Here is a 72089-nt window from a genome sequence, read left to right on the forward strand (position 1 = left end):
CATCTACAACCAAATATTTTGAAGTAAGTGATTGTGCTTTTTCTTCCATGCCAGATCTCATATGGTGTTTTCATGTGATTTTTATTAATCATTGATCTGTTCTGAGTGTAGCATGCAGTGTTTACTGCTTCTGCCCAAAATTTTTGATAAATACCAGAATCAGCAAGCATTGTTCTAGCAGCTTCTTTAAGAGTCCGATTCCTTCTCTCAGCTACACCGTTTTGCTGAGGTGTTCTTGCTGCTGAGAGCTCATGCTTGATTCCAGTATTTTCTAAAAAGCTTGAAAGTGTTTGATTGATGAATTCAGTTCCTCGATCAGATCTGATTCGATCAATCCCAACTGATTTTTCATTTAAAAGTCTTTTAAAGAGTTTAATCAGTTGTACAGCCGTATGGTCTTTGGATTTGAGAAATATAACCCAAGTAAATCTTGAAAAGTCATCTACGACCACCAAGGTGTATTTCATTCCCCCTAAGCTCATGACTGGTATTGGGCCAAAGAGATCCATGTGCAATAGTTCTAAGCATCGGGATGAAGATTTACAGCCTTTGTTTTTGAAAGAAGATCGTACTTGTTTTCCATACTGACGTGTTGAACAAAGTTTTTCTTTTGAAAAATTTATTTTGGGCAAACCAGTTACAAGTTCATGCTACTCAGATAGGCAAGGGATTTAAAATTTAAATGATTTAACCTTTTATGCCACAACCAGTTTTGAGATGATTTAGAGGCAATAAAACATACTGGTGCATAAGGTTGATCATTCCAGCTGACTTTGTAAGTGTTTCCACTTCTTTTACCAGTTAGAATAATCTCTTCAGTTGAGTTTTTGACTGAACAAGAGTGTTTGTCAAACTGAACTGAGAATCCATTATCGCATAACTGACTAATGCTTATCAGATTATACTTAAGATTCTCGACTAATAAAACATCATTAATGGTGAAGTTACCATGGATAAGCTTACCCTTACCCACAGTTTTACCTTTGGAGTTATCTCCAAAACTGATGTTTGGACCAATGTATTTGACCAGTTGAGATAATAAATTTGAATTTCCTGTCATGTGTCGTGAGCATCCACTGTCCAAATACCATATTGATCCAATGCTTGTACCTGCTATCTGCAATCAAACACAAGATAAGATTGTGGTACCCTTTTCTATTTGGGTCCAAAGTTGATTAGTCCTTTAGGAATCCAGACTTGAATCAGTCTAACTGACCGTCCTGTTGCTGTATTCCATATGGTCCTTCCTTGTCTGTGTGTGCTTGGTGTATGGTGTGTGGATGATACAACATGTGTTTTGACCTTTTTCAACTGATTGTTCAACCGATATCTTCTCTGAACTGGCTTACTGTTGTAGTAGTTTGAGTAGCTATTTGAATATTTTCTGCTGAGATGTTTTAGTTGCTGACTCCATGAGTCAGTCTCACCCTTTGGATTATATCCAATGCCACATCTCTTGCCTTTATTCATATTCTGAGATGGCTGTTCAATCAGTTTACTCGGCTCTGCTTGTTCTTGTACCATAACTGATTTTACAAAGTGAATATATTTCCCTTTGTTCATATTCAGTTTTGGTTGAGTATCTTGGGAAGACGAATCATCTTTACTACAGAATCCTAAACCAGTTTTATCATCAAATGATTTCTGAGAATTCTGTATATTAGTTAAAGTTTTAGATGATTTGTTCCAAGCCTGAATAAGCTCATTGTGCTTTGAATTTTCAAGCAACAATTTTTGAATCATTAATTGATCCCTGCTTCTTTCATTTCTGAGTTCAGCAATCTCCCTTTTCAGACTCAACATATCAACTGATTCATCAGTTTTTGTTTTATCGTCTTTGAGATCATCTTGCTTTGCTCTGGTTTTTTCAAACAATAAAGCAAGCTTTTGATACTCACTGACCATGTCATGAAGAGTTGAGATGAGTTCTTCTCTTGTAAATCAGTTGAAATAAAATCAAATACCTGCTGATCGCTTGATTGATCTTCTATGTTATCAGCCATCAGACATTTTACTTCTTCCTCATCCTCACTAGAACTGCAAGAACTTTCTGGTTCTGACTCTTCGCTGTCAGTTTCTGCCCATTTGGCTTTGCTATCTTCAGCTAGGAGTACTTCATGTTTCTTTCTGTAAGGCTTCTTGTCGTCCTTAGATCTCCTCTTATGCTCATACACTTTCTTCTTTCTTTCAGTTGAGGCTTGATTGTCCTTTTTAGGCTTGAGACAGTTAGCAATAAAGTGACCCGATTTGCCACAGTTGTAACATACATTAGACTCTTCTCTGGAGTTGTTTCTTTGATAATTCTTCTGAAAATTTCCTTGATTTTTCCTCATGAATCTTCCAAATTTCTTAATAAATAGTGACATAGCATCATTGCTCAGTTGATCAGCAGCTTTCTCAACTGAACCAGTTGGTTCACTTCTAACAGCAGTCAAGGCAGTTGTTGCTGCTGGGGTAGATGGTTCTCCTTCTCGAGTTTGAAGTTCAAACTCATATGCTTTCAGGTCAGCAAATAAATCATGAAGTTCAACTTTGTTTAGGTTTTTGGATTCCCTCATTGCCATAGTTTTGACATCCCATTCTTTGGGAAGTCCTCTGATTACTTTCAACGCTACTTCTTTATTTGTATACACTTTTCCAAGTGCATTCAGTTCGTTGATGATACAGCTGGTTCTTTCATCATATTCGTGCATTGTTTCTCCCATCTTCATTCTGATGTTGTCGAACTTCTGCACAGCAACTGAAAGTTTGTTTTCTTTGGTTTGTTCATTGCCTTCGCAAAGTTGAATTAACTTCTCCCAAATTTCTTTGGCGGTTTCGCACATTTTGATTTTACTGAACGTTACTTTGTCCAGTGTCTTATACAATATGTCTTTTGCAACATTGTCTAGATTTGCCTTTCTCTTGTCCTCAGTAGTCCACTCATCTCTGGGCTTTTCAATTCGGTGAGGTGCCCCTTCAGTAATAGCAAGAGCTGTGTTTGCTTTCAAAATCTTCATGGGTCCGTCTGTTATAACGTACCACATGTCATCGTCTTGTGCAGCTAAATGAGCCTGCATTCTGATTTTCCAGTCATCGAAATCTTCTCTGGAGAACATAGGAATCTTGTTGAATGAGGACATAGTGATCAGATTGAGTATAGATAGTCTTTGATAGGATATGCCCTGCTCTGATACCACTTGATAGGATCGGTTATTGACTAATGAGTGTTTAGAAGGGGGGGTTGAATAAACACTTCTAGTAATTTAAATGTTCTTCGAAAAAGGTAGTTCAGTTTTATTACAAACTGAACTAAGTATCCCGTCGGTCAATAACAATCAGTTAAACTGAATAATCAGTTGCGGAAAGTAAACTGATTGAAAGATAGAGTATCTAACTGAAAATATAAAAAAAAAACTGAAGTAAAGACAACACAATATGTTTCTGGATGTTCGGAGATTTGAATAACTCCTACGTCACCCCTTCTATCTCAAGGATAGGATATTCACTAAAAGACTTTGATCGAGTACAACACTTGTACAGACCCACTTCAGTTAGGACTTATCTACTGCCTAAACTGAAACTCTTAGTATAATACAATGATCTCTGTGAGTAACTGAATTTAGCACTTATTGAATTATCAATATTACAGAGTGCTAGTTTGCTCAACTTGTAGCCTTGATTGCTACGAATAGATCTAATAAGAGTGAGCTGAGATTTTGACAGAGTAATAGCAAGTTTTTGAGATTTATAGATCGTCGTCTTTCTTCAACTGCTTTTATAGACTTATCTTTCAACGGTAACTTTGAATTTATGTATCCGTTGATTGCCACTTCATCATTTCTTGGACAGTGTTCTTGATTGCTACTTCATTATTGATTGTAAAACGGCGTTTTAATTTCAATAGCCGAAATACGTTGTTCTATGTGGTGCGGCTTTCCATATTCAGTTGCTGTCTGATATGTCTTTCTGTCTGTTGAATGATCTTTCCCGAGGTATCTTCAGTTGAGAGACTTTAATATTTTCGGCTGAATGTTTTAACTGATCAGTTCTCAACTGATCAGTTTGTGTCAGCTGATTTCAGTTGATCAGTCCAGCTGCCGAATTTGCTTTCGCGTATTAGTTGATTTAATCGATTGATTTATGTTTTTATCAAACTCCAGAATTTAGTTTCCAACAATATATATATATATATATATATATATATATATATATATATATATATATATATATATATATATATACATCCATAAGACGCATTTCTAAATTTTCAAATACCGCCAAGCTAATCAAATACCGAAACGTAATTGCATCCATCACGGGAGAATACGTTTCTTCATAATCAATTCCAAGCCTTTGAGAAAAACCTTGTGCAACAAGTCGAGCTTTATATCTTACTATTTCATTTTTCTCATTTCGCTTTCGAATAAAAACTTATTTGTATCCAACAGGTTTTACACCTTCAGGTATAAGGACTAAAGGTCCAAAAACATTACGTTTATTTAGCGAATCCAATTCAACTTGGATGGCTTCTTTCTATTTTATCCAATCCTACCGATTTTTACATTCACCAAAAGATTTTGGTTCATGATCTTCATTATCATTTATGATGTCGATTGCCACATTATAAGAGAATATATCATCAATTTCTTCTATATCTTTTCGGTTCCATATTTTTTCAGTATTAATGTAATTGATAGATATTTCACGATTCTCGTCAGTTTGTGTTTCTGACAGAACATTTTCATCATCATGTGTTTCTTCAGGAACATCATTCTCTATTTTTTGATTATCATGTGTTTCTTCAGGAACATCATTTTCTCTTTTGTGATCATTGTGTTTCTCTACGAATTTTCTTTTTCGAGGATTTTTATCCTTGGAACCGACTGGCCTTCCACGCTTCAGGCGTTTAATGACATCATGAGTATCTTTAATTTGTTTCTTCGGGATTTCAATTCGAGCAGGAGAATTCGCAGCATGTATATATGATTTAGTTACTCATTTTGTGTCTGCAAATGCATCTGGTATTTGATTTGATATTCTTTGCAAGTGCACAATTTGCTGCACATCTTTTTCACATTGTTTTTATTCTTGGATCCAGATGTAACAATGATGATACATACCATGTAATTTCTTTTTCGGTATGTTTCTGTTCTCCCCCTAACATTGAGAAGATTTCCTTATTAAAATGACAATCAGCAAAACGTGATGTGAACACGTCGCCTGCCTAAGGTTCAAGATATCGAATGATTGATAGACTATCATAACCGATATAAATTCGAACCTTTCTCTAAGGTCCCATTTTCTTTCTCAGATGATTCTTTACCAAATGCAAGCTGCAATGAGGAGAATTTATGATATGCACTTGGTCTGATACGAATTAATGCAGCAGCATGTAAAATTTCATGTCCCCATATAGAAATAGGGAGCTTTGTTTTCATAATCATTAGTCTAGCAATCATTTGCAGACGTTTAATCAATGATTCAGCCAATCCATTATGTGTATGTACATGAGCAACAGGATGCTCAACAATGATTCCCATATACATAAAATAATCATTGAAAGTCTGAGAAGTAAATTCACCAGCATTATCAAGTCTAATTTTCTTGATTGTATAATCGGGAAATTGATTCTTCAATTTTATTATTTGAGCAAGTAACCTTGCAAATGCAACATTTCGAGTTGACAATAAACATACATGTGACCATCTGCTGGACGCATCAATCAATACCATAAAATATCTGAATGGTCCACATGGTGGATGGATTGGTCCACAAATATCACCCTGAATACGTTCAGGAAACATTGGTGATTCAGTTTGGATATTGGCTTGTGATGGTCTTATAATAAGTTTTCCAAGAGAACATGCTTTACATTAAAACTTATTATTCTGAAATATCTTCTGGTCTTTCAACGGATGACCATGTGTATTTTCTATAATTTTTCGCACCATTGTTGAACCAGGATGTCCTAATCGATCATTCTAATTGATCAGTATTGAAGAATTATCAACTACCATGTTTGATTCAATTGGACTTATATATGTATAATGCAATCTAGTAGGTAGTATTGGTAGTTTTTCAACTACATATTTCTTTCCTGATTTGTATGTGATAAGACACATATATTTCTCATTCCCTTCATTCATTGTTTGAGTATCATATCCATGGAAATATATATCATTAAAACTCAACAATTTTTTTTTGATTGTGGTGAATACAAAACATCATTGATCAAAAATTTTATACCATTAGGTAACAAAAATTGTGCTTTACCACATCCTTTAATCAATCTACAGGACCTGATATTGTATTCACCATTGTTTTTGGGTTTTAGTTCCAAGAAATATCTTTTATCTCGGAGGATAGTGTACGTTGTACCACTATCAGGTATGCAAACTTCCATGAGATTAGTTCCTTGTTTAGCTTTGTTCATGATATTTTCCATATTTGAACTTCAAAAATATTCAATGAAAAAAAATTACTGACAATAGATATATAAACATAACACATATCATGATTGTACAATAAAATATTATTATATGAATAAATGAAAAATAAATTATTGTACATTTATATGCTACCACTATATTGTTGATTTTCAGAGAAATCATTGAGAAAATCTGCAGCATCAATATTTTTCATTTATATCCCACCAACATATTGATCATTTCCAGAGAAATCATTCAGAAAATCAGCAGCATCAAAATGAGTTGAATCACTCAAACGGTCACTGCGTTCAGTGAAGTTGGTCTCTTTTTCTTTCCCTTTTCTAGATTCTTTATAGAGCTTGCAAAGGTGCTCAGGGGCTCGACAAATACGAGACCAATGTCCTAAAGTGCCACATCTAAAACAAGAACTTTCAAATCTTTTTGAGTGATTTTCATTTACACTCATGTTCTCATGATGCCTTTTTGGTGGGGGGTTCGTGACGCCCTTTTGAGATGAGCTATAATAATAACTATCTCGATTGTTTTCAAAACCACGGCCGCGACCACGACCACGACCACTTCCACGTCCACGTCCACGTCCACGACCTCGACCTCGACCAAAACCTTGTCTCTGGATTTGATTTTGGTTTCCAGGTTTAAATTCATTTTTACTCACAGCATTTACTTCTGGAAATGCTGTTGATCCAGTGGGTCGGGACTGATGATTTCTCATTAATAGCCCGTTGTTCTTTTCCGCCACAAGAAGACAGGCGATAAGTTCAGAATATCTCGCAAATCCACGCACTCTATATTGTTGTTGTAAAATTATATTTGATGCGTGAAACGTGGAGATGTTTTTTCAAGCATTTCTGATTCCGTAACCTTATGTCCACAAAATTTTAATTTCGAGATTATTCGATACATCGCTGAATTGTAATCACTAACTTTCTTGAAATCTTGGAATCTTAACATATTCTATTCATCACGGACGGTCGGAAGTATAACTTCTCTTATATGTTCGAATATTTCTTTCAATCCTTTCCACATAGCCATGTGATCTTTTTCGATGAGATATTCACATTTTAAACCTTCATCGAGATGTCGACGCAAAAATATTATAGCTTTTGCTTTTTCAAAGATATACCATTTTCTTTAATGGTCTCGCTTAGACCCAATGACTCAAGATGCATTTCTACATCGAGAGTCCATGGCATATAATTTTTTCCCGTGATATCGAGCGCAACAAATTCGAGCTTTGTCAAATTTGACATAGTGGTACTAAAAAAAATTACGATGCATTTTATTAGTTAATGAATATTGCAATACAAAGTAATGGATAAACAACAAATACAAGCATTCGTAAAAATAAAGAAAACACACGAGGAGGATATTCTCCAATAAATACAAAACTCGTGAGTATGAACCAAAATAATTAAAAATAACCTTGAGAAAGTCATCTTCTTTTTTCTTCGAAAAATTTGATGAAGAATAATTTTTAGAGAAGAAGAGAAAGTTGGAGTGATTGAATATGTTTGTGAGATCATATTTATATGGCAAAAATTAGTCGTTTTGTTATCGTTTATGACCGTTGGTGTACAAAAAAAAATAAAGATATGTATTTATATAATTTTATGGTAATAATATGGTGTATCTAATATTAGTCATGTTTAAATAATTATGTATATCATATCATATTATTATAATGAGCTGTCATAAGTTATTTTGTTTAAAAACCTTATAGACTTTTATATATGTCGTATCTCTTACCGGGAGTGTGGGATGTCGTCTTAACATCCTCCCAGGATTTATAACAAGTTTTCGAAAAAATTTATTTTTATTATTTCTAATAATAACATTATATTATATATTAAATATATACACAATAAATAAATAACAGTAAAATAAATATTATTACTTTTGTTAACTTTTTCTTCTGTTTGGAGCTTGGAAAAGTATGGAAGACTTTTATAGCTTCGTGCTGATAACGTGTTGTGAAAAAGTAAAAATTTATGATAAAAAGTACAAATCTCAAACTCTCAAAATTTACCAAACTACACACTTTATAATATTTTTCTCTATACTCAATTATAAATTTCTTCACAAATGGTGAGGCTATTTATAGAAGTTCTTTACAAATAATTCAAAAATAAAATACATCATTACCTACATCATCATACACTATTTTCAATATTTACAACTCTTATTTTCAACATTCAAATATTCAATACACATATTTTAAATATTATTTTTCTAACATAAACTTGTTTTAAATAATTTATTCAAACACTCTTTCATTAACGAGCAAAAATCATAGGTCCGCTTAAGTCTCATCTAATCTCATTAGTGTTCGGGTTCGGGTTGGAATCACAGGCCTGCTTTTCGTCTCATCCCCTTCCCGGCTTCCCGTCATCACAGGCTAAAACCGTATCATATATCTGAAAATGAGGGACAATGGAAAACATTCCCTTGGAAGTTGATCGCAGGAATCCCTCCATCAGTACGAAATTCACATCACCACTTTCCAATATTCTCAGGCAGACCCTTCCCTTGTCTTCTGGTTCTTGTGCACAATTTCATTCTCAACTGCTTACTAGCTCAATTTCTCCTAATTTTGGCATTAAGGATACCCGAAGATTCATTTTTCTCTGCAGGAAGAATTAGAGGGTGTTCCTTACATCCGATCTTGTGATTTGTCTTCGAGTGTAGGTGTTAGATTAGTGATCTTGAACATACAAACCGGGGAAATGGGAATAGCTTTCACGCGGCTGTTTTCGTCGCTTTTTGGAAACAAGGAGGCTCGGATCCTAGTTCTGGGGCTCGATAATGCTGGGAAAACAACGATTCTTTGTATGTACTTACTTCGCCCGACCTCGTTTCAGTGATCTCTTCTCGTGTGATGATTTTATTTTTATTTTTTTTGTATTGTTTAATTTTCAGATCGGCTTCAGATGGGTGAAGTTGTCTCCACTATTCCAAGTACGGATTCACTGTTTCCCTTTTATTCTCAATTTATTTTTATTTTTTTTTGTGTAAATAGGATAATGACATAGCATTTTAGTTGTATTGTAAGATGTATGTTTCGACTGTGCAATAATTGCCTTCATGGAAGAAACAATTCGGATAATATATTTTGGATCATCGGCTTATGATCTCTAGCTGAGTTGCTACCTTAGTGGGCTGTCTGGATTTAGAACATGGATTTTTTCTATGTCAATTTTGAAGTCGATTGAGGTGTCAATTTTGAAGTCGATTGAGAGATGTATAAGCACAGGGTGGGGAAAAATGTTTTCTAACGCTGATAACTGACAAGTCATTTTGTTATTGCAGCTATTGGGTTCAATGTAGAAACGGTGCAATATAACAACATAAAATTTCAAGTTTGGGATTTAGGTAAGTTATTTGCACTTGATTGATGATAATCTTACCTTTTCTAGCATATGGATTTCTGATAACCTTACCTTTTCTAGCATATGAATTTCAATTATTTGTCTTTAATTTGTAGAAGTCTGGTCAATTAGAGATCCTTATTCTTCTGAAATGGTGTATTCTGAGTTGTGGCGTGTATTAAAAAGTAACAGCCTAACAGTTCATCCTTATTGAAGCTAAAAATCAAGCAGATTTAAGTACTTCCGTGTTAAGGTTATCAGTGAAATGGAGGTGTAGTGAATGCATAAGGAACTCATAAGGAGATCGAAAATATTAGTAACTGGAATCCTGACACACTGTTGCTTCATAGTCATTCTTTTTATTTCAGAAGCTTACACATTGTCAGCATATCTATACTATAGACCTTTGATCTCTTGGTGAAGCTTACTACCCAATTTATGCTCTTGACTCTTCATTTAATTGGTTGAAGAAATAAACTCCCTTCCCCGATCAATCTTTCCTCTCTTATTTTACTTTCTCTTACTTTTTTCGATAATTAATGAGTCACTCAACATTTCTTTTGTTACATTCTAATTTTTTTTTTAAATAAATTACATTTGTGTCTCTGGTTTATATAAGATTAAAATTTTTAATCCGCTATTTCACACACATATCAAGTGCGCGTAGATAGCAAGTTGCTATAGTTTGTGAAAGTTAAGAGATGTATGGGAATCACTAGAGTTTTCTCTTCATAGTTGTTTATTTATGAATTATGATGCCTCTGGAGGACCTTTCAATTATTTCTTAATTTTTTGATTCATTAATACCGTGTTGTTAGGATCGAGATACTAGGTGGGGTTATCTTTAAGCAATAGGGGATTAGTTTATGGAATTAAAATAAAAACTCATCATAGTCGGTAGTCCTATATTGTAAAATTTAACTTGATGTGATTCGATTGTAAGCTGATATGTCATGAACATTATATAATTTCACTAACTCATCTTCTATGTGATAAATGAATCATCAGTCCTTATTGTGATGGCATGCATATGTTACGATAAACTTCTTATACTGTAGATTCACAGGCTGGTCCGAAAGATAATTTCATTTTGTTTTCTTTTTATTTGTTGTATAATGAAGTTTTCCAAGTTTTTTTTGGGTTTGGTAGAATCGGTTGACTCTATACCTATCTTATGAACATTTTATCTATCTCATTAAACTCAAGACAACTCTCATGATTAGTCTTGTTGCTTTAGATTTAAGCTTGGAGAAGCTGAAGGAAGTTTTTGAAAAAATTTAGGCTTTTGGAAACTACGAGAGACTGTAGGATTTCCAAACTTGGAATGGAGCAAGTCATTCAGTTTAATGTTGCTACAAAATGATAGTTTACATGCAGCATTGGGATTGAATAAATTAAGAAGCCAATGCAAGAATACCGAAAGGTTTTTTATATGATTCCATGTGAACATGAAAAGCAAACTCGAATATTTGGAAGAAAACGAGCCATCAATGCAAGAACGGAACGAATCTTTAGTTTTGTCTTGATATTTGAAACAAGTATATATATTATCCTATAAACTATGAAGTTTATTAACAAACAACACGGAAATAACAATCGATCTCAAGTGTACCTTCAAAGAACTCGTCTTGAAAATCTGCATGAAAAAAGATTGACAAACACCACAAAGCAAAAAGCTTTGATAAGTTTGATTTGAGAAAAAACACAAGGTGTAGAAAGTCAAAGTTTTGGAAAAATTCTAGAGAGAATTTTTGATAGATAAAATCAAAATAATAATCAATAATCTAATTTATTTTCGAGTTTTACATATTTAATATGCAAAAAGATAACAATCCAAAGTTTCCTAGTGGAATAGGACTCTAAAATAGGCAACAAAATATGTTTCACACGACGTCGCCCGCTGCCGCGCGGAGCTTACTGAACTTGCGTGTAGGTTGGTGCAGACGTGCGCGCGCGACTACGCAGAATCGGCGCGCAGATGAGCAGAAGGTGCTTCCTCGTAGAGTTGTTCATCACTTAACACTATGTTTAAATGGTCTCCAAATTGATTTTCATGCACTCCGAACCCTTCAACTCTTAACGACATACTTGTAGGCACCTCTTGGCAGCTCACGAGTCCTTGAAGAGTTTCCTTGAAATTCTTGCTTCGTGACCTCGTAATTGGTCCTTCTGGCAACTCCAACAGATCCCATGCCTTCTTAGGTGTTTGATTGTCCATAATCGTATCATCATTCCTTTCTTTAAAACACAATAAATCTACAGGAGTTAGCGGGTTAAAGCCATATACAATATCAAAGGAGAAAAATTGTAGAAGAATATACACTTCAATTGTTTGCAAATTCAACAAAAGGCAAACACTCATCCCAACTTTTCAAGTTCTTCTTTATTATGGTAAGCAACAAAGTCCTTAATAAAAAAGTTTTATCAACTACTTCAGTTTGACCATCCGTTTGAGGATGACATGCAGTAGAAAACGGTCATTTAGTACCAAGTTTGTACCACCACGTCTTCCAAAAATAGCTTCAGAAACGCATGTCCCTATCAGAAACAATAATTTTAGGCATTCGATGCAATTTAACAATTTCTCGAAAGAACAAATTTGCCACGCTAGAAGCATCATCATCTTTATGTCATGCAATAAAATGAGTCATTTTTTAAACCTATAAACTACCACAAAAATGAAATCCCTTCCCCTCCTTTCTTAATTCTCGGTAGTTCTAGAACAAAATGCATCAAGATATCCACCTATGGTTCACTAAGAACAGGAAGTGAAGTATAAAGCCCATGTGGTTGTTCTCTAGACTTTGCCTTCTTATAGGTCACACACCTCTCACACAAGCTCTTGACATCATGTTTCATGTGAGTCCTATAAAAGTGTCCATGCGATGTACTCAAAGTTTTAACCACACCGAAATGTCTAATAAACCTCCCTCATGTACCTCCCTAACAAGTAATTCTTTCATAGACGTTTCAGGAATGCATAACCTAATCTCTCTAAACAAGTACCCATCAATTCAAAAAGAATTTATCATGTGAACCACGCAAGTATAATTTAAAGATATCTTTAAAATCACCATCCAATGCATACAAATCTATAAGATGCTAAAATCCCAAAAATCTTGAGCTTAAAGTAGATAAGAGTATGTACCTCCGTGATACCAGCTACTACATTTTCCTTACCTTGTTTGTACTTGATCACGTAAAAAAACGCTTCAACAAATGCTACCCACTTCGCATGCCTCTTATTAAGCTTTTGCTTTCCCTTAAGATGTTTTAGAGATTCATGATCTGTGTGGATTACAAAATTCCTTCGTCATAAGGTAATGATGCCAAGTCTCGAGAGATCTCACCAAAGCGTACAACTTCTTGTCGTAGGTTGGGTAGTTCAGTGCTGGTCCACTCAACATATCACTAAAGCACGTCACTGGTCGGCCTTCTTGCATCAAAACTCCTCCAATACCTACCGATGATGCATCACATTCCATTTCAAAGGTATTAGCAAAATCAGGTAAAACAAATAAAGGGGCATTAATTAATTTTGTTTGATGGTGTTAAAAGACTTCTCTTGATCCTTGGCCCGATGAAATGAGACGTTTTTCTTAATCACTACCTTCATTGGTGCCTAACATGCTAAAATCCTTCACAAAACTCAATAGAAGCTGGCAAATCCATGAAAGCTTCGAACTTGACCAATAGTAGTAAGTGTTGGTCAATCTCGAATAACACACACTTTTTTATCATCCACTTTGTACACCTTGAGAACTCACAATAAATATAGGGAAAATAAGTTATATTAGCATGTAAATTTTCAGCTTTAAGTGTTAGAAGTACAAATTTCAAATGCTCATCCAAGTTCTTGCTTTAAATGATATACACTAGGATATCATCAAAATAAACCACCACGAATTTACCTATATGTACATGCAAAACATGATTAATCAATCTCATAAAAGTTCTGGGAATATTAGTTAATCCAAAAGGCATAACTAACCACTCATACAATCCATACTTTGTTTTAAAAGCAGTTTTCCATTCGTCGCATTCTCTCATCCTAATGTGATGATAATCACTTTTAAGATCAATTTTACTAAAGATGCTAGAGCCTTGCAATTCGTTTACATATTATCTAGCCTAGGTCTGTCTAGGATGTCTATACTTGATGGTAACGTTAATAATAGCTCTACAATCAACACACATTCTCCATGATCAATCTTTCTTAGGGACTAACAAAACAGATACAACACAAGTAGGCATGGATTCACGCCCAAATCATGTATTAAAAGTTCAATTACCTGCCGCTGAAGTTCTTTCGACTCTTCCGGGTTGCTCCTATATGGTGGTCGGTTTGGCAAGGCACTTATGGGCACCAAATCAATTTGATGTTCAGTTCCTTTTAATGATCCTCCAACTGGGGCATCTCATCATCACCCTCGACCTCCTCCTCACTTTCAGACTCAAAATCCCCAATAACATTCATAGTCATCACTCTTTGTTTGGACATTGGCTAGCAATATGGTCAACTCTTTAAGACCTAAAACATTAATATCTCTAGAACGATTAGTAGGAGTTTCAAATTTACCTTGCACTATCTGCTTAGGCGCCTCTTGCTTGATTTCAGTTTTGGACTTGGTCACCACCTTGCCTTCTTCACATTTTGCAACATTTGGACACCAAGAAGTTGATGAACTTCCCACTTGATTGGTGCGGCCAACTCTTCTCCTCTTGAGTTGCTGCTCTACTTTGATCGCCGTTTGCATCATCTCATCTAAATCCAAGTAGTGTCTAAGCTATACTTGGTCTTGAATTTCTCTGTTCAAACCACATAGAAAACGAGCCATAGTAGCCTCATTGTCCTCCTCTATGTTAGTTATACAATGCTATTTCCAACTCCTTATGGTAATCCTCGACACTCTTAGGACCCTGCCTCAAACTCTGCAACTTCTTAAACATCTCACAGTAATGATGGTTGGGTCGTTATTGGGATGCTTTGGTGGGAAAAAGGATTAAATATAATCAAAGGGTTGTGTATTTGTGGAAGTTTGTGGATGTCTCCTTTTAATTAAATCTAATATCCCCTAGTTTTGATGAAGATATGTTTAAATATTTACGACCCAATCTAATAATTTTTCAGGAAGTATGTGGGTGATTTCTCCTATTCTATCAGACTTGATCATTGTTTATCTTCTACATACAATCATTATACTACTTGTTGCTATATGGATGTCATTATTTGATCAGCTTTAACATTATTGACATTGTGTTGTAGTTTTTGTATTCTTTTTTTTTGTGTGGAATTTAATGAAGTTGGCCTAGTTCAATTTTCTTGCATGGTGTCCTTTGGGAACAATTCAAAATTTGTCCTTTGGTTTTGCAGTTTGATATGTGAATGATTCCTGATTGCTAACTGTTACCATATTAAGTTTCCATTTTTCTTTATTTCCATTGTTTATTTAGCCATATTACCCTCGCAACGGGATGAAATTTTTTTTGTTGGAACCCACACTGTTGTATGGAAATGGAATTTGTTGTTAGCTAAACATTCACATGATTTGTATATATTTTGTATCAAGAAATTGATAGTTTACTTGTCGTTGTGGGTTTCATTAACTCTTTACAACTTGTTTATGTGAAGTCATTCTGATGTTGAATCTGAAATAGATGTGTTTCCTTTTCTGTTTGCAGGTGGACAGACTAGTATTAGGTAATTCTGAGCACCCTGAAGCTGTAGAACTTATTTTCCTGATGTAGGAGTTGTGGAAGTTTATTGTACGATTCACAAGCTATTAATTTCTATGTTTCAGTTTCCTTCTGATCTTACCTATTTTATTTTCAAACATTTTTCGAGTGAAATTCTGCTTTAATGACTGAGACAGTGAAGGCATGCCTTAGGCATGATGTCTCCATTTGGAGGAAATTAAGAAAGAATACTCACAATTGATTAAATGAAATTTGCCATCTTCGCTAAAGATTTACTGAAAAGTTACACTTCTTATTATAATTATACCCCTCCATACTCACAATGGCAATACTGTGGATATTCATTCTGAATATTGAAAGTCACTCAATTTTCTTTATCATTAACTTAAACCAATTTTCTTTATTATTAACTTAAACAATGCATTCAACTTAATGTATTCAGTCATATATCACACATAATGAACTTACTGATATAAATCAAACTATTGTTGACTGCTCACAGTGGGGCTTTGGAGTTGAAGTTCACCATCTTTAAGAAAGTCCAATGCTATTTTTGTTATTTTTTGAGATTTTGTTCGAATTTCTATAGAATGCTGATATGATAAATAATTAAATGATATATCGTGATTGTGTATTGAAGATATGAAATGGCACAATTTTTGAAAAAAGTAGAGAGAAAAGTGTCATCTTGTGTGGTAAATACTTGTGTTTTGATACGTGATTTGAAAGGGAAGTGATTGTTTTGATTGAAGATTTTGAAGATAAACTTGACTGAAATTACAATTTGCAAATATTATTGGTCAATCGTGTGTTCTGCTTTTCCGTATAGATAATTCGAGCCAAGTGCCGCCTTATATTTCCTTTTTATTTATTTTCTTTTCTCAGTACATGGCAATAGCTGTTCATCACTTTTACGCTCTAAATTCTATGACTCGAGTTGTTTCTTTACAATGTTTTATCTGTGCTTCAAGATTGTTGGGATCTGTCCACACTGAAAAAGAAAATGGTGTGAGCATTCAGCATTTGTTCTACTGATTACTATGTTGGACTCATGGGATAACCGTAGCTTCCATATTACAGAGTTGCTTGCATCTCGACTATCTTCAGATATGAGTTTCTTTTTGAGACTTTGGGTACTTCCATCGAGCACAGGATAAAATAGAAACAGAATTATTGTCACCCCCCTAGATTTGCTTCAAACTTGTTCTTTTTTCTGTGTTAAAGCAAGCTGGTTTCTGAAATTTTTTATTTTTTTAAGTGCAACTTTGCTAGTTCCTATTGTAGTCTAATTATATGGTCATAAGTGTTCAAAGAGTTCTTTCACATCTCCGAAGATTATCAGCAACTTGAACTCATGTTGCATATGATTATCTTCTTTTGCTTGCTTTTCATAGATGAAATCTGTTGCATGGTTCATTCATGTCTTTTGTTCCCAGGCCTTACTGGAGGTGCTACTTTCCCAATACTCAAGCCATTATATATGTTGTTGATTCAAGTGATACTGATAGGCTTGTGGTTGCAAAAGAGGAATTTCACGCGACATTGGAGGTGCTCTTGCTTTTGTTCATCTCTATCATTAACCATATTGGAAATGCTTAATTTTGTATCAATGTATGAAGTTGCCAAGCTCTGCTTCTTGATCACAGGAATCAGAAAGAGAAACGGCGCTGTTTATGTTTGCTCTAATATGAGTCTTGTCATGAAATTGCCAAGCTCTGCTTCTTTACCTGAGCTTTGGTTATATACTTGATCTGTGATCTCTTATTCTACCATTAACCTGTAATACTATGGTTTCCTTTCAGGAGGAAGAGCTGAAAGGTGCTGTCGTCCTTGTGTTTGCAAACAAACAGGTTTGCTTAATTGAGCAGCACATTTGTGCTTTTAAAGTTTGAATCCACTTTGTGCTTGATGCATCATGTAAATATGCATACAGCTGCACTCCATTTTTTATGCAAAGAAACTACAAAAAAGTTACATTTTACAGGATCTCCCTGGGGCACTTGATGATGCATCTGTAACTGAGGCCTTAGAGTTGCACAAAATAAAGAATCGTCAATGGGCTATTTTTAAAGCATCTGCAATAAAAGGAGAGGGCCTCTTCGAGGGCTTGGACTGGTAAAATCAATTAACACCTTCGGTTCTTGATGTTTCCCAATTTATTTTTCTTAAACAAGTGAAACTGCCTTTAGCCGTAGTCCAATAGTTGTGTATTCTCAAGTTCATGGATCAATGTTACAGTACCAGTCTTTCTGTCTTTTGTAACTATTTTTGTTCTATCGCCTTACTTCTGCTGCTATCATCAATTGAGCAGGTTGAGTAACACGCTTAAGGCTGGAGGTGGATAATTTGGACTATAAACAGCGTAGTTGATCATGGCATGGCTAACATTGATCTGGAATATATCCGGTTGTTACGGTATATGATTTTTACTGAAATTCCATTGCTAAGTTGTCTTCTGCTATGTTTTGTGGAATATAGGGTCGATGTTTGGATGTTTAGTTTGAAGTTTTACCGGAGAAACAAACTCGTAGGTCATCTTTCCGATTCAAAAATTGTTTCTTGACACCTATGTGGTTACTTCCCAAGTTATTATCAGAATAAGTTGTCTTTGTTTATTCATCAAGAGCACATTGTTCGTTCTCTGTCACAAAGAATTTCTTTTAAATGATGCGTCTTTTTTTCATTGTATTTTTTAATAACAAAAAGATGAATTTTGGTGGCAATATCCTGTTAAGGCATAATTCAAGGGAGATTACTGATTAGCACGATGGGCCCTTCTCCAATGCACCGACCGTATATATACACGTGAAGTAGTAACATCTCAAGTCTCGCATAATTAATGTGGGCAGCTGGAGATTGATCGACGTCCACTTCATTTATAATATATTAACATCATATTAAATCAATATTAGTATTAATATTATATATTTATATATAAAAGTGTCAATTAACATATACTAATTGTAATTAGTTCACACAGCTCATTTACCATCAATTGAATAATGTATGTTGGGGTCAGTCAATTCATGTCAGTTTTAACAGATTATAATATAAATATTATTTAATTTTTATTTTATTTTAAGATACTGAACTTTTTTCATCCCGTTCTGTTTACCTCATCATATTCCTTTTTTTTTTTACTATATTTATGGTGACTATATATTTTTTTAGTAGTTCAGTAATATGTACTATTTAAAATTAGTAGTAACTTAGTTATAAGTTATGTATTTTCTGCACATTTTATGATATTTATAGTTTGATATTTATCCATATAAATTACACAATTTGATTAATAGGTTTCTGAGAAATTATTTTTATCGATTGAAAACTAAAATAGTATTTTTATTAATATGTTTTCAGTTGTTTTATCGATCAAAAATTGTTTTTTTGGCTTTTATTTTGGACTATTTGATATTTGTTTGGAATAAAGTACATTTTTATCTCTTACATAAACATATGTTTCTCTATTATTATTTACTAGCTCCACTAGTTTTTATTTTTTATGATGTTTTACAGTAAACTGTATGCAATTTAATAAATAAACAAGATATTCAAGATAATTTTTATTATAATTTCTTAGTAGGTATCAGTATTGTCAGAAAACATTTTTGCATGCCAAAAGCAACACATACCAAACGTTGCCAATAATATTTTTTTGGGTATTTCCGCTTCTGCAAGTAATTATGAGAAGTCCAGTACAGGATAGAGATATTTACCTTAAAAAAAACATACCATGATTATCATTGCCATTAGATTAAATTAAATTAAAAATTATAAAATTGTCAAAGCCGACTATCTATGCACCTAACTAGACAAAATCTAGGGAACCATATCCAAATGGGACACTTGTAAATGTGATATCAAATTCAAATAAAACAATTGGAAATTATAATTTTTTTAATTATAAATTATAAATTATAAATTATAAATCTTTTCAGATAGAAAGGGTTGTAGCACAAAATGTACTTCGAACAGCGATCCCGAATTATCAAGATAAAAATTGTGTGTGTTAGTTTGATAATTTTGGAATAATCAATTCCGAATAAGGTATACAACTTAACTTGCTAGACATCACAATTGTCGTGAAATTGTACAATTATTACTAGTTATAAACTAGCTACAACATGCAGCGGTGCACACTCTATTCATTTATCATTTTAAAATAAAATATACTCGGTTGGTCTCGTATAAGAGGCCGTACTCGTGAATCTTGTACATCATGGAAAAACAAGAGAAAAGTATAGAAAAGTCGGTTCCTTTTGGAGCTAAATAGTTCATTTCTTGTGAACACCTATCAGACACCATCCCGAAAGGTACAAATAACATAGTTTTACATCATTACCAAATAAATATAAATTTCAAAAAATTAATAATAAAATAACAACAATTTGTATAAAAAGTAATATTTTTAGCATAAAAAGTAATATTTTTTTATGGATAATCCAAAGAAATCTGTCTCACAATATACGACCCGTAAGACCGTCTCACACAAGTTTTTGCCTTTGTAAAATCACTCGAATCAGATCAAGGAGACCATGATCAGACTTAGTTGTAAACTATCTGGTTGAGTTCGAGCATCTACATGCATGTTCAAAATCGATTGTTTAAATACTCAAAGTGAAGTTCAAACTAATACAAGATACTTGTTCAAACAATCACACGTCAACATTTACCCCACTTTCGTTCATTTAAATGAACGAGTTCAATTCCGGAAAACAAAAAGTAGTCATAATTTCATATTAGTGTGTGTCTGTACGCTCCACACACATTATTTAATGCGCGTACATTCATGCGCTAGATAAGGCGTGAGAATTGTTAACAATGGTGGCCCAACACACGTCATAATCTCTCTTTTTTTCATGTATTGTTTTAAATTTAAATTTATCATTTTTAAAAAAAGAAATTCGGATTTTAAAATAAATTAAAAACACTTTTAAACGAAAAAATAACGGTTGTTTTATTCTAAAAATTAAAAAATTGTTTTAACGACTATTTAACGGCTAATTAACGGCTAGTTTAATAAAAAAAATAAAATATTCATCTATAAATATTCACACACTACACTAATTATTTCAAATATCAAAACACATTATTCTACATCATAAATCACTCCAAAAATATTTTCTCTTCTATTTTCATCATCTCAAATTCTTTTTTAAAAAAATTCTTAAATCCTACTTTGTTCCGAAATGGATGAAAATTACCGAGGGTTTTTTAGAAATTTCGTAAATTATCCAATAATACCGGAAGAAAATACTTCTTCCCAAAATTCACAAATTCCACCAAATTATCTACATAATCAATATCCACCAAATTATCCTTATAATCCATATCCATCAAATTATCCATATAATCCACATGCAACAAGTATGCCTATATCTCCGACAGAAAATGATCTGGCCACTCCGATTTTCGTCCCAGAGACTAATTGTCCGACCGTGAATCCCCAGTTGATGTCGCAAATTTGGAGAATGTAGATTCTGTTGTTGAGGGTAGAAAAAAACGGTCAACCTGAAAAAAAGTTGAAGACGAGGTCTTAGCGAGATCGATTGTCACTATTAATGATAACCCATCGGCAATGATCAAAAGGCGGAAGCTTTTCGGGGACGTGTTGCAAGCTGCTACAATGGCAATCGTCCAGCAGGTACACCTAATAGAAGTGCAAGTATCATATGATCATAGTGGCACAATACCATCCAAAAAAATTATATCGCTTCAATGCAAATTACAATAGTACTCATAGTGAATATCGTAGCGGCCACAGTGATGAGGATATACTACGGCTTGCGTATGAAAAATATCGCGAGGAAAATAACGTCATCTCATTTAATCTTGAGCATGTGTGGAGAATCATAAAAGACCGTCCAATGTTTAGTCCACAGACGATCACCTTGTTTGCATGAAGAAGGCAAGGACCTCGGAGTCGGGAGCAAGCAACACCTCATCCAACCAAGATTCTAGTCTACATGTAGATCTAAACAAAGAAGAAAATTGTCCAATGGGTCAGAAGGCAGTAAAAAGAAAGGGAAAAGGAAAAACGAGATCGGACATGGAGTGTATGACAACAAACTTGGACAATATGTTTGCAAAGTTTCCTGAGTATACAAGCATGAAAAAAGCTAAAGTTGAAATGAAAAAAAAAAAAAAAAAAACTCGAAGTAAAGGAGATGAAAGCAAAAGCTGTCATGGCCAAAGTTCAACTAAAGGAATACACAATCCTTTCGAAAGACACTTTGCAAATGACATATAAGCAACTTATCATCCACGAACGTCTATGTCAAGAGATTAGGGGGACATGGAATATTTAATTTTCAATTATTGTAATTTTCAATTATTATACTTTTCATTATTATAATTTAATTCAATGTAATTTTCATTTCAGTTAATGTAACACTCGGGTCAATTAATGTAGTTCTTGCAAAGTAATTGTTGGAATATAGTCGTTGCAAATACGGTCGTTGGAAAGTAGCAAAGAAGTCGTTGGAACCATTGCAAAGTAGTCTTTGGAATATAGCTGTTGCAAATTTAGTCGTTGAAAAGTAGCCGTATATATATATATATATATATATATATATATATATATATATATATATATATATATATATATATATATATATATATATATATAAACACATGATGTTATACAATTCTTCATTCTAAAAACATACCATTTGGAAAACACGTAGACTTAATATTCTAGTAGTTCCAGCTTGAGCTCAGCAAGTGACAACGAAGTCCAAGTTGAAGTCGATGACGAAGATTATGATTCAGGGAAAGAGCTAATGTCATTGATACTTCAACAAAGCAGACAAATAGTTTAAGTATATCAAAGTAATAACATGATGCGGCGAAGAAGAAGGTTCATCCAAAGAAATTGTGAAGTCAGGCATGCCAGGCTCTTCAATAATTATTTCTCCACAAACCCGGTGTATCCAGATCAAATATTTCAAAGACGATTGCACATGTGAAGTGTGGGGACCCGGACGCTAATCATGTTCTTAATCATCATTGAGATTAATTAAAACAATTATAATAAACAGGGTCTAAATTTTTTTTAAAAAAAATAATGCAGAACGCAGTGACATAAAACATATATACATCTCAGTATATAAAGGTACTAGTCCTGTACCACATACATTTATTCACTAAGGTTTAACATCTAATGTCAAGTGTCCAAACCCTATCTCTAATCCAAGTCCGGAGCCTCCACTCTAATCACGATCTCTCCTCATCTCCTGGACCCTGAACCTGTCCCACCTGTTGTCAAGTACACATACAAACAAGACAACAGCCGGATAACTCCGGTGAGAATAAATCTCAGTATAAATCAACGAAACATGCAATCATATAAACAACTATAAATCATGTAACAGGTAACAGCAATATGTATCAAAAGCTGAAACATAACTAATATCAAACCGTCGACAATACTCGTAGTTACACCATTTAGACTAGACTTAATCCTAGTCTAGGGATCCCGGTTTCCAGAAGTTGGCATTCCTATATCGACCAACAGTAATAGAAAAGACTCCAGTTCTATCCACGTCGATAAGGTATCGATCACCTGTAATAGGAAAAGGTCTGATTCTATCCACACCGATATGGTATCGATCACCAGTAATAGAAGGAACTCTCATTCTATCCACACCGATATAATATCGATCATCAGTAATTGAAGAAGCTCCAATTCTATCCACACCGATACGACATCGATCAACAGTAATAGAAGAAACCCAATTCTATCCACATCAATAGCCAATCCTCCGGTGACAGACTATGGCACTACACCAATAGACTATCTTGTAACATCGTGCAATGTGTCCGTGGCGATCCCACCACTATCAGGCACTTCTGTTACAAGATTACTCGACTAATACATGTTGTCCATATATCAAGAGAACAAGTAATCTGATATCTGCTATCTATATATCAAGAGAACAAGTATATCAATCAAATACATGCAAATATCAATGCAATAAAATAAAGTATGTGATTTAGGGAAACTCAAGTCTAAACCGACTCAAGTCGATCTCCCAATACCACATTGACTTATACCTTTCGTTTGTAGTCTCGGTCTGAAGAAATATCGGTTCTGAACTTAAGACTGTCTCTGTAAATCTGAAACGATATATCGAGAATCATAATATCAATGTTCTATTCTCAATTCAACACTGAATCTGATTAATCTGGATTTAAGTCAAATCATCGGCATAACGGTACAAACTCAGTATCCCCGTCAATACAACATAACCAGATAACAGTTACAATCCATAACCCATATCTAATACATTCTACAATCATCTATAATTCAAATCTGTTCAATATCAACTGATATATGTCTGAAAATTCATAACAATTCCATAATCAAGCTGTTTCTTAATCTGACTTCGATTCTATGATGTCTAACATATCAAGAACATCATATATGAATCCTATTCAATTCTGACAATGACATAATTTCAAAGCATGTCAAAACGTAGCAAAACTTACGTCAAGTTGTAGCCTACGTTGATAGGATTACAGTACTGAAGTCAGATTACAATTCGGACGGACGGATTTCTCACAAAAAGCGTAAGGATTTTCTATAACTTCACAGAGACTTTTCTCGATTTCCTTTCTGAAATTGTGACGAATTTACATGCAATTTATATTTATATACCAACTTGCATGATAGAGAAACGTGGCACATTTTCATGTTTTTCGATCGGCGCTCGAGCGGTTAATATTTACCGCTCGGGCACGAAGCTTTCTGTACGAAGGTTTAACTTATCCTTCATTGGCGCTCAAGCGGTCACAAACTACCGCCCGTGCGCCATATCTTCTGCCCGAAACATGCTCCTGTTGAACATTGGCGCTCGGGCGGTTATTTTCTACTGCTCGGGCACCAATAGTTCTGTCTAAAAATTGCACCCTTCATATGTTTTGGCCAATTTGGTCTCGTACTAGCCCGTCTATAATCACATCAATTCATAATCAATAAATCATATCAGATTAATAGAATCAAAATCTCGGGCATCACATTTCTCCCCCCCCTAAGATACGATTTCGTCCTCGAAATCACAGGTAATCAAATCATATCATTAAGAAGGAATGTAATAGAAATTTTCATCAGTGAAACAATGCTGGGAATTCCTGTCTCATGTCAGATTCAGTCTTCCAAGTAGCTTCTTCAGTGCCATGACGAGTCCATTGAACTTTCACAAGAGGAATCGTCTTTGTTCTGAGTTGTTTTTCTTTACGATCGATAATCCGAATCGGTTTCTCGACATAACTCAATGTCTCATCCAGCTCGGTCTCGTCTGGCTGAATAACGTGAGAATCATCAGGGAGATACTTCTGCAGCATAGATACATGAAAAACGTCATGTATTCCTGATAATGAAGGCGGTAAAGCAAGTCGATAGGCACGATCTCCTATCTTCTCGAGAATTTCATATGGACCGACGTATCGTGGAAAAAATTTCCCCTTCTTGCCAAATCTGACAAAACCCCTGAAAGGTGAAATTTTCAAGAATACTCGGTCTCCAGCCTCAAATACCAACGGTCTACGTCGAACATTGGCATATTTGGCTTGTCTGTCCTGGGCTGCCTTCATTTTCTTTTGAATCAATTTCACTTTTTCTGTCATATCTCTGATCATATCAGGTCCAATCTCAGGAACTTCAGAGATATCATCCCAATACAGAGGGGATCGACATTTCAATCTATACAACGCTTCAAAAGGTGCCATCTCAATACTCGTTTGGTAGCTATTCTTGTACGAAAATTCACAAAGAGGCAATGCATCTTGCCAATTAGTGCTAAAATCAAGCACTACTGCTCTCAACATATCTTCTAATGTCTGAATCGTCCGTTCTGATTGTCCGTCATTCTGAGGATGATATGTGGTACTCAGATGTAATTTCGTACCGAGAGCTTGCTGCAAACTCTGCCAGAAGTGCGAAGTAAACCGAGGATCACGGTCGGAGACAATTGATTTCGGAACTCCGTACAATCTAACCACTTCCTTGACATAGATATCGGCCATCTGATCATATCTGTATGTCATTTTGTATGGAATAAAGCATGTTGATTTGGTCAATCTGTCAATCACGACCCAAATCGCATCACAGCCCCGGGAGGAACGTGGTAACTGTGTCACGAAATCCATGAAAATATGATCTCATTTCCATTCAGGAATGGACAAACTCTGCAACAATCCTCCTGGCTTCTTCCTCTCAGCTTTCACCTGTTGACAATTCAGATACTTGGATACAAATTCAGTCACATCAGATTTCATTTGTTTCCACCAGTATTGTGTCTTTAAATCATTGTACATTTTCCTGCCACCAGGATGAATGCTAAAACGACTGTTGTGCGCTTCTGTCAGTATTCGTTGTCTTAATTCCGAAACATTAGGCACAACAATTAGATTATTCACATACAAAATACCATTTTGAACCTGATATTCCGATCGATGTCCAGCTTTAACCATAGCAATTGACTTCTGTATATTCTGATCAACTTTCTGAGATGCTTTAATTCTCAAAATCAGCTCTGGTTCAGCTTGAATAGTATATAATCTCATAGGTCTCCGATCTGTCTCAAATACTAATCCAGACAAACAGCAGTCTTCAATCAAATTCGAAACAGCCATAGTCGATAAGGATAAAGAACATACCTTTCGATTTAGTGCATCAGCTGCTGCATTGGACTTCCCTGGATAGTATTTGATTTCACAATCAAAATCTTTAAGTAAATCAAGCCATCTTCGTTGCCTCATATTCAATTCTGACTGTGAAAACAGATACTTCAAGCTTTTATGATCGGAATATATCTCAAATTTCTCGCCGTACAGATAATGTCGCATTATTTTCAATGCAAAGACAATGGCTGCCAATTCAAGGTCATGAATTGGATAACGGGTCTCATGTGGTTTAAGCTGTCTTGAGGCATAAGCAATAACATGCCCTCGCTGCATCAGCACACATCCCAATCCTCGGTGAGATGCATCACAATAAACAACAAAGTCACCAGTACCTGAAGGAATCGACAACACAGGCGCACTGGTTAATCTCTTCTTCAATTCGAGAAAACTGGTCTCACATTCCTCAGACCAAATAAACGGAGCATTTTTCTGAGTCAACTGTGTAATCGGTTTGGCAATACTCGAAAAATCTTTAATGAATCGGCGATAATATCCTGCCAAACCCATAAAACTGCATATCTCTGGTACAGATGTCGGTCTCGGCCACGAAATCACTGCCTCAACCTTACTGGAATCAACTGATATCCCGTCTCTGGATATAATATGACCCAGAAATACTACCTGTTTCAACCAGAACTCGCATTTCGACAATTTAGCATAAAGTTTTTCCGGCCTCAAAATTCGCAACACAGTCCTCAGATGATCAGCATGCTCAATCTTATTCTTTGAATAAATCAATATATCATCAATGAATATGATAACAAAATCATCCAAATATTTCTGAAAGACGTGGTTCATCAATCCCATAAATACCGCCGGTGCATTCGTTAACCCAAAAGGCATGACAATAAACTCATAATGTCCATACCTGGTTCTGATGCTGTCTTTGAGATATCAGACTCCCTGACTATCAGTTGATGGTATCCAGATCTCAAATCGATCTTGGAATACACCGAAGAACCCTGCAACTGATCAAATAAATCATCAATACGAGGCAATGGATATTTATTCTTTACCGTTGCCTTATTCAGTTGCCGGTAGTCGATACAAAGTCTCATCGACCCATCCTTCTTCCTCACGAACAGTACTGGAGCACCCCAAGGAGATACACTCGGTCTGATATATCATTTGGCCAATAAATCCTCCAGCTGTTCTTTCAACTCCTTCAACTCGATCAGTGTCATCCTATACGGAGCTCTCGAAATCGGAACTGTACCTGACATCAATTCAATACTGAAATCGATCTCTCGTATCGGAGACAATCCAGGAATCTCATCTGTAAAGATATTAGCAAACTCACACACCACTGGCAAGTCCGCCAATGATGTACTCGACTTCAGTAAATCAACTGAATAAACCAGGAATCCATCCGCTCCTGCAAAAATCGAGTCATATTCATAGCAGATATCAAAGGAATTCTAGCACGAGAACCCTTACCATAAAATTTCCACTCCTCAGCCATCTCAGGTCTGAATCGAACAATTTTGTGGAAACAATCGACTGTAGCCCTGTACTTGGTCAACGTATCGATACCGATAATACAATCAAAATCAGATATCCCAAGCACAATACAATCCAACTCAATCTCATGCTCATCATACTGCAGTATACTAGATTTAACAGATTTCACTGACATCAAACATGTCCCTAACAGAGAAGAGACAGACACTACTGCAGACAATGACTCAACAGGCAAAGAATTCATCAAGGCAAATCGCTCAGATATAAATGTATGGGATGCACCAGTATCAATCAATCTATATGCAGGATAACCAGAAATAAAACAATTACCTGCCACGACATCATCAGGTGCATCCTGTGCCTGCTCCTCAGTCAAAGCGAATAGTCGGGCCTGCTGTCTAGGAGGCTGGCTCGCTGTCTGGTTCCCTCCTGGTCTCTGCTGTGACTGAGTAGGCGGTGCTGGCTGAAAAGAATGAACGGCAGAAGATCGTCTTCCTGTCTGAGCCACTGATCCAGATGACTCAGCAGCCTGGGATCCCTGGGCACCTCGCTGCGGACACACTCGGGCAAAGTGTCCCTGCTGTTTACAAATGCGGCAGTTGCCGAACACTCCTCGGCACTGTTCGGTGGAATGCTTCCCTCCACAAGTGCTACAATATGGTCATGTATAACTCTGGCCCTGACAGGTCTGTCTAGAGCCACTCGAACTGGATGAGCTACTTCCAAATTTCTTGAATTTCTTCCCTTTAGCATTTAGGAAGTCTTTTTTTCCACTACCACTGCCGCTCTCAAATCGAGGAGCTGGTGGAGGCATTTGTAATCTCGGTGCTGAAGGCACAAACGAAGCCTCTTTCTGTCTCATCAGACCGGCTTCAGCTCCCTTGGCTCGGTTCAAGGCATCGGTGAAATTGTTTGGCCTCTCGGTATTCACCAAGGTAAAGATTTCAGGATTTAGGCCATTTATGAACTGGTCCGCAACGGCCTCATCATGTTCAGCCACATGAGGAGCAAATCGGAGTAGCGTAGAGAACTTGGCCACGTATTCCTCGATATTTAATTGACCCTGTCTCAAGTTAGTGAACTCGGCTCCCTTGTCCTTCCTATATGAAACTGGAAATAACCTTTGATAAAATTCAGCCTTAAACACATTCCAGGTAATGGACGTACCTCGTTGTTCCAATGCCCGTTTCGTCGTGATCCACCAGTTTTTGGCAACGTCATGCAGCTGGTGTCCGATCAGTTTCACCCTCTTCTCACCAGTATACTCCAAAAATTCGAACATCATTTCAATATCATCCAACCAGCTCTCACATTCCACGGAATTCTCCGTACCCTTCAAAGTCGGTGGATGGAAGGACTGGGAAACCTTTTCAACAATTTCTCCATGGGAGTAGCTGTCACAACCATGGGAGGATTTGAAGTACTACCCTGTTCAGGTACTCTTCTCGGAGGCATATCTGATAATCGAAGAGGTTAGTAATTCCAACTACCACATATCAGTTTCAATCTTCCTCGGATCATCTTACAGCCGATCCATTCCAAATAATACACAATACCATATCAAAATCAGATATTCAGGCAAACATGTATTAAAACAAGAATTCATGCTAGCAATCAAAAGCAGGAAAGAAAACCTCAATCTACCCCGCTCACTAGCTCCTATCTCAGTCTCAAGGATCTATGGCTCTGATACCACCTGTTGTGGGGACTCGGACGCTAATCATGTTCTTAATCATCATTGGGATTAATTAAAACAATTATAATGAACAGGGTCTAAATTTTTTTAAAAAAAAAATAATGCGGAACGTAGTGACATAAAACATATATACATCTCAGTATATAAAGGTACTAGTCCTGTACCACATACATTTATTCACTAAGGTTTAACATCTAATGTCAAGTGTCCAAACCCTATCTCTAATCCAAGTCCGGAGCCTCCACTCTAATCACGATCTCTCCTCATCTCCTGGACCCTGAACCTGTCCCACCTGTTGTCAAGTACACATACAAACAAGACAACAGCCGGATAACTCCGGTGAGAATAAATCTCAGTATAAATCAACGAAACATGCAATCATATAAACAACTATAAATCATGTAACAGGTAACAGCAATATGTATCAAAAGCTGAAACATAACTAATATCAAACCGTCGACAATACTCGTAGTTACACCATTTAGACTAGACTTAATCCTAGTCTAGGGATCCCGGTTTCTAGAAGTTGGCATTCCTTTATCGACCAACAGTAATAGAAAAGACTCCAGTTCTATCCACGTCGATAAGGTATCGATCACCAGTAATAGGAAAAGGTCTGATTCTGTCCACACCGATATGGTATCGATCACCAGTAATAGAAGGAACTCTCATTCTATCCACACCGATATAATATCGATCATCAGTAATAGAAGAAGCTCCTATTCTATCTACACCGATACGACATCGATCAACAGTAATAGAAGAAACCCAATTCTATCCACATCGATAGCCAATCCTCCGGTGACAGACTATGGCACTACACCAATAGACTATCTTGTAACATCGTGCAATGTGTCTGTGGCGATCCCACCACTATCAGGCACTTCTGTTACAAGATTACTCGACTAATACATGTTGTCTATATATCAAGAGAACAAGTAATCTGATATCTGCTATCTATATATCAAGAGAACAAGTATATCAATCAAATACATGCAAATATCAATGCAATAAAATAAAGTATGTGATTTAGGGAAACTCAAGTCTAAACCGACTCAAGTCAATCTCCCAATACCACATTGACTTATACCTTTCGTTTGTAGTCTCGGTCTGAAGAAATATCGGTTCTGAACTCAAGACTGTCTCTGTAAATCTGAAACGATATATCGAGAATCATAATATCAATGTTCTATTCTCAATTCAACACTGAATCTGATTAATCTAGATTTAATTCAAATCATCGGCATAACGGTACAAACTCAGTATCCCCGTCAATACAACATAACCAGATAACAGTTACAATCCATAACCCATATCTAATACATTCTACAATCATCTATAATTCAAATCTGTTCAATATCAACTGATATATGTCTGAAAATTCATAACAATTCCATAATCAAGCTGTTTCTTAATCTGACTTCGATTCTACGATGTCTAACATATCAAGAACATCATATATGAATCCTATTCAATTCTGACAATGACATAATTTCAAAGCATGTCAAAACGTAGCAAAACTTACGTCAAGTTGTAGCCTACGTTGATAGGATTACAGTACTGAAGTCAGATTACAATTCGGACGGACGGATTTCTCACAAAAAGCGTAAGGATTTTCTATAACTTCACAGAGACTTTTCTCGATTTCCTTTCTGAAATTGTGACGAATTTACATGCAATTTATATTTATATACCAAATTGCATGATAGAGAAACGTGGCACATTTTCATGTTTTTCGATCGGCGCTCGAGCGGTTAATCTTTACCGCTCGGGCACGAAGCTTTCTGTCCGAATGTTTAACTTATCCTTCATTGGCGCTCGAGCGGTCACAAACTACCGCCTGGGCGCCATATTTTCTGCCCGAAACATGCTCCTGTTGAACATTGGCGCTCGGGCGGTTATTTTCTACTGCTCGGGCACCAATAGTTCTGTCTAAAAATTGCACCATTCATATGTTTTGGCCAATCTGGTCTCGTACTAGCCCGTCTATAATCACATCAATTCATAATCAATAAATCATATCAGATTAATAGAATCAAAATCTCGGGCATCACATGAAGAGAGTTATTCTTTATAATAGTGAATGCACTTTAGAATCATTCACCGTATTTTCAGCAAAGGGACGATGCTGCGAGAAGAAAAGGCTTGTCACCACTACAAAAATGCACGGCTGCAATTCATCAATTGGCGTATGGAGTCTCGGCTGACCATCTTGACGAGTACCTACACATAGGTGAATCAACTGCCATCAAATGATTTTCAAGTTCTGCGGACATGTGGTTGAACTATTTGATGATCGATATTTGAGAAGGCCAAATGCCGATGATGTTCAATGTCTTCTTCAAATGCATGATAAAAGGCACGGGTTCCATAGAATGTTGGGCAGTCTTGATTGCATGCACTGGGAATGGAAAAATGGCTCAGTTTCTTGGAAAGGCTAGTTTACAAGAGGTCATGGGTCACCAACAATCGTGCTTGAAGCCAGGGGCGGAGCCAGGAATTCGATTATACCCGGGCTAGAATTTTAAACTCTAAAATCTTTTAATATTTTAAATTGATCTACCGGGCTAATATCAAATTTATCCTAAATTATAAAAAAAAATTACATATAAATTTTTAAATTTTTTTGGAACACCCGGGCTAAAGCCCGGGTGAACCATTGAGTGCTTCTGCCCCTGCTTGAAGCGGTCGCGTCTCAAGACTTGTGGATATGACATGCATTCTTTAGTGTCGCTGGTTCACGTAATGATCTTAACGTGTTATACGAATCTCCCATATTCAATAATGTCTTGCAAGGAGATGCCCCGGAGATTAATTTCATTGTCAACGAGACTCAATATACGTAAGGATATTATTTAACAGATGAAATATATCCGGAATGAGCCACTTTCGTGAAGGCTTTTCCTTGCCCGGAGGATCCCAAGAGGAGGCCTTTTAAATAAATACAAGAGTCAGCAAGAAAAGATATTGAACGAGCATATGGGGTGCTCCAAGCTCGATGGGAAAATGTCAGATGTCCAGCTCGTTACTGGCATAGAAAAAAGTTAAAACATATTTTGTTAGCATTCATTATTTTACATAACATGATATTGGTACAACGATGAAGGTGACGAACCCGCACAATCCGTCCAGGGCTCAAACCGAGGATTCCATGAATATCTCCGAACAAATTTTGAAATACGTGATACTCATGTGCATCACCAACTTTGTACCAACTTAGTTGAACATATTTGGTCACAATACAACAACAATCCTTGAATTAGTATTTTGTATCTTCTCTTAAGTTTAATTTATATATTTTTTTAATTTTATACAAGTGTTATTTATTTTTATATGTTGTATTGTTTCATTCTAAGTTTATAATAAATTCTTAATTTTAAATAAATGACACTTATAAAATAAAATAAAATAATTGTTCGTTCTTAAAATATAAAAACATATTATTGTTAATATAAAATAATAATAATTTAAATTTGTAAATAATTGAAGTTGAATTTATTTAATGTAAAATAAGAATAAGATGAATGAGTGGACAACAGGACTTACAAATAATGTGTGTTAATATTAAAATGAATGTGAGAAAATAGACGTGTTAATATAACGTGTATGTGCCATGTGGACCCTATGCTTTTTGATGAGGTGATGAGTGTTGTAACAATAATGAATGCGGGTGCCCTTAGATATGATATCGAGGGTGGAAAAAATACCGAATATTCGGTATTCCAAGATTATTGTACTGAAAAATAATGAATTTACAGAATTTTCGATATACCGAAGATTTTGATACAGTACGGTAATGATATCGAATTTTTTGGTATGATAACGAGATGAAATCTGAAAATTTCGGTATATACATGAATACCGAAACAATATATACTATTGATATAAAAAAATTCTATACCATAATTTCAATATGATATACGATATATAATTTTCGATAAATTACGGTAGAATATAATATATCATCTCTAATAATATGAGAACTGGTCAAGCGATACATACATATATACATATATATATACATACATATAGATATATGTACTAGGTACGGGCACCTCAATTCTTGAGGTGTCCCTACCCAGATTAACAGTATAAAATATGATTAAGCATTTTTTTTCAGAATAATTAATTATGTATTTATATTTATGTAGATCTTACCTAATAATGTAAATTTAAAAGCTATAAACATCATGAAAATAATATTTTTTTATGTTCTATCTGTATTGAAACGTTTAGTATTTTACGACACATGAGATTAAAAATTAAAACATAAGACAGCTGAATAAGAGATAATAATGATGGCCCAGTAAAAGAAATTATAGTACATGAATAAAAATTGTTTCAAACTTGTATTAACATAAAGTTTATAATATGTTTACACATATATACGACGACTAAACATTTTCGATAACAAAATATAAAGATTTTGTTATTCATTTAATGTACATGGTTGATTTGATGGAATTTGTTGGTATTTAGGATTGTCTGTAGAGGGCATCGAGTTTTGGAAATCCTCATTACAGTCAAGCGATTATATAATAGTTTGCGTGACTCCACTAAATATAAGGAATGAATATGATGAGAGCTGTTCACTATTTCACATAATATAAATAAGCATTTCGTTAAAGAGGATACAGTTTTTCCGGGCAATATGAGGAAAAACAAAAAATAATATTAGCTTCATTAGCCAATAGGCACTGCCACATCATGCGCAAACCTTGTTTTGCTAAGTATTAAACATCTGAACTTTAAATTAAATATAGGTTTCTTCTCCAGATCTGACAGCATAACTACCTTTCTCCATGAGCCAGATTTTGATGAAGTGCGAGATTGGTTTTCAGCCTGTAGCCAAAACATAAAAATCAAAATTATTGATACATCTCCCAAAACATCAACAATTTCAGAAACTATTGTAATGTTCAAGTCAAGAGAAGTCAATACCTCTTCAAAATTTTGGGTATCCAACTCATCATTGACTTCTGGAAGAAATGCAGCTTCCATAAGATAAATGTTGTCCCAGTTAATTCCATTAAACCAAGTATGAGCCTAAATGGGTACCCAATTTAAATGATTTGCCATAAACTTAGGTGGGTGATCAAAAAATATAGCAGAAAGCACACATCAAAACACCTTTATTTCTTCCGCTCCATTTGAACCGAGCCTCTGGTTGACACTACAAAGTAATTTGCTTATCAGATATTTTGCTGCTAAAGAAAGTTTAGCTTCCTCTGGGAATTTCAAATGTGTTCTCCAGTTCACTATCTGCAAATTTAGCCAATACTCCTAATAAGCGTTCTAATTATAAACCAATATGGGCTAAGTATAAGAAAGATTTAAGATTCCAGATACCTTTGAATTGAAGTTTGAAACCACAATATTCACCGAAGAAAATAGCAGTAAGAACTAATAAATATGGTTATTTTAGACCTTTCTAGCTACAACTCCATCCTCGATCAATAACTCATCACCAAATAAGAAAAGAGAAGAAATTTCCTCAAGTGACCTTGGTAACTGATAAAAAGTTAAGACACTTGAATACTCTTGAGTGAAGCATGCAAATGGACACAGAACAGAGTTCCAAAAAACACTTTTGATACCACAATAGTAGGATCCCAGGAGAGACGTACACTTTGATTTCATATTTATTGCAGTAGCCCAATTACTCTCATGCAGTTTGACACGTTAGAAAAGCAAACCAAAGCCATACCTTCCTACAAGTTGACATAGGATCGTCAGAATAGAAGGGTGGATATCCCACAAGCATTTCAAACATGATAGCACCAAGAGACCATCTGCGCAACGATAACACGTCTCATTTTCCGATAAATGATGACTAAGATCATCTTCCCCGATCCATAACTCAAACAGATAGGCAACAGAAAACTGAAAAATAAATCAAAGAAATAGGTATTGTGAGGGAAAGGAGCACATGCAGTAGCTTTTACAAAAAATAAAATTGCTGATATTTTTGATGTCCGGTTCTGATATCAGTTATTCAGTACAAACGAAACCAAAAGGAAATAAAAATTTCCACTTCTAGACGATAGGAATTAACCAATCACATTCCATTCCACAACCCTTCTTTAGAAGAACCTCTGGAGCAATGTAATCAGGTGTACCCACTGTGGAATAAGCCAGCAGTCAAAAAATATGCATAATTAAAAAAGAAACAATGGTATTGAGTTGTCAACAATTAGAAGAAAAGCAACGTGAATATTAAAAATTTGTCACCACTTGCAAGCATTCTCCTATTTTTCTGCCAATGTTGTAATTGTTCTTGTTGAGTGCGTTTTGTAGCAGTGGAGTTTTCATCACTTCTTGAAGTTTCATTGAAGCTGTCTCCAACTAAAAAGTCTTCTTTTAGAGAACTACAGTCTAAAGGCTTGCACAGGCCAAAATCTGATAATCTTAAATGACCGTATCTATCAAGTAGTAAATTATCAGGCTTGATATCTCTGTAGAAAATTAAGCATTCAAAGGGGGAAAATATCAGATCAACTGAAGCAATATCCATTATGAAGTCAAACTGAAAATTAAAAACAGATATCTACAAACCTGTGTATATAGTTGTGCTTATGGATAGATTCAATAGCCAAAACCGTCTCTGCTACGTAAAATCCGGGCTTCTTCTGTCAAAATATCTTTTCTCATCAATAAAGTCATCATATCTCCACTGGGCAGATATTCCATGATGAGATACAATCTTCATCTTGAAAAGAACAAAATAGTTTCACAATGCAAATGCTGTCCACCTCTGCAAGCAGATTCCTTTCAGCTTTCACATGTTCAACCTAACAAATATGCTAATTGAGGACCAGCAATATAAACATGGCTACAACAAAATCATCAAATGTTCATATTTAGGTACCTGGCCTCTACGAAGCATTTCTGATTTCTTAAGCTTTTTCATCGCACACATGGCCAGTAGTTTTTTCCCTACAAACTCTAACCTGTATAACCAAAATAAAAAATAAAAAATCAACAATTATTTGTTTGACTCAATCTATATTGAAAGGCATTTCGATCTCTCAGAACAGCTGATTCAAAAATTCATGAATATGATGCCAGGATTAAAGAAATTATAGAAGGAAAACCTATGGAATTTATGACAACCGAGTAAGCGAAGTACTTTACAAATCATTACCTCGCCAAAAGCTCATTTTCCAATCATTGTCAACAACTCAAAATCATCAACACCCATTTTGGATGTGCATATATTCAGTTTCCTTTTGTTCTAAAGATTTAAGTAAGTTATTTTGAACTTCCTCAGATACATCAGTGTCAGCTAGCTTCTTTTCAAGTAAATTACGCCTGATTAACACAAAATGGTCGAGACGAAGAAGAACGAAACCAAGATATAAAGATGAGTGCACAGGGAGAAGGGGAAAAAGCAGAAAACAGTAGAGTCTTACCGGCCTTGAGAAGGGAAATAGCGCAGCACCAGACGGAGCAACGAGAAAATGGAAGCACGAAGCCGCAGAGAGAACACCAAGCAAGCCTTTTTTTTTACGTAGGCTGGCCGTTCCAGACGGGAGTATGGGTGAAGGAAAAGCAAGATAAGAAAACAGAGAAAGACAGATGAACGAGGCGAAGGAAAAAAGGCGCAACCGGAAGCAAGTTGTGTGGTGGAAGAAATAGCAAGCTCCACGTAGTGCTGGGCCTGGCCTTTGTTGTTGGTGGAGTGACACATAGCTGGATTGTGACCTAGTACTTGAAGAAAACTGGCCATTTTAAGAGTTTGCGCGCTTTAAGTATAAGATAGATATAATGTTTTCTTATTGTTAATTATTAGGTATATTGTGAGATCATTCACGTGTTTATAATTATGTGATCAGTTAATCTGATCTATATCTACTTAAAAAATGAGTTGAATCTGATTGAAATAGTTTTTATATTGGTAAATCCGAGAGAAGGTGTAATAAACAATTTATTAAATCCAATGGCCAGCACAGTCAAAAGACAACTACTTGGCACAAAAATCTCATCAAATCTTTATTGTGGCTGATACCAATGCCACGTGTTAGCTCAGCCTCAAGATTTTCCTCTTCATACAAAGCTAACACAACCCCAGCCAATTCATACCATTATTGGGAGAGAAACCAATCCAAATTTCAGTTTCCCAAAAAAACAAATACGGAAATGGGTAGTGGCGGAGCGGCCAGGACCAGGTGTTTCCCTCCGGCGTTCCACGAGGCGGCCAAGCCTTGTGACTACTGCAAGTCCGCGGCGGCACTGCTCTTCTGCCGGCCAGAATCCGCCTTCATGTGCATGTCCTGTGATTCCAAGGTGCACAACAACATCTTGGCGCTCAAGCACGAACGTGTGTGGATGTGCGAGGTGTGTGAGCAAGCACCTGCCGCCGTCACCTGCAAGGCTGACGCCGCCGCCCTCTGCGTCACCTGTGACAACGACATCCATTGTGCTAACCCTCTCGCCCGCCGCCACGAGCGCTCCCCTGTTTTGCCCTTCTACGACACGGCTGAATCCATGCTTCTCAAGACCTCCACAACCGCCGCCTCCTCCTTTCCAGCACCCACCAGCAACTCCACTGATAAATTAGACTCTTTCATCACACAAAACAGCTATATCACCGATTCTTGGGTCTCCGCGAACCCGAATCCTGCAGCCAAATTTCTCGATAACAGCCGTTTTGTGAAGCCAATGGAATTCTTGTTCTCGGGCTCGGATCAGTTTCTTGATTTCGAAAGCTTCCAAATTCCCTCTCAGCCTTGCGGCGACAGCGTCGTCCCGGTGCAAACAACCACAATACCTCCGATCACGGCACATTTAGCGGACAACTCGCCAGAAATCCAGTTTGACATCGATTTCAAGAAATCCAGCATCACTTCCTACACCAACAGCTACAACAACCCATCTCTCAGCCGCAGCGTAAGTACAATCTCTCAATACCCTAATCAAACAATTGAGCATGACTGATAATTGCACCGAGAATAAGTAAATGTCGCCTAAATTTAACCTCAGATTTCATCATCTACAATGGAGGTGGGCGTTGTTCCTGATGGAAGTACTCTGTCCGAAACATCATATCCTTTTGCAAGAACTGCTCCCAGCGTCGATCTTAGCGCAAATCAAGGGACGCAGGTGGCGGATATGGACAGGGAAGCTAGGGTTCTGAGGTACAGGGAGAAGAAGAAGAACAGGAAATTCGAGAAGACAATTCGTTATGCTTCGCGAAAGGCTTACGCAGAAACCCGACCACGGATTAAAGGCCGGTTCGTGAAAGAACCGATTCCGAGCCTTATATCGACCGGTTTTTTTGGCTCCGGTTCGGGTAACTTCATCGTTGATGCTAGATACGGCGTCGTTCCATCGTTCTGATGCGATGGGTTGAAGAATCAAGATGTACTACTATTAATCTGTAATCAAATTAATTAATTGCTTTCTATATGTGAAATAAATGAAAGAAAGTTTTAGAAGAAGAGCAAAGTCACCTATGTTTGAAATATAAATTGAAAGGGAGAAAAAATATATTTCTATTAACAATTATATTATATAACAATAAAATGGATATATGCTATTAGATTAAATAAATATCAAACTATAAATCAAGATAATGAAAATGGGTATTTTATCAAAAAATAGAAGAGAAAATTTCACCTCGAACGCACTATACTATTTTTTTTAAAAAATAATGGTGGTCTTTTGTGAGATGGTTTTACGGATATTTATCAGTGAGATGAGTCAACAATACTTATATTTACAATGAAATTATATTTTTTTAATTGATAACTCAAATAAAATATACATCTCACAATTTAGACTTAAGAGAGTCTAGTAATAGACACGAAAAGGTGTATGTTTAAGTTTCCAACAAGTAATTATGATAATTAATTGGTGGTCCATAATATATTTTTCTTGGTTCATGGCAACTTGGGATCTGAATCTGAATTCTGATTGGCCGACAAGTCTTTTCACCATTCCAAAAAATAATCGTTTAAAATTTAGATATATTCATATAAAAATCTAACCTATCTTTCATGATTGTACCAAATTCCCACCACGAGCCAAACGCCTTGCTAAGTTATTATTCCTGGCACGCCATGTGTACGTATATTTTCGAATTTTTGTATGGAAAATTCATATATTATTAATAAAATTAAAAATTTTGAAAATAATTTTTAATGTTATGCACGATATAATCATTTAAAAATTCAAAAAATATATAAATATAAAAAATATTTTATTAAGATATTGTAGTTATACTTATAGATAAGATATAAATTTACTAATTATGTCATTTTTATTCAATAAAAATGGTTTATTTTTGTAGTTTGAGAAATTGTGTATTATTTTTATTTATGATATACAATTTATCTATATAAATTCAAGATACACATAATCTAAATAACCACTATTAATTAAATTCAATTAATTATACCAATTTTTTCGTTTGAATAATTATATAATACATAGATTCGTAATTAAATTCACATATTATCAGTGTAAGTTTCCATTATTTAGTAAGTATCACATTACTTAAAATGTCAATCCCGTGATAATTTTAGTACAAAATAAAAATTGTCGACAATTGACTATCATATTAATTATTATTAATTTTAAAAATAAATAATTAAAATTTCCATATTAACACCATTCTACATTAAAGAGTTCGACTATTTGCTGCTCGAGTTTCATTTAATTTTTCCTATCCCAAGGCATTTATCTAAATCGACATATACAGTGTAAATGTTGTCTCCGTAATTTATTATTTGTATAGTATAATATTATTTTTAATTATCTAAAATACATTTTATATTTTAAAATAAAAGGTTTCTTAGAAGATAAAACAAAATTAACAAACAAAGATATTAAATAAATTTACATTTATTTTGTGATTATATAATATTAAAAAAGGTATACAAAATAAGCGTTAGTGTATATTCGAAGAACATTTCTCCCTCACATTGGTGAATTTGGTTTAAATCCCCGATACCGAACTTAATTTTGCATTTAATTCTTGTCAGAAAAAATATGTGTTTTTATTTCTTTATTCACAAAAAATGTTTATGCGCTCTTTGGATTCACATTGATAGGATTGATTTGGGAGAAAATCGTTGAACTTACAATAGCTTGATTCTTGAAATATTGAACACTGATGAATTAAATCGAGTTTGATTTTCAAACCAAGCAGAAAACACTTGAAATAATCTTTCGAAGAAACCGATTAAATATTTATAAAGTATTTAAAATATATTCAAGTTGAATAAGTAAAAATATTTTGGTTGAAGCATTTTATCAAACATTTGGTATGAAACATTTTTGCATTTGAAGAACACATAAAATGCTTCATTAATGCATCTTTAAAACAATGAAGATGATAAGTAAATGTAATAAATAAATAGACACAAATTTGTTTATGGATATTAGGAGACTTCAAATACTTCTACGTCACCACCTCTTCTTCCTCTTGGGAATGATCCACTAGAAGACTTTGATTTATACAACTCTTTGTACAAACCCATTTCAATTTATGATTTATCTCTTGCCTAATTGAAACTCATAGCACACTCTCGATTGTAGGATGCAACCTCACAATCCGCATAATGTTTAACGTCTCTTACGCCAAGATTACAAACACAATTTTTAATGTTTTTGTGTGAAGACTCACTCAACTAAACATTGAAATTCAACTCTCATGTATATGTGTAATGAATTTATCATTTACAATGTATATTTCAAATATATCCTCACATAAAGGCTTGTACTATCAACTAGCTGATTTCTTCATGCCCACTGCCCATGCTTTGAATCCCCTTTAAAAACTATTGTTTGACTTTAAATATGTTGTATTTATAGGCCTCGACACTGATATATACGTTAGACACAATAATATGACCGTTTGAAAAGTTTATGTACTGTTTCTAAAATTGCAACGGTCAAATTCGTCTTGCTGGACATTTTCCTGAGCCTAAACTGGTCAAATTTTGGTCAACTGGTTTAGTTCAACGGGTCGTTTAGTTCAACTGGTCAGCATCTCAACTGATTCAGTTCAATTAGTCAGCTGCTCAACGATTCAGTTTCAGCTGGAGTGCTGTAATCAGCCTTGCTGATTTCATTTGTGCAGAACTAGTGGATTAATCGTCATTTATCAGTATCTTAAACTTCGATTCAGACTTTGACTTCTTAAAATGATTTGTAGATCATCGGCTTATCTTTTCAACGCATACTGAATCGCTTCTTTCCAATAACCGAACTGGGAGATAAGGCCAAAATACCACAACTACTCATACCCAACTGACTATTGTTTTGTGCAATCAGTTTGGTCATTCATTGATCAGTTTGTCCTAGATAACATCTGATTTTCTCCAACTGATGTGACGACTTGTTTCAAATTCCGTTTTCTGATCAGAAAGATGGTTGATTGTCATTTGAATCATCCAGCTGAGAGATATCATGAAAAAACCCAAGATCGCCAGAAATTTAGTTTGGCTAAATTCAGTTTCTGTTTTCTTCTTGTATTTGCAACTTCACACGTGAGTAAATATGTTAGAAATACAATAACAAGTTTTGTTAACATCAAAATCAAAATTGTAAAGATGAAATGTTCTAACACACATGTTGATGAAAATCATTATAAAATATTAAAAATATGATATTTATATATCATATTTAAGTACAAAATGTTTTAGACCTAGAATAAAATATAAGATTTTGAGTATAAAATTGGAACAACTTTACTAATATTAATATTTAATAAACATATTCGAATATTAAAAAAATTATATATTAGTATCAGTTCTGAAATAGTTGGTATCCAAATATTACATATTAGTATTATATTTTCAATCACCGATTTTCATATGACAAAAAAACATATAGGTCCAAAGATCGCATAATTTTTTTTTTTTTGGGAGCAAAGACTACAAGCAAATAATTTTTCTAATAAATAATGAATACAAATTAAATTTGATTTTGGAGATTTAAAACAAATTTACTGTTCTTACCTACATGGGGTAATCAATTTATAATTAAACCAACTCGGTTTTATTTTATTATATTGTATTTTTTGCTTGAAAGAAAAAAACAAAAAAAGTAAAAGAAAATGATTGACGTGGGCTCCATATAACAAGATGGGGGTGGTGTCCTCCAACCCAACTAGCGTGAAGTTCACGTGGGCAAGGCCCGAAATGTTTTGTAATTGGGGGACCATTATCTGTTGCATCACCTTTTTTTGGGACTCGTCTAGTTGTTCATCCCACCTACATTTCTCCTCTTTTATATTTTTATACAATATAATATATATATATATATATATATATATATATATATATATATATGTAAATTATTTATTGATTTATTTAGTACGGATCGGATTTGTTTTAATATTATTAGTAAACATCTGGAAGAGATCTTAACAAGTTTGTGAAGCTGGATTTAATGAAAGATGTTTATTATAAATTATTAAACGCAGAAAATGAACGTTACGAGAGAGACGATGATTAGAAAAAGGTTAATCTCGACACGGAAGATACAATTGTAAGAAAATGACATGAACCGAAGGAAGGCTAGGTTCTCTCGAACAAAAGTTTAGATTTTTTTAAAGGTGAAATCTGTTGGGTGATACCTTTACAAACTAATTTGGATATAACCCCATTTTGTTGTTGAAAGTGTTAGAACTTAGAGAGATGTATATGGATTATTATTATTTCTTTGTCCTTTTGCCAATGTTTATTATTATTTTTATTCAATAAAAATCAAAATGTAAATGACAAAAACTTGTGTGAGACGGTCTTACGGGTCATATTTTGTGAGATAAATATCGTATTTGGGTCATCCATGAAAAAATATTACTTTTATGCTAAGAATATTAATTTTTTTGTGAATATCACCCATTTCATAAATAAAGATTCATAAGACACCCACTCAATTTAAACCCAATTGGCTAGATTGTCGGTCAGATAACATGGATACTTCTTGAAATATTAGATTTTTTTTTTCTATTTCAATTGTGTTTTCGGCTCGGCCCAATTCCAATGTACCAGACTTCGAGGCCCATTTTACTTTACAATGAGGTTTTCGTGACTAATCTGGCAAACTTAACAGAAGGTAACAAGACAACACAATTCAAATTCTACTTGGATTTCGAACAATGTCTCTCATCAGTTTCTCATCTTGTAATCATGAGAATCGAACACGTTAAATCTTTTTTGATATCGAATGTATGTATGATCGAACGTTCGTCATTTTATCAAAAACTATAGTTACTGATAATATTTCTAATATTTTGAACGGTGCAATATCTTAAGCACGGCGTTTCGATCGCTTTTTATACCAAATAATGCCAATGAATTTGACACTTTTTTGAGGATAAGGAGCACCATTGTTGAAATTAATTTTAAGAGAATCGTTACTGTTTTCTGGCATCAAAAAAGCAAAATAATACAGCTGAATACTATAATCTTTGAACCCAAATTTTTTTTTTAAAGAAAATCTTGTCCCTTTTAGCTTTTTATTTTTATTTTGAAGATAAACGTAAAACCTGGGTATTTTAAATCATGTGAGAAACTCTTATGAAGTTTTTGAGTAGTTTTTTTTCCCAGTTAAATCATAATTTATATAGTGTTATGATGATTTGAAATATTTCAATTTTTTCCCCTTTTTCTCCCGCAAATATTAATAAAATAGATTTAATCAATTAATTTGTGTTATATCACATGCTTGAAAGTGGACAACCAGGCAGAAAAACTGATGCCCAATAAATTTAAATATACTTTGAAAAAATCAGTCACATTTTTTTTAAATCAATAATTTATTACGATTCTTGTAGCAACAGTCAATTGTATCTGATTTATTTGATGTTATTTTCAAAGAAGAAAATGTGATATAATATGCTTGCCGTCAATTGATCATGCAAATCAAATAGGAGAAAAATTTGAAGGAAGGAAAAGATTAGGGATGTAAATGAGCCGAGCTGTTCGCGAGTTTTTCGGATCTCGGCTCGTTAAAAAGCTCGTTCGGGCTCGTTCGTTAAGCTTATCGAGCCGAGCCCGAGCCTTATTTTGGGCTCGACAATTTTTGTAATGCCCGAAAATTTAATCCTAGTAATCGGTAATTATTGATTTATAATGTGATATGATTACGAAAGGATTAATCGGGACACGAAATAAAATTATATTTGAAGGGTGCAATTGTTGGACAGAAACATTGGTGCCCGAGCGGTAAGAAATGACCGCCCGAGCGCCAAAGTCCAATAGGAATACATCTTGGACAGAAGAAGTGGCGCCCGGGCGGTATTTTTTGACCGCCCGAGCGCCAATGTATAAATTCGAAAGGAATCAGACAGAAACTGCCGCGCTCGAGCGGTAGTTTATTACCGCTCGAGCGTCAGCCGAGATTCAAGAAATGTGACACGTTGCTGAAACATGCAACGTAAGTATATATATACATATATACGTTTGTTCTTTGATAAGAAAACAAAGAAGGAATCGAGAAAAGGGTCAGGGGAAAAGAGTGAAAAATCCTTACGCCTTTTATGAGGAATCCGTCCATCTGAATTGTAATCCGACTTCGGTACCGAGTTCCTAGCGACGTAGGCTACAACTTGACGTAAGTTTTGCTACGTTTTGACATGCTTTGAAATTATGCTATTGTCAGAATTGAATGGAACTCATATATGTCGTTCTTGACATAGTAGACATCATAGAATCGAAGTCAGATTAAGAAACAGACTGATTATGGAATTGTTATGAATTTTCTGGGGTATATTGATTTATACCAGACAGATTTGAATCGTGAGTAGATTACGGACTGTATTGGATATGGGTTATGGATTGTAACTATTATCTGGTGTTATAGTATTAATGGGAATACTGAGATTGTACCGTTATACTGTTGATTTTGAATTAAATCCAGATTGATCAGATTGTTATTAATTGGAATGGTATATTGACATGAGATTATTGATATTGTCATTGCCAGACAGGCTGTGAGTTCAGGACTTCGACTGAGCCAGAAACCGACGAAAGAAAGGTATAAGTCAATGTGGTATTGGGAGATGGACTTGAGTCAGCTTAGACTTGAGTTTCCCTAAATCACATACTTTATTTTATTGCATGGATAATTGCATTACATTGATTAATGTACTTGTTCTCTTGAATTTAGATGACAGGTATTAGACGAGTTATCTTGTGACAGAAGTGCCGGATAGTGGTGGTATCGCCACGGCACATTGCACGATGTCTCAAGATAGGATATTAGCGATAGAGCTACAGTCCTTGACGGTTAGGTCAGGACACTGGATGTTTGGTTATATCGAGTAATGGAATCTATTACAGAATTCGATATAGGAACACCATATTTGGTTATATCGAGTAAAGGGTATTGGAATTCTTCTATTACGGAATTCGATATAGGAATACCAGGGCACTGGTTATATCGAGTAATAGAAATTATGGTTCCATCCTTTACGGAATTCGATATAGGAATACCACATCTGGAAACCGGGATCCCTAGACTAGGATTGAGTCTAGTCTGAATTATGATTGATGTCGACAGTTTGATTTGATATTGTTTATGTTTCAGATTTTGATACATATTCATGTTACCTGATTACATGCTTTATATTGTTTATATGATTGCATGTTTCATTGATTTATACTGGGGATTATATTCTCACCGGTATATCCGGCTGTTGTCTTGTTTGTATGCGTACTTGACAACAGGTGGGACAGGTCCAGGGTCGAGGACATGAATTGCTAGATCGTGATTAGAGTGGTGGCACCGGACTTGGACTAGATGTAGGGTTAAACACTTGACTTTAGTTTTAAACCCTAGTTTGAATAAATGTTGAAATACAGGATTTGTATTTTATATACTGATATGTATCTATGTTGTATGTCACTACGTTCCGCATTTTAAAAAAAAATTAGACCCTGTTTATTATTGATTAACTAGTCCCAATGATGATTAAGAACTTGATTAGCGTCCGGGTCCCCACAATTTTGTTGAGCCGAGCTCGAGATTAATGATGTTCGGCTTGTTAGCTCGTGAACATGTTCGGTAATAGGTTCGTGAGCTCACGAACTCGAGCTCGGCTCGTTTAAGTGGTTCACGAGCTCGGGTTCGAGCTCGGCTCGTTTAGGTAGATCGTGAGCTCGAATTTGAGATAATTAATTAGTTATAATATTAAAATAATTATGTATGATAAATAATAATAAATTAAAAATTAAAAATCTATACATATTATAAAAGTGTGAATTAAGGTCAAAGTTATTTGTTTTTATTTGCTTGTAGATGAAGTGAACATATATTTTTCACAAAATATTAAATTGAATATGATTTGTTTTATTTTGTAAATCTATAATCTTTTGAATGAGTTATATATGCAAGAAGTTTCTCAGAAAAAAATTAATATATACAAATTTAATATTTCCAATATATAGTATGAAATATAAAAAAAATTATGTTATCTTAATTTTGAATTGTTGTATTTAAATAACATATTGCATAAATATGTTATATCATTAAAGAGTTGAACACTTTTTGATAAATATAATAAAATACTAATTAAATCATATTTTGTCAGTTGTCTAGAAGATAGAATAACCAAAATTCATTGATTTTATTTGCTTGTAGATTAAGTTAAAATATTTACAAAAAATAAATATAATTTGTAGAATACTGAAATAACAAAATTCTTTGATTTTATTTCCTTGATGAAACAAATATTTTTTCTACAAAACACTTAATTGTGTGGAGATTTTTAGAGGCATCAAATAGAGAAGAATATACATTTCTTCTCATAAGATTTGCTAATGAAGATGGCGAGAATATTGTTTTTCAACTAGTTTAATTAATTAATCAAAGTCAATTAAAAACTTTAATTATTTAGTATGTTGGATTTATACTCCTACAAGCCCATTAAACATACTTCCCACTATATTTAATTTATTAATTAATCAACTCAACTCTTGAGCTTAATAAATTAAATACATTATAAATTCAACATTTGAATTCATTATTTAAATTGTAAATTTAACTCCTTGAATTTTTATCACCTCCAAAATTTAATATTTAATAAACCCAACATTTGTGTTTAATAAATTAAATTCTCAAATTTTATAAATTCAACTCCTTGAATTTATTCTCTCAAAATTTAATTATCATAAATTCAACTCCTTGAATTTACTATATTATAATATAAATTCAACTCCTTGAATTTATTCTCTCAACGGGAAAAAATGATCCAGTGCTTGTGTGACCCTCAATGGTTCAGGGATACAGCTAGCCGTGGGCTCACAACTCTTTGTGATTCAGGACATAATCCTTTATTTGGGCTTACCCTAGTTAGCCCCATTCTTTTCATCAACACCTTGATCAAGAATGTCAGAACTCATTTCTGATTGCACCCATCGGATCATGGTAAGAGCGTCTAGTAGCATCGCCCCATGATCCCCCTAGGTATCACTGATAGTGCCTGCAAGAACCGGTCGATTATGATTAACGTACAGTACGGTCCCTTCATCTAATATATCCCGATCGAATCTGCAACCATTGGTTCATCGAGGGTTGCATATTAATTCGATAACTATGTGATAACTACAATAGTGGCATCGCGTGTACTATTTGGAGAACTCCTTCTCCAACATACATCTCGTACTCTGGCCAGAGATTCCATGCACTATTATTTCATTAGATCACATAGGATATCCACACCCGTAGGTGAGCGGTGAATCCCCGTCTACAATGCACTGGCTCCTATATGTGTCGCAACTGTACCCAACCTCGCCACCTGATGACTCTCCTGGTGCCGGTAAACGAGTCAAAGCACAGCCTAGCATATAGAGCCTCAGTGTTGTCCCGGGTCGTAAGGACTAATGGTGTACAATCATAACCACGGACTTATCCTCTCGATGAATGATAACCACTTGGAAAGTCCGAGGGAGGGTTGTTCGGTATAATCATCATATGACTACCCATCTGCATGTTTGGACATCTCTATGCCCTTACCAAGAAACGCAGTACACAACATCACAGATGCTAGTCTCGAGCTCAAGCGACCTTTATCCACGTTTTATGCGGCTGAATCGACTAGGAACGAATTTAGAATATGCAGTGTTTACAAATGAGTTTCAACATCGAATTACGATTCATTTGTATTAAAGCATAATCAATGACTTTATCTATGCTGTTTGCATGGGTATACAGATAAAGTATAACAAGACCATAAAAAGTTAAATTATATTAAAATAAAGATTGTTTATTACAACCGAGTCAATAAAATCCCTAGCCAACCGTTGGTTTGCAGGGCATCTACTCTAACAATCTCCCACTTGCCCTAGAGCCAACTACCCTTAATCCCATTGCTTTGCGATGCTTTTCAAACAATGGTCCTGGCAAGGGCCTTGTAAGTGGATCAGCAACATTATCTGTAGAGGGGACTCTTTCAACTGATATGTTTCCTTTTCCCACTATCTCCCGTATGATGTGGAACTTCCTCAGTACATGTTTGGATCGCTGATGAGACCTTGGTTCCTTTGCTTGCGCAATGACACCAGTGTTGTCCCAGTACAACGGGACTGGATCAACTCTATTAGGAATAACGCCCAACTCTTGGACAAAATTCCTAATCCAAACTGCCTCTTTGGATGCATCAGATGCAAAAATGTATTCAGCTTCAGTGGTGGAATCCGCAATGGTGTCTTGCTTGGAACCTTTCCAAAAGACAGCCGCACCATATAGCATGAATACAAAAACAGAGGTCGATTTCGAATCATCTACGTCATATTGGAAGCTAGAATCCGTGTAGCCTTCCAATTTCAATTCTCCACCCTCATAGACCATGAACAAGTTCTTAGTCCTTCTCAAGTACTTAAGAATATCTTTCACGGCCTTCCAATGCATTGGACCAGGGTTCGCCTGATATTTGCTTGTAACACTCAAAGCATAAGTAACATCAGGACGTGTCGATATCATACCATACATGATACTACCAATAGCTGACGCATATGGAATACGTGTCATCATCTCTATCTCTACATCAGTTTTGGGACACAAAGCTTTAGATAGAGTAATACCATGACACATTGGTAAGTATCCTCTCTTGGACTCTTCCATAGAGAATCGTTTTATAATGGTATCGATATAGGTGGATTGGGTGAGTCCGAGCTTCCTCTTTGATCTATCTCTATAGATTTGTATTCCCAATACGTAGGATGCTTCACCCATGTCTTTCATGGAGAATTTACAGGCCAACCATACTTTAGTTGATTGCAATAATCCTACATCATTCCCAATGAGCAGGATATCATCAACATAAAGTACTAGGGATGTCACTACACTCCCACTAACCTTCTTGTACATGCACGGTTCCTCAGGATTATTAGCAAAACCAAACTCTTTGATAGTGCTATCAAATCTGAGGTTCCAACTCCTTGACTCCTGCTTGAGACCATATATTGATCTCTGAAGTTTGCATACCTTATGCTCACTTCCTACTGATGTGTATCCCTCAGGTTGAGACATATAAGTTTCTTCTTTGATGTCTCCATTGAGGATTGCAGTCTTTACATCCATTTTCCATATCTCATTGTCATACCATGATGCTATGGCTAGTAGTAATCTAATGGACTTAAACATAGCAACTGGTGAAAAAATTTCCTCATAGTCAACTTTTGCCTTTGAGTATAATCTTTTGCAACCAGCTTTGCTTTGAAGGTCACTACCTTCCCATTCACCCCAAGCTTTCTTTTGTAGATCCATTTGCACCCTATGAGAACGATTCCCTCAGGTTGATCCACCAATGTCCAGACTTGGTTTGAATACATAGAGTCCATTTCTGACTGCATGGCTTCAAGCCATTTGGTTGAATCAGTATCAAATATTACTTCTTTAAAGTTCATTGGATCACATCCAACACAAGGCTCATCATGACCTTGTTCATGAAGAAGTGTATATCTGGCAGGTGGTCTAATAACCCTATCAGACCTTCTAGGAGCTTGTACTTTAACTACTGGTTGTTGGAGATTAGGTTCAACTACTATAGTTGAGGGAGTATCTTGAATTTCTTCAAGTTCTATAATCTTGTCTTTTTCTATCTAATAGAAATTCACTTTCATAAAGGTGGCATTTCTTGAAGCAAACAATTTTGCTTCATTAGGAAGATAGAAATAATATCCAACAGAATTTTTTGGATATCCTACAAAGTAGCACAATGTGGATCTACTATCCAATTTGTCTCTCACTGTCTGCTTCACGTAAGCAGGACATCCCCATATTCTCATGTAAGAATATTTGGGAGATTTTCCCATCCATATCTCATATGGTGTTTTATCCACTGCCTTAGTATAAACATTATTCAACAACATTGCCGCAGTTTCAAGCGCAAAGCCCCAAAACAATGTAGGCAATTCAGTGAATCTCATCATTGATCGAACCATGTCCAACAAGGTTCGCTTACAATGTTCAGAAACACCATTCAATTGTGGTGTTGCTAGTGGAGTCCACTGTGAGAGAATCTCATTCTCTTTTAGATAACCCAAAATTCAGCACTTAAGTATTCTCCATCTCGATCAGATCGGAGTGCCTTAATACTTATTTCTAGCTGATATTCTACTTCAGATCTGAATTCTTTGAACTTTTCAAACGCTTCAGATTAGTGTTTCATCAAATAAACGTACCCATACCTCAAATGGTCATCAGTAGAGGTAATGAAGTAGGGATGCCCAAAATTTGTGCTAACACTTAGCGGGCCACAAATGTCTGTGTGGAACAAATCCAGTAGACCATGTGCACGTTCCACGTTTCCATCGAATGGAGCCTTAGTCATTTTTCTTTTCAGACAGGACTCACGGGTAGGTAGAGAATTTATGTCTGACAAGTCAAACATGCATTCTCCCACTATCTTGTGTATCCTTCTATGAGAAATGTGACCTAGTCTAGCGTGCCATATTTGTGCGGGATTTGGATCATCTAACTTTCTTTAGTTCATTGTTGAAATATTGTTTACTTTGGACATTCACTTATCATTCCCAAAACATTTTTGGCCCAGATAATTTCTTATGTCCATTTTTCTTGCATTGAAACAAATGTTTTCTGACTTATCGAGCTTTGTGGACCCTTTAAGTATCTTTCGGAGTTTGCCTCTTATTGGGTTTTTCTTGTGAGGGGCAGAACATTTCTTTCCCTTGCACTGCGGGCCACTTTTGTTCCTGACAACAAGCCCAACTAGGAATCAACATTTTCCTATTTTATGATGACTTCATAAGTCATAAGCATGTTGAATAGCTCTTCAAGGCTATCATCAATTTTATTCACATTGAAGTTCAACATAAACCCGTCAATTGAGAAAGAGAATGACAACAAATTGATGTCATGAAGTAACTTGTTAGGAATCACCTATTCCAGGCTCACCACTTTCTCATTAAACCCAATCATATGTACACCACACTCATGGATCAAAGCCCCATCTTGCATTAGTGTAGTCATGAGCTTTTAAAAGTGGTGTGCATCACTGTACAAGTTTCATGCACCATGCAACTCTTGCATGTGTATTCGAATGTCAACAGCATTCAACATTTTCTCAAACTGTCCCTACAGTTCATTTGACATAAAAGCGAGCATGTCACACTTTAGCTTGCATACTATGGTCCTACCATCTTGCATGTTTTGTCAATTCAACAGGACCGACATTAGTGTGCATGTCATTTTCTCCGAATTCAGAACAATTTTTCCAACCAGTCTTGAAAATTAGATTCGGTTAGCTTGTTAATAATAAAAACTTATTACGTGACGAAATCGAAAATATACTGATACAGAAACAGAATAATGGTTGCTGATTATTTTAAAATAATTTTAAGATATAAAATATGGATTTCATTTTATAAATTACCCTCCTACTATTTTGACATTTCCACCACCCTCTGATGAAAAAGGGAAATCGTATTTCCTTAGTAGGCACATAGAGTCCAATTAGCCAATTATAATCCCGAATAATATCAGCCAATTATAATTTCTAAAAGGTAGAGTCCAATTGCATCCCTATGCAACCTCCGCGTGTTTTGCCTCACGTTTAATAAGGACCCAATAATATGACGTCGTTTATTTTCGCGTGTCAAACCAACCCATCAATATTGAATTGTAGTAGATGGTCGCCATGAGTTTCCCCTATAATATGAGCCGAAGTCATGGGAGTTCCCCTCAATTCACATCATATGTCCGGTGGAAGTCACAGCTTTCCGGTGTACAGGCCTCCCCAATAATATGAGCCAAACACTGTCCGCGGGTAGCGATCAACATGCAACCACGGTTGATGGAAGGCAAGGAAAAATTAAACTCCTTTAATTTTTACTTTTTCGGTTTGATATAAATTTTGAATCTTATTCAAAATGAGGGATTTTAATTTTAAAATTATCTCATCATTTTAATTTAAAAATCGCGTGCCACGAGTTTGTATGTTTGCCGGATTCATGCAACTATATTATATAATAATATACATACATGCATACTACTATATATCACATATATCATAATATGACATTCAACAATAAATAAGGATGATTGATCGCCAATACTATTAGATCCATGTGAGCCAGACATGGATCCAGGTCCAAAACCTAGGTGAATGCAGGGATGCAAATGCAACTATTACAAGAGCTTCCAATATTTTACATGTCTTCATCTCGTTCATCGGGCCCACCATCTTCCAGTCTTGATCTCCCACTATTTCTAATAATTACATATAAATAGCCATGACACATAAGAGATACATCTCATGGGGGTGGAACGGGCCATAAACCAGGCCCACTTTAATAATATCAAATATTAAAAAACGAATAAAACAGTAAAATATCCTAACATACACCTAACACATTGGTTAAAGCTCTCGATCATACTTCATGCATTTAATATCAAATATTAACATCAATTTAATTAATTGATCAATCATATATCTAATAATTTTATCACTAACCACCACAATTATTAAAAAATTTAACAAATTAAATAAACTCCTTTATTTAATTTCTAATTAAATCAATAATAATTGATTTCTTGTAAAAACACATTTTTACCATAAATAATTAAAATCATATTCTAATTATTTATTTCACAAGAAAATTATTAATTTTCTAAAAATCAATTTTCCAAAATATAAATTGAACAAATTTTAAAAAATATCAATTTTGCCCAAAAATTTGAAAAATTAGAAAATCGCACCCTAGGCCCAAACAATTAAAGCCCATTATTCAGCGCGCTTCCCGAGACGCTCCCGGGCAGCCGCCCGCCCGTTGCCCGAAACACGGCGCGCGCCGGCGTCGGACGCCCGCGCTAGCGCGGGGCGCGCAGGCGTCCGGAGCCTGCGCGCGAGCTGCGCGCTGCCGTGCGCGGCCCTGCACGCACGGACTGCCCGGAACAGTTCTGGGCAGATTTAATTTTTTTTAATTTCGAAAATCTGGAAAAATAAATTTTCGTGGTGTTAAATTTTCTTGTGTGGTTAGAAATAAATTATTCAATATCAAAACCATACGATTTAGAAAAAAACTGGCTCTGATACCACTGTTGGATCTCGGTTTTCTACACGCCCAAACGCAGCGGAAGTTTTAAAATTTTTATTTATTTTGACAATCAAAATATGTTTGGTCGCTCGTATGATTTTATCATAAACATTCATAGAGTGTAAAGAATGTTATACCTTTGGTGAATAAATCATTTGACTCCAACTACTCCGGTATTAGCGGACGTAGCTCTTGTTGTAAATCCCTACGAATGTTCTTCGATCTCCGAATCAGGTCCACGACTAGAAGATTTGTTCCTCTTCCAAATTGCACTAGAAATATTGGAAGAGATAGAACACTAAAACCCGGCACAACCCTCAAACCTTTTGAGTGTCTGAATTTTAGAAAGATTTTCGAGAGAGGCCTTTTTGAAAAATGGAAGAGCCGAAAATATTGTCCTTTCAATATCTTGAAACTCACGGAGCAATCTCTTTTAAATATATTGAGAATAATGAAATCTTAATCCTTTTAATTATCATTTACTCAATTAATTAAATTAATTAAGTAAACTAAATATTTGAAGGATTATGGTTATGATTCTCTCAAAATCTCACAATCAAGATTAGTGGAGGCTATGATTTTAGGTCAAAATTTTAAAATAAAATTTCATGACCTAATTACTATAATTAACATTAATGGGCTTGATTAATTAATTGGGCTAGTCCAACTAGTTTAATTAATTAATCAAAGTCCATTAAAAACTTTAATTATTTAGTATGTTGGACTTATACTCCTACAAGCCCATTAAACATACTTCTCACTATATTTAATTTATTAATTAATCAACTCAACTCTTGAGCTTAATAAATTAAATACATTATAAATTCAACATTTGAATTCATTATTTAAATTGCAAATTCAACTCCTTGAATTTTTATCACCTCAAAAATTTAATATTTAATAAACCCAAAATTTGAGTTTAATGAATTAAATTCTCAAATTTTATAAATTCAACTCCTTGAATTTATTCTCTCAAAATTTAATTATCATAAATTCAACTCCTTGAATTTACTATATTATAATATAAATTCAACTGCTTGAATTTATTATCTCAACGGGAAAAAATGATCCAGTGTTTGTGTGACCCTCAATGGTTCAGGGATACAGCTAGCCGTGAGCTCACAACTCTTTGTGATTCAGGACATAATGCTTTATTCGGGCTTACCCTAGTTAGCCCCATTCTTTTCATCAACACCTTGATCAAGAATGTCAGAACTCATTTCTGATTGCACCCATCAGATCATGGTAAGAGCGTCTAGTAGCATCGCCCCATGATCCCCCTAGGTATCACTGATAGTGCCTGCAAGAACCAGTCGATTATGATTAACGTACAGTACGGTCCCTTCATCTCATATATCCCGATCAAATCTGCAACCATTGGTTCATCGAGGGTTGCATATTAATTCGATAACTATGTGATAACTATAATAGTGGCATCGCGTGTACTATTTGGAGAACTCCTTCTCCAACATACATCTCGTACTCTGGCCAGAGATTCCATTCACTATTATTTCATTAGATCACATAGGATATCCACACCCGTAGGTGAGCGGTGAATCCCCGTCTACAATGCACTGGCTCCTATATGTGTCGCAACTGTACCTAACCTCGCCACCTGATGACTCTCCTGGAGCCGGTAAACGAGTCAAAGCACAGCCCTAGCATATAGAGCCTCAGTGTTGTCCCGGGTCGTAAGGACTAATGGTGTACAATCATAACCACGGACTTATCCTCTCGATGAATGATAACCATTTGGAAAGTCCGAGGGAGGGTTGTTCGGTATAATCATCATATGACTACCCATCTGCATGTTTGGACATCTCTATGCCCTTACCAAGAAACGCAGTACACAACACACAGATGCTAGTCTCGAGCTCAAGCGACCTTTATCCACGTTTTAGGCGGCTGAATCGACTAGGAACGAATTTAGAATATGCAGTGTTTACAAATGAGTTTCAACATCGAATTACGATTCATTTGTATTAAAGCATAATCAAGGACTTTATCTATACTGTTTGCATGGGTATACAGATAAAGTATAACAAGACCATAAAAAGTTAAATTATATTAAAATAAAGATTGTTTATTACAACCGAGTCAATAAAATCCCTAGCCAACCGTTGGCTTGCAGGGCATCTACTCTAACAGTATATATAGAGAGACTTCACGAAAGTAATTATTTTAGGGTTGAAAAACCTGAAATAATGCCATCCACTCGACATAACAATGCATGCTGTTGTGTACCACGCTACCAACCACTTCTCTTTTCAAGCATCGTCTATGCTTGCTGATGTTATCTCTTGAATGCAGAGTTAGCAGCCGATGAGTTATAGTCTATCCATCTTATATCAAAATTTCAAATTTGAGACGAAGTCTTAAATTAGATATCTAGTTGTAATAAAATTCCTCATTCACCTTACAAAAAATATAGTCTTAGGTTATGTTGGATAATTAATTATATATATATATATATGTATATGTTGTTACCTCTTCTCTGCGTTTCTGAAATTTGGCTCTTGAATCACGAACAACAGCAGCAAAAGATCAAGTCGAGGCAAGGAAGATCCTTTCTCCGCAAGACGAAATTGCCCGTATCAAAGTGCTATACGTTTCAAGCAATCGTCCCCAAGATACAACGACTTCAAGTCAAAACTTTGCAGCACTACAAAGCCTTGATATCAGCGAACAAAAATATGCAATTGCTTTCTAAGTGTTTTTCGAAAATTTGTGCAGCAATATGACAAGCGGAGAGACCACAAAAATTCAGCAACCTTACAAAATGAATGGAGGAATTATTTATAGATGATCACCGGTTGCTTTGAAGAGACATGTTTCTTCAGACCGGATGTAATGAGGAGACACACTTCTAGACAAGGGGTACATTGGTTGGGGCAACAGCAGCATTCAAAGCATGCCTAGACCATCAAGAGCCGCGCAAAACGTTTGGTGCGCTCACGACCAGACATGCGCGCGCAGCCGCGCGACATTACGTGCGGCCGCGCGCGCTGTTCTGTTTTCCCCGAGTACGCGCACAGTAGGGCGCGCGCGGCCGCGCGCCCTGCACTGTAAAGTGCGCGCATTTCACAGTAGGGCGCGCGCGCCCGCGCGAGAAGCTGCGCGGCCGCGCGCCCAGTTCTGGCCCGATGCTCGAATTCCAGTGACATGCGCGCGTCCGCGCGGGATGTGGCGCCCCCGCGCGCCCAGTTCTGTCCGATTGCGTGCACCATGCACACTCTTGTGCATCTTTGTTGAGTTAAAATTTAGTTTCCAAATAAATTTGGTCTAAAAAGATTAACTTTGGTCAAAGACCGCACCGCACCGCAACGACCCGACCCGACCCGACCCGAGACGAGACGAGACGAGCGCGCGCGCGCGTGTGTTTCAACGAGACACAGCCTATGAGCGTCTTCTCCCTTCTAAAAACTTCTGGTACCCCTTGGGGCCCAAACCCTTGTCTCAACTTGGAGCTTATTAGGGAAACTTCATGTGGTGATTTTCTCAATGTGGGACAAGCCATCTTGAGACATCCCACTTCCCTATACAACTCAACACCTCTTCATTATTCATTTATCCAACAATCTCCCTCATAAATGAACTTAATGCATGTATGCAGATTTACTTGAAAGCTCTTATGAATTATTATTGCATTGGGATAGGTAGTTTTTGACTTTGAACCTTCCTTAGTAACATACTATAGGATTTACTAGTTGAGTAGTGACACGATGTCTTGAACTAGTCAACCGTTTATGGAAACCAAGTCAATAGTATTTACACAATAATAACTCTAACATATTCTTGTTCTCACGTTGTGTCCATTTCGGCCCTGGACCATATCTTAGATTCATAAGTGTTTTCCATTGAAGCGGCCATTACTTCTCACTTATATAGGTGATCTTCTATCTAGAGTATCCTGCCATACTCTACCTCATAGGTATAGGAATCATTAAAAGATAACTTAACCTCACCACATGTTGCAGGTCTTTTCTACTTGGATTTTATAGGAATGAGCCTTTATTTATTCCAAGTGCTCAGACTAATATTTATAACTTAGTTGTCCCATTGAACCAAGGTCATGGGATTTCCACTTCACGAGGTTGGGTTACCGCTATAAATATTTCATTTTGTGGGTTTTAAGCCCATTCCTCTCAACAACTTATACATTTGATCTCTATTTATACCTTTAGTAAACGGATCCGCTAGGTTTTCCTTTGATTTCACATATTCAACAGAAATAACCCCATTTGAGATCAATTGTCTTATGGTATTATGTCTCCGTCGAATGTGACGAGACTTACCATTGTACATACTACTTTGTGCTCTTCCTATTGCCGATTGACTATCGCAATGGATGTTAATGGAAGGCACTGGATTATTCCAACAAGGAATATCTTCTAGGAAGTTTCTTAGCCATTCGGCTTCTTCCCCAGCTTTGTCTAATGCTATGAACTCGGATTCCATAGTGGATCGAGCTATACACGTTTGCTTAGACGATTTCCATGACACCGCTCCTCCACCTATTGTGAATACATATCCACTAGTGGACTTGGAGTCTTTTGTGTCAGATATCCAATTGGCATCACAGTATCCTTCTAATACTGCCGGATATTTTGAATATACTAAACCATATTTCAATGTATATTTCAAATATCCAAGCACTCTCGTTAAGGCTTTCCAATGATCCTTACTTGGATTACTTGTGAACCTACTTAACTTATTCACTGAATATGCAAGATCTGGACGAGTACAGTTAGTCAAGTACATTAGACTACCAATGATCCTTGCATATTCAAGTTGTGAGATGGGTTCTCCTCTATTCTTTGCCAAATGAACACCTAAATCTATAGGAGTTCTAGCAGGTCGAATGTTTAAGGTACTGAACCTTTCAAGCACCTTTTCAACATAGTGAGTTTGTGATAACACTATTCCTTCATGCATTCTAGAGATTTTAATCCCTATTATGATATCACACAACCCCAAGTCTTTCATATCAAAAGACCTTTTCAACATATTCTTGGCATTTATAATCAACTCATGATTACTTCCCATTATCAACATGTCGTCTACATAAAGGCATACAATGACATAATCACTTGCATTGCCTTTAATATAAACGCATTTATCACATTCGTTGATTTTGAAACCATTTGACTTCATTGTAGTGTCAAATTTTTCATGCCATTGCTTAGGTGCTTGTTTGAGTCCGTATAGTGACTTGACAAGTTTACACACCTTCCTTTCTTGTCCGGGAACGACAAACCCCTCGGGTTGTTCCATGTATATTTCCTCTTCCAATTCTCCATTCAAGAAGGCTGTCTTTACATCCATTTGGTGAATCTCTAGGTTATGCAATGCAGCAATAGCTATGAGGACACGAATGGATGTAATCCTAGTGACTGGAGAATATGTGTCAAAGAAGTCATATCCTTCTTTTTGTTTGAACCCTTTAGCCACCAAACGGGCTTTATATTTGTCAATAGATCCATCTTCTTTGTATTTCCTTTTAAGGATCCACTTGCATCCTAAAGGCTTACAACCCGGAGGGAGATCGGTCAACTCCCACGTATTATTATGCATGATGGATTCTATTTCAGAATTTATAGCTTCTTTCCAAAAAGGAGCTTCGGGATTGGATAGAGCTTCTTGAATAGTTCTTGGTTCATCATTTAACATGTAAGTCATAAAGTCAGGACCAAAGGACTTTTCAATTCTTGCTCTCTTTCCACGTCTTGGTTCTTCATTTACTTCTTTAGAATCAATAGTAGATTCATAAGACCGTTTAATGGAACCTTCTTTTCTTTCCTTACAAGGAAAGTTGTTTTCAAAAAATATTGCATTCCTTGATTCCATAATTGTTCCTTCATTAACATCAGGAATCATTGACTTATGCACCAAAAACCTATATGCACTACTATTATAGGCATATCCAATAAAAATGCAGTCAACAGTTTTGGGTCCAATTTTAACTTGTTTTGGCTTTGGTATCTCTACTTTAGCCAAACACCCCCACACTTTTAGGTATTTATAAGATGGTTTGCGACCCTTCCATAACTCATATGGAGTTTCATCTTTCCCTTTGTGTGGAATTTTATTAAGAATGTGGTTTGCAGATAGTATTGCTTCCCCCCACAAGTTTTGAGGTAAGCCCGAATTTATCAACAACGCATTCATCATTTCCTTAAGAGTGCGATTTTTACGTTCTACAACTCCATTTGATTGAGGTGAGTATGGTGCTGTTGTTTGATGAATTATGCCAAAGTTTGTACACAATTCTTCAAATGGAGCGACATACTCTCCACCTCTATCACTTCGAATCATTTTGATCTTTGAATTCAATTGATTCTCAACCTCATTCTTATAATTTTTGAAAGCTTCTATAGCTTCATCTTTACTTTTCAATAAGTAGACGTAACAGAACCTTGTGCAATCATCAATGAATGTTATGAAGTACTTATTACCACCTCGAGTTTGCACAAACTTTAAATCACATACGTCAGTGTGAATTAACTCAAGTGGATTAGTACTTCTTGTCACAGAATAGAATGAAGCTTTGGCCATCTTTGCTTCAACACAAATCTCACACTTATCTTGTGGATTTCTTTTAAATGCAGGTATTACATTTAAATTTGCAAGTCTTTTTAATGTGTTGAAGTTAACATGTCCTAATCTTTCATGCCATAAATTAGAACATTCTACCAAGTAAACAGAATCATTCACTTTATTCTTCGCCTCATGGCGGTAAACATTCATTACATTGAGTTTAAAGAGACCATTATCTTGGTACCCTTTTCCTACAAATACACCAGCCTTAGTAAGGACAAACTTGTCCGACTCAAACACAAGTTTAAAACCTGCCTTACTCAAAAACGATCCAGAAACCAAGTTCTTTCGAATGTCTGGCACATGCAGCACATTCAACAATGTCATTTCTTTTCCGGAAGTCATCTTCAACACCACTTTGCCAATTCCTACGACCTCAGACGTCGTAGAATTTCCCATAAACAGTTTCCTATCACTTACAGTAGTGTAGGACGAGAACATTGCCTTTTCAGCACATATGTGGCTAGTTGATCCGGTATCTACCCACCATTCCCTTGGATTATCCACCAAGTTGGTTTCAAAGACAACTGCGGATAGATCAAGTCTTGATAGATCTATTGGTACATGCCTTTCTTCGACGACATTGGCTTGCCTTGGATTCTGGTTTTTGTTGTCTTTCCTTGGAAGACGACAATCCTTGGCCATATGATTTGGCTTGCCACAGTTGTAGCAAGTTCCTTTGAACTTTTTGGCCTGCCCTCGCTTCTCATTTTGAGGGCGCTTTCTTTTGTGGCTAGTGCTCGATTCTGTTAGATTGGCTTTGGCCTCGGCCTCCATTGTTCTCTTGTATGACTTGGCTTCAGAAGTACGGCTGTCTTCCTCAATCCGAAGCCTCACAATCAGATCTTCAAGTTTCAACTCCTTGCGCTTGTGCTTAAGGTAATTCTTGAAGTCTTTCCACATTGGTGGCAACTTCTCTATGATGGCCGCCACTTGAAATGGTTCATTGATTTCCATTCCTTCTGCCAACAAATCATGAATTATAATTTGAATTTGTTGTACCTGGCTTATTACGGATTTGGTGTCCACCATTTTGAAGTCAAGGAATTTGCCAACGACGAACGTCTTTATGCCCGCGTCTTCTGTCTTGTATTTCTTTTCCAATGAGTCCCAAAGTTCCTTGGCAGTTTTAATAGAACAGTAGACACTGTATAGTGTATCATCGAGGCCATTAAGGATGTAGTTGCGGCAAAGAAAGTCACTGTGGTTCCACGCATCCACAGCAGATCTTCGTTGGGAGTCGTCATCGTCCACATCAATGACAGGGGAATCCTCTTTAAGGAATCGAGATAGGCTTAGTGTTGTGAGGTAGAATAGCATTTTCTGCTGCCAACGTTTGAAGTCGGCACCATTGAACTTTGCAGGCTTTTCGCCATGTGCAGGAGCAGTAGGGACGGTAGGCATTGGCGTAGGAGGAGGAGTCGACATTCTTCAGAAACGAGAAGAGAATAAACGATAAATTTCGTCTTGCGCTTGTTGTTACCTCTTCTCTGCGTTTCTGAAATTTGGCTCTTGAATCACGAACAACAGCAGCAAAAGATCAAGTCGAGGCAAGGAAGATCCTTTCTCCGCAAGACGAAATTGCCCGTATCAAAGTGCTATACGTTTCAAGCAATCGTCCCCAAGATACAACGACTTCAAGTCAAAACTTTGCAGCACTACAAAGCCTTGATATCAGCGAACAAAAATATGCAATTGCTTTCTAAGTGTTTTTCGAAAATTTGTGCAGCAATATGACAAGAGGAGAGACCACAAAAATTCAGCAACCTTACAAAATGAATGGAGGGATTATTTATAGATGATCACCGGTTGCTTTGAAGAGACATGTTTCTTCAGACCGGATGTAATGAGGAGACACACTTCTAGACAAGGGGTACATTGGTTGGGGCAACAGCAGCCTTCAAAGCATGCCTAGACCATCAAGAGCCGCGCAAAACGTTTGGTGCGCTCACGACCAGATATGTACGCGCAGCCGCGCGACATTATGCGCGGCCGCGTGCGCTGTTCTGTTTTCCCCGAGTACGCGCACAGTAGGGCGCGCGCGCCCGCGCGAGTTAAAAGACCGCACCGCACCGACCCGACCCGACCCGAGACGAGACGAGCGCGCGCGTGTGTTTCACCGAGACATAGCCTATGAGCGTCTTCCCCCTTCTAAAAACTTCTGGTACCCCTTGGGGCCCAAACCCTTGTCTCAACTTGGAGCTTATTAGGGAAACTTCATGTGGTGATTTTCTCAATGTGGGACAAGCCATCTTAAGACATCCCACTTCCCTATACAACTCAACACCTCTTCATTATTCATTTATCCAACAATATATATATATATATATATATATATAACAGTCTTAATATTTTCTATATTAAAAGAAACATTTTTTATTTGTTCACCAATTGCATGCCCAACCTCAGCAAGACTCGACTCCTTAGTTGAGCAGTCCCTCAATAAGTGATTGTTTAATGTGCGATTGATGCTACAGTATGCGAGAGGCCCATCCCAGTCTGGTTAAGAAAGCGTCGTTAAATAGCTCGAACGTTTATTTAACACGCATCCGTAGAGTAATGTCTATCGGTCCTCGTAAAAAATAGGGAGATTTTCTTAAATAGACTTCACACAATTACTATAATCAATTTTAGTCTTCAGTTAAATTAATTTACCAAAATAGTCTTTTTATCATATCAAATTACATAGATATCCCTTATTATTTAAAATCTATTCACCATCAATTTATTTATCTCAAACTCTTTATTTGATTTTCGCAATTTCTCGAATAATCTTATGATTCCATGTATTTGGACATAGAGTGGTGATAATTTCAGATAATTCTTTTGTCGAGTATCATTTTTATGCATTTTATTTTTTTGAAGGTTTGTTGTTCATACTCATAAAATGTTAGCATGGTATAAAGTAGAGACTTAATTGAGACCATCGGATTTTTTGTTTATATTTGTGTAAACTCATATTGATGTAATTATTACGTTTCATAACCATGATGATTGATGATTTTGTTTATATTATTTTAGATGAGCAACAATCGTAATTAAAATATTATAACTTTGGTGGTTTCGTATGCACTAATTCAAAATAACAATTCATAATTTTATTAAAATATGATTATTGATATAAGTAAGTAGTTTTAAAAAAATTAATATATTATAAATTAAATAAAATAGAACAAATATTAAATCAACTCTTAAAGAGAAATAATAGATAATTAAACAAATGAATCACGAAAATGGAACATGTGTGTTCATAGAAAAAAAGTATTTTAGGATTTTTTTAATTAAATAAGACATAATGCAAAATGTGTAATAAAGAATGTCATTTTTGAAATTATGACTTTGAAAAAGACTAGAATAATCAATTTCCCTAAAAAAAAAAAAATCATCAAACGGATTTTTTGAAAAAAGTGTTGATCAATCTCTAAAGTTTTATTAATGAAGCCATGGTTTATCATCACGTATTTAATTCCCAAGTATGTATTTAACATACAAATATTTACGTTCCATTCATTAATGGATTGTGGGCACAAGTTTGTTCCCGAAATTTTTATCGATCTTAACCAAATTGGAAATTAAAAATATGAAATATGCAATGCATGTATAATAAACTCCAAGACTCCTAATACAACAATTAATGACAATAATAAAAATAATAATAATAAGACTAAGAATAATAATATATAATAAATTTTGCTATTAGGACAAGTTAAAATAAGATATGTTAGGATGGGAAATGCGTTTATGAAGGAAGGGTTTTGACACCCTTGAAGGTGCTTCAAATACAATTTTTCCATAAGTTATAATAGCTTGTATTCTAAGAATGAATACACCGATGAATTAAATCGAGTTAGATTTTCACATCAAGAGGAAGATACTCGAAATAATCATTCGTTAAGAAAGCTGAACAGTTTGAAACTTTTAGCTTGTGTTTAAACTGAATAGCTGAAGTAAGGGGGATCGGTTCTGGCTTGTATCAGTTCAGTTATGGGAGGAACTGGACTGATATCAGCTTGAACTGATCAAATCAGTTTTAGAATAATAGTTAAACAGTTAAGGACATAAGATATGTTTATGGATGTTCGAAAACTTCAACTGCTCCTACATAACCCCCTCTACCACCTTAGGTAGCATGCACTAGAAGACTTTGATTTATACAACTCTTTGTACAAACCCACTCCAGAAGAGCAGTACCCAACTAGAACTCCTAGCACTCAAGATTGTAAACAGAACCTTAAAATAAGCATAAAGTTTAACGTCTTTATGCCAAGACTACAAACACAATTTTTAATGTCTTTGTGTGAAGACTCACTCAGCTAAACAATAAGCGCAACCCTCTGTATATGTGAGTGATTGTGTGTGAATGTGTGAGAACCGATCTAATCAATACAACACGAATGTGTTCTCACACAACTGAGGTAATTGCTTCTAGTAAGCTGATATGAAATGAACGTGCCCTCAGTTTTCTTCACATACTGGAATTCAGTTGTAGTTCCTCTCTTATTATTGTTGATGTGGTGGTTGTTATAATCTTCAACGGTCTTGGTCTGGTATTTATAGGCTCTAAGCTGACCGTACATGAAGACTCTATAATAATGTCTGTTGCATTTGTACGTTCTTCTTTAGGACATGTTGTAAGGTCCAAAATTAAGACGACGTAATCCAACTGCATGCAAATCTAAGAATTATGAAAATGAGTAATTAAAGTATCTTAATTACTTAATTAATTATGTGTCAGGCATGATTTTATGTTATTAATGATTTAATTGGCATATTGCATAAAATTGTATTTTTAAGGAATATTCAAGTGACGATCGAGGAACGGGGACCGAGGGCTGAAAAACATAAAATGTTTTTATTAAATAATTATTTTTAATTATTTAAACTATGGTTGATGGTTTTCTTATTTTTGAAAAATAAAGGGTTTTGAGGTGATGTTATACGCTGAGACGTAAATTTTATCGGTGTTGATTTTTCAACTAAAATACGAGCTTTTTGGCAATCCGGCTAATAAATTCATAAATTTAATTAAACAAAAATCTTGTTGGTATTTTATTAAATACTAATTAAAAATAATGGACTTAATTTAGGGGCATAATAGGCCTAAAAGCCTTGATGTTAATTAATTAGTATTTAATGTGTCAAATTAAACAAAACCCTACACCTTTTGCATCAAGGAATCGGCCACCCTCTTTAAAATTCTGAAAATTCTCTCCCAACTCTCTTAAACCTCACGGCACACACACTCACAATTTAGAAGGGATTTTTCGAAGGGTGCAAGCAAAAACAAGCCAAGGTTGCATCCCGTTCTTCGTCGTCAACGGATTTTTGTGCGTATATAACGCAAAGGCACGCCATACATCTCCTTTTTTCATCCATCATGTCATAATATGTTTTTAAAAGTTTTTTTGTATGAAATCATGAAGTCCAGATTTGCAGTTTTCGTTTTTCACTTGTGCATGATTGCCATGACTCACGTTTTTTTCACCTAAGGGCTGCCATGAAATTAAGTGATGATCAAGCTAAGTTATTATGTGAATTAAAGTCACACACACACACCCAACTCACGGCTCAAGCAAAAAAATCATGAACAACGAAAATTTGTTGTCATGGGGTAAGGTGATCGGGTCCCATGGTTAAGGGGTGGGCTTGGTCTTGGCTTGGGCCAGGGCTCGGCTAGGGGCTCTCATGGGTCAGGGTGAGAGTACTAGCCAAGCTAGGACTCGAGTTAGGGGCTGGGGAAGAGTCCTAGCCATGCTAGGACTCTACCCGAGAAGCAGCAGCAGGTGCGTGCAGGGGTACGCGGCTTGTGGGGAGGGAAGGGCTCGGTCCAGGGCTCAGGGACTGGGCTAGGGCGAGTCCTTAGGGTCCTAGGTAGGTGTCATAGAGGATGGTTCAGGGTCTGGAGCGCCGGCTAGGTCCAAAAGTCCACCAAGTTAGAGTCCTACCACCTTAAGGATCCTCGGCCAGAATAGGGGCGACTTGGGGTGGCTCGTTTTTTGGGTTTTGGCTTGGATTATAAGTGAACTTAGGGTCCAGTAGGGTACTTTAGGATGTTGGTCAAGTTTCGAATCAACATGGTTCTGGGGTAACTTGTAAAAATCGAAAGTTGGCTCGGGGTCAAAGTTTAGGTGTCAAGTAAGGGTTTTTAACTAATTAAAATTGAAAAACGGCTCACGGGGGTCGACTCATGGTTCATAAGGGATAAAATAATATAAAAAAACTAAATTATGAATTTAGTAATTTTATATTAAAGTTTGGGATTTTTCGGGATTAAAACACCGTCAAAACAATTAATTAAAGATAAATGAAAAAGTCTAATAATTAAGCTAAATAAAATTATGGAAAAAGTAGTGTAAGCTTAAATAATTATTTGGGACATGTTAGAGTCAAGAAATCAAGAAAAAAGTCAAAAACATAAAAAGTCGCATCCAGGGGTAAAACTGTCTTTTTACACCTAAAAATTTCTAGAGGTCATGGCAGTGCCCTAAATGCTGTTTTTATTATATTATGATTATTTTTAAATGCTTATGAAATTTTTATGGTTAAATTATGATTTTTAAATGTCTAAGGAATTTTTATGATTTAAGGAAGAAATTTAAAAAACATATTGCATGTTTGGTTTCAAAAACGAAAATGTTATGTTATGCATGATTTTATAAAGTGATAAGAATGTTAAATTTTGAAGGAAGTGAAGTAATTGTGACTAATTCGTTAATGTTGGAGATATCGTGAGGGTGACGGTCCCAGTGGGAGCCCGACGATCGTGTTTCTATCATTACGAATATGTGATAACGGTTATGTGGTAACGGTAAGAATGAGAATATCGTGAGGGAAAAAGGCCCCAGAGGGAGCCCATTTATGGGAAAAGGCCCCATAGGGAACCCCGACGATCGTATTTTATTCGAAAAAGGATAGGCCAAGGCTCAGTTGACCGGTGAGAGTGTCGCTGATGTCCCCGCCGCCCAGTACTGTGGTTACATGTGGATGGATCCATTGAATTTTGAGGTTTATGTCATGATGAGGAAAGTCACAATTAACGATCTGAATTCAACAAAGGAAAAGGAAAAGGAAAAGGAAAAGGAAAAGGAAAATGAAAAATGTTTATGATCATGAAAAATGTTTTATGTCATGTTGAGGAAAAATGAAAAAGTTAAAGTTTATGTTTGCATGTCATGAAAAAATTTATTTTTACGTAAAAGTATTTTCACTGTTGCACGTGGTTATATATGTATTATTTGTTAGAAAGATTATGGTGTGTTGAGTTTTTAAACTCACTAGGTGTGATGGATGCAGATGAGGTTGAGGGAGGTCTTGACGGATAATTTGACTGGGATGAAGGCGCACACAACCCGAGGACCAGCACTTCTACTTTTTCCGCATTTATGATTCATGATTCATGATTTACGTTAAAGATTTTAAGACTATTTATTTATGCTTTTTGAGATATTTTTGAGAGGTTTAGTATGAGCTATACTTTTCAAACCTATTGCTTTTTAGGTTGGTAAAACAGTTGACGATTTCATTTTATAACTAGTGCACTTGATTTTAAAAATGTTAGATGGATGATGTTTTATTTTAAAGGGGTAAAATATTTTATAAAAATATTTCATGAGGTAAAGGTACATGGTCGAAAAATTGAGTGTTTACAAAAAAAATTCTAGTACTTTTAAAGCAATAAAAGGACAGACGTTTTACATGCTTTGTCATTCTGACAACTGATATGGAAGCTTTTCTTTTCTCAATTTTGCCGCAACATTCATAATTTTTAAACTTTATTCTGTGAGTTAGCTTGTAGTTTGTACCTTGAATATTCGCATTTAGATGGATTCCATTAGATAGTCTTGTGACATGCAAATAGATCAGTTACAACTGATGCTCTGAACTATCCTGATGAACTGGTTTTTTGAGCTGATTTGGTGAAATCAGTTTGGACTGATTTCACTGTATCAGTTCTTTAGTTCAGCTGAGTTTTTCATCAGTTTTGCTCTTCATCAGCGGGCCAGGCTTTTGAAGGTATATTGTTGAATCACCTTTCAGTTGGACAATCAGTTGAATTGTTATTTGATATATCAGCTGGGATGGTTCAGTTTTGGCAATCAGTTGGCACTTTCAATTGGCGTCTCGACAGCTTCAGTTTTGGCTTTAGGAACTGATCAATTTGCGACTCTGATCAGTTTCAGCTTTCTGCGCACTAGGTAATTTTGTTAGAAACAAAGTAATAAGTTTTATTAACATCAAAATTAAGATTGTGAACATAAGATGTTCAAACAGTTTAGAAGTGGTGAATAAACATTTTACAATTTTCTTTTAAAATTTGAGCTCACCTTAATTGTTGTTAGCTATTAATGTTTTTTTTTAATGGCTAGAGCTAGGTAGAAATGGTCCAGATATAATAATGATGATATTTATTCAATAGTAAAAAATATTTTAACAAAGTGACTAGATAGATAAATCAAGACAAACAAAAAGATAAAGCTTAAATAAATGGCACAAGCTTTTATGGAAGTTCGAAAGTGATATCACTACATGTCAACTTTTCTTCCACTTAGAATGGAATTCACTGTAAGAATTTGATTTATACAACTCTTTGTACAAATACACTTCAATTAGGATTTATCACTTACTAAATAGAAAATCTTAGTATTGCTACTACAACAATACAAATATATGATTGTCTATTGAACCTTTGGTTCAGATAGCTAGAACTTCAATTCTAATAAATAGCTTGAACGAATAGAGTTAAGAAGGTAGTACTGATTGATGATCTGATACGAAAAATGAGTGTGTGCTGAAGTGAGCGGCTTCAGATTGAAAAATCTAGAGTGATCAAAATGTGATAGATAGTATGTTCTTAGATAAAATTAGTAAGAAGAGTTTTTCGTTCAATCTTGAATCTGCCTATTTATACCGAAAATCCTTCAATGGTTAAAATATTATTCAAAGATCATACGCAATGGTGTTCAACATAAAAACTAGCTGTTTTTTTTATCTCATTTCTTTTTATAGTATGCTACAATTAATGCATTTTAGCATATATCAAAATATGACAACCAATGACTTCTAAAAATTTGATTCATCAGAGAGAAAGACTCTACAAAATATCCTTGTCTTTTTAGGAGACATTATTGTCTAGAGATATCGGGTATGGTGCATTGATTGGTCAAAATTACTTTATGATGTTGAGCTGATTATGCAGACTAATATACTTGATTTTGCGAACAATAATAGCTACAAGACCAATATGCAGCTTAGTTTATGACGCGGTCCGATAATAGTCTTGAATGCATCTAGAACTGAAACAACTTGAAGAGAAATTTGTTTGTCTTGGCTCCATAATGTCTATTCATAGACCTATAAATACATGCAAATAGAACCTGGACTTTGAAACAACTCGAAACATTTTGTTATCACCAAAACTTAGGACATTTTCAAACTAATTTTCCGATTTTTGGTGATGAAAAAACTAAGCTGCTAGACTAATTACATTTGATACATTTGAAACAGTTAAAGTAGCCAAACACAAATCAGAGAATAATGTATTTAATTGAGTTATTGAAATGACATTTTTACATATATGCGGAAAATGTAAAAAAACCAATTACACATAAAAAATAATCTCCTTTAACTTGAACAGCTTCCACTTCCACCGAATTGATTTTTTCTTTCTTCCTCATCATGTATCCTTTTCTTTTGATCCTCGACTTTCTTGGCTTTTTAAAAGTTAGCCTTGTCCGCCTTCCATTTCTGCTATTCAAGATTTTTATAATCTTCCACCTTTTGATATCAACACGCTACATATAATCCAAAATTTATTGCAATTGGCTACCAAGTGTACATTGAAGTTGATCAAGCTGCACATCCATGTGATTTTTAACATTTGGTAATTTGCACTGAAAGCTAGTAGCTCCTTTTAAAAGCTTGATTTTTCATCGTGGTATGATCAGTGCGCATCAGCTAAAAATGTCTCTCAATATAGTTATAATCCATAAGGACTCGAGACTCGAAGTTTTCAAATGTAACAATTTGGGCAAATTGTTTAATTTCCACATTGTTTAATGACTTTGAAACATCTTTCATTTAAAACAAAAACTATTGAAGTAAAGTATCTTCTAGAGGAAGGTCATCGGATTCAAATAAATTATCAAAATTAATATGTGAAGAAGAGCCAGCCAGAGTCATCTGAAGAGAGTCTGGCTGGGGTTCAGATAAGGGAGAAGTAGAACGAATCACCAGTTCTACACGGTTGTGGATAAGCCATTTCTCCCATAAACACAGGAGGAGGAGAGGCTGTATGGTTTGATAGTAGAACTATGATAGAGATTTCACCACATCATCCACATATGTCAAAAGAATCTATGGCAAATTCCCCATTTGTGATGAAGATGGCGGCGAAGAAAAATGATTTGATTCACCAGTTGGCATTTTACATCTTTGGGAGTGGTTTGGTTGATGGATTGTCGAAGCATCCAAAGTAATTGTTCAAAATAGTTAATGTTCACCTATGGCTGGATATAATTTGGATAGGCTTGGGTTTTGGGGAGTTCTTACACAAAATAATTCTCAGCAACCTGAGTTGATGAAGTTCCGATAACATCAAAAATGACTTGAGAATGCTCATCTTCTTCCATAGGCAGTTCATAATCCTATCTTTTCACTTTCAACATCATGGAAATATATAGGACATCTATTTCTAGTTACTGAATAACTTTAGCATCATATATAACTTGGGACTGTGCATCAAAATTTTCTCTTTTTTGTTTTATAAAATCCTGCAACACAATTCATTGGAGGTCCATCTCAATTAATTCACATCTTTGCAAGGATTCAGAAATAATCTCGGTATTAGCCCCAAAATTTTATCTTCCATGTCTGAAATTGCCTTGAGTTTCCTTTCCTCGCAGATCAAAGAAAAATGAACTATTATGTAATCCACCCAATTATCAAACAAACCAATTAAGTTTTTTTTTAAAATCTCATCAACACGCTGCATGGAAATTTTGATGGCAGCTTGAGCATTTGACAATTTGAGTGATTATAAGTGTGCCTTTGCCCTTGTATTTAGGGTCAATGACAGGCAGACCAGCTGACTTACAACTTCTTCTGGTTCAACTACCTTGAATCCACTGAAACAGTAGGAGATATGGAAAACTGTAATGCATACCGGACATATTGGTTTGGATACATATTTTATCAGCTTTATCTTCTTTACCTTGGGCTTTTCCGCCTTCTTCTTCTGTTCAGCAGGTTTCCTGGGTTCACCAAAGATTTGAGTCAAGGTAATCTTCTCCCTAGCCTCATCAGAATCACAATCATAATCCAGGGACAAAACAAGTTTTTGTTTTTGTTGAACCAAGAAATAAGTTTGTCTCCAAAGAATTGACATGATTAACTGGTGCTTTTCCTGTCAATCTTGCAACCTTCATAATCTACATTTGAATAACTAATTATTTTAAAATAGATTATTTGTGATATCAAGGACTTACACTATTAATACCCCTTTAAGAATTTTTTTAGCTAAATATAATGTGGTTGCTCAGGGTTTTCTTGAAATCTTGCACGCAGATAGACATCAGATATGATGTAAAACCGGCTAACAGTCGGATATAGCAGTGAATACTTGTATATTAATTGAGATTCCCATTCA

The 72089-nt window shown here is 35.6% G+C and overlaps 2 protein-coding genes and 1 pseudogene across 2 annotated transcripts; 2 read left to right on the plus strand and 1 right to left on the minus strand.

The window, feature by feature from the left end:
- The first annotated feature begins 8746 nt into the window (after nt 1–8746).
- Nucleotides 8747–18108, plus strand: LOC140839393 (ADP-ribosylation factor 1-like). Its single transcript, XM_073206066.1, has 9 exons — nt 8747–8944; nt 9117–9257; nt 9348–9386; nt 9738–9800; nt 15479–15497; nt 16930–17041; nt 17296–17343; nt 17478–17608; nt 17805–18108. The coding sequence occupies exons 2-9, from the start codon at nt 9155–9157 to the stop codon at nt 17836–17838; spliced, it is 549 nt and encodes a 182-aa protein (XP_073062167.1). The 5' UTR covers nt 8747–8944; nt 9117–9154; the 3' UTR covers nt 17839–18108.
- A 15798-nt stretch (nt 18109–33906) lies between these two features.
- On the minus strand, nt 33907–37065 carry LOC140839171 (uncharacterized; annotated as a pseudogene).
- A 326-nt stretch (nt 37066–37391) lies between these two features.
- On the plus strand, nt 37392–38776 carry LOC140839394 (zinc finger protein CONSTANS-LIKE 5-like). The gene is made up of 2 exons (XM_073206067.1): nt 37392–38225; nt 38319–38776. Exons 1-2 carry the CDS (start codon nt 37476–37478, stop codon nt 38673–38675), a joined length of 1107 nt encoding a protein of 368 aa, XP_073062168.1. The 5' UTR covers nt 37392–37475; the 3' UTR covers nt 38676–38776.
- Nucleotides 38777–72089: the final 33313 nt, after the last annotated feature.

This window comes from Primulina eburnea, chromosome 8 (assembly GCF_022965805.1).
Source record: "Primulina eburnea isolate SZY01 chromosome 8, ASM2296580v1, whole genome shotgun sequence".
Taxonomy (NCBI): Eukaryota; Viridiplantae; Streptophyta; class Magnoliopsida; order Lamiales; family Gesneriaceae; genus Primulina; species Primulina eburnea.

Coding starts and splice junctions, on each gene's coding strand:
- LOC140839393 (XM_073206066.1), top strand. CDS start 9,155: ATGGGAATAGCTTTCACGCGGCTGTTTTCGTCGCTTTTTGGAAACAAG. Junction 17,344..17,477: donor TTGTGTTTGCAAACAAACAG/GTTTGCTTAATT, acceptor TACATTTTACAG/GATCTCCCTGGGGCACTTGA. Junction 17,609..17,804: donor CTCTTCGAGGGCTTGGACTG/GTAAAATCAATT, acceptor TCAATTGAGCAG/GTTGAGTAACACGCTTAAGG.
- LOC140839394 (XM_073206067.1), top strand. CDS start 37,476: ATGGGTAGTGGCGGAGCGGCCAGGACCAGGTGTTTCCCTCCGGCGTTC. Junction 38,226..38,318: donor ACCCATCTCTCAGCCGCAGC/GTAAGTACAATC, acceptor ATTTAACCTCAG/ATTTCATCATCTACAATGGA.